The 70,917-nt window shown below is 44.9% G+C and overlaps 2 protein-coding genes across 5 annotated transcripts; one reads left to right on the top strand and one right to left on the bottom strand.

Moving 5' to 3' along the window:
* Positions 1-12,905: 12,905 nt before the first annotated feature.
* Positions 12,906-45,048, bottom strand: ZBTB49 (zinc finger and BTB domain containing 49). Of its 3 annotated transcripts, XM_073012506.1 has the most exons (9): positions 44,937-45,036; positions 36,588-36,679; positions 35,200-35,370; positions 32,235-33,340; positions 29,160-29,206; positions 21,885-21,958; positions 19,293-19,375; positions 19,044-19,205; positions 12,906-14,048 (listed from the first exon to the last, which is right to left on the bottom strand). In XM_073012506.1, exons 3-9 carry the CDS (start codon positions 35,349-35,351, stop codon positions 13,372-13,374), a joined length of 2,301 nt encoding a protein of 766 aa, XP_072868607.1. In that variant the 5' UTR covers positions 35,352-35,370; positions 36,588-36,679; positions 44,937-45,036; the 3' UTR covers positions 12,906-13,371. The 3 variants fall into 3 exon arrangements, with proteins under 3 accessions (XP_072868607.1, XP_008016101.3, XP_008016105.3); XM_008017910.3 differs by lacking the exon at positions 36,588-36,679 and having other exon boundaries at positions 44,937-45,048; XM_008017914.3 differs by lacking the exons at positions 35,200-35,370; positions 36,588-36,679 and having other exon boundaries at positions 44,937-45,037.
* Positions 45,049-45,113: 65 nt separating this feature from the next.
* On the top strand, positions 45,114-70,195 carry LYAR (Ly1 antibody reactive). Of its 2 annotated transcripts, XM_008017916.3 has the most exons (10): positions 45,114-45,259; positions 48,431-48,484; positions 51,194-51,366; positions 53,090-53,204; positions 55,259-55,366; positions 55,478-55,561; positions 62,305-62,707; positions 63,439-63,525; positions 67,159-67,244; positions 67,752-70,195. In XM_008017916.3, exons 3-10 carry the CDS (start codon positions 51,245-51,247, stop codon positions 67,884-67,886), a joined length of 1,140 nt encoding a protein of 379 aa, XP_008016107.1. In that variant the 5' UTR covers positions 45,114-45,259; positions 48,431-48,484; positions 51,194-51,244; the 3' UTR covers positions 67,887-70,195. The 2 variants fall into 2 exon arrangements, with proteins under 2 accessions (XP_008016107.1, XP_008016108.1); XM_008017917.3 differs by lacking the exon at positions 48,431-48,484 and having other exon boundaries at positions 45,125-45,259.
* The last annotated feature ends 722 nt before the right edge of the window (positions 70,196-70,917 follow it).

Here is a 70,917-nt window from a genome sequence, read left to right as displayed (position 1 = left end):
GGCACTATCTCGGCCCAGGGCAATCTCTGCCTCCTAGATTCAAGCGATGCTCCCACCTCAGCCCCTCAAATAGCTGGGACTACAGGCGTCCGCCACCACGCCTGGCTAATTTTTGTATTTTCAGTAGAGATGAGGTTTCATCATGTTGGCCAGGCTGATCTCGAACTCCTGATTTCAGGTGATCCACTCGCCTCGGCCTCCCAAAATGCTGGAATTACAGGCATGAGCCACTGCATCCAGCTTCTAGTCTACTGTTTTCTCATGTGCCTGATTTCATGGGGAAAAAAAGTCAGTGGTTAAAAAATAATAAAAATTTTAAAATGAGAAAAATGCCAGGTAACATTTATTTTTAAGTGCCACTTGGGTGCCAGGCACTGCATTCATCACCCTGGATCTATCCATTTTGATGAGGTTGCCAGCTTAGCCTGCATGAAATGCTGAGATTCCAGTAACAGATTTCCTTCTTTGCCTTGCCTATCAGGAATCTCATAACTGAAGGTGGAGCTCAAAGGTATTGTTAGGACTGTATGTATATTAGTTTCTGGGGTTGCCATGACGACGAACCACAAACTGGAGGACTTAAACAACAGAAATTGATATTCTTACAGTTCTAGAGGCTAGAAGTATGAGATTGCGATATTGACAGGTTCCCTCTGAAGGTGCTGGGAGGGACCTCTCTTCTAGCACCTGGTAGTTTCTCGGCTTGTGGCAGCACTGTTGTAATCCTCACATGGTATTCTCTCTGTGTGTGTCTGTGCCCAAATTTCCCCTTTTAATAAGGACACCAGGCTGGGAACAGTGGCTCATACCTGTAATCTCAGACCTTAGGGAGGCCAAGGCAGGAGGATCACTTGAGCCTGGGAGTTTGAGACCAGCCTGGGAAAAATAGTGAGACCCTATCTCTTTTAAAATAAAAAATTAGCAGGGTGTGGTGGCATGTGCCTGTAGTTGTAGCTACTTAAGAGGCCAAGTCGGGAGGATCACTTGAGCCAAGTTTGCAGTGAGCTATGATCACACCACTACACTCCAACCTGGATGACAGAGCAAGATCCTGTCTCAACAAATAAATAAATAAAATAACAAGGATGCCAGCTATATTGGATTAGGTGTCCATCCTATTCCAGTGTGACCTCATCTTAACTTGACTCATGATATATAGATGACTCTATTTCCAAACAGGGCCACATTCTGAGGTCCCGGGGTTTGTGACTTCAACATATGAATCTTTGTGGGACATGGCCACCTTCTCGCCGTGTCCTCACATGGCCTTTCCTTGGCATGTGCTCATGGAAGGTGAGTGAGTGAGGTCTCTGGTATCTCTTCCTATAAAGGCATGAATCCTATTGGATCAGGGTCCCACACTTATGCCCTCATTTAACCTTAATTACTTCCTTAGAGGGCCTGTCTCCAAATACAGCCATACTGGGAGCTAGAGCCTCACCATATGAATTCTGGGGGACACAGGCATTCAGCTCATAACAGCGTGTTATGCATTTCCATGTAGGAACCATACCCCCTGGCTTCATCTCATCCTGCACCTCTATTTTCCCTTGGCATTTCCATAGTCTTCTTGGAGCAAGGCACACGTTTATAAACACAAAATAGTGGGACTGTCCAGAGTTGACATATAGAAGCCAGAAGGACAGCACCCCCATGATTGATTGGTCATTTCCTGCAGTCTCTTCTGTCCCCGAGGTCAGTGGTTTCACTGTTATTCTTTGAAGTTTCTGGGGGTCTCCTGGAGCTCAAGGCTGGAGGGGAAGAAAGGATGAGGGGCCAGGCACATAGGGCTCTGGGTTCTCATCCTCCTATCAACTGGGTCATCGAGTTTTTCTGTCCTGTGGACTGGGCTTCCACGTAACATGTCACAAATATGTGTTTGAAAAGCCTGCAGCCCAACGAGAACCACCAGCTTAGCCAGAAGGAAAAAGCGTCTCTCCTCAAAGCTGAGAGTTCTCTCTCTCTCTTCTTTCTTACAGTCAGTGGTCAGGCAGTCTTCAGCAAAGGACCCTGATAAATTCACCTGGTAATTTGAGAACCTGGGAGATGGAAAATAAAATGACCAGCTTCCATTAGCAATAGGACTTGTCTGTTATGGGCCTCGCTGCCCTGGACTCTAGGATTTGAGAATTACAGGCAGCTTCATTTACTGGGCCACTCAGCACTCACTACTGGTGCCAGGCATTGGGGGCACTAGTGCCACTGCCCCACAGGTTTTGAGAGGAGAGCCCCCTGGGCAGGTGGGGCCGCTGCTTGGCAGAGGTTGGGTATGTGTGCAGGATTACAACAGGCCAGGGGGTGGTGGAGGGCATGGCCAGCTCCAAGGCCCACAGGAGGTGGTGAGGAACAAGATGCAGACACACCTATGTCTGGCTCTGAGCAAGCCTGGACCCCCGAGGATGGGTTCCCCTGGCTGCAGACATGAGCAGGGGCCAGCTGGGGCCTAGAGACCCTGAGTCCTCCAGCCATGATGAAGACTTCAAATTAGGGAGATCACCAATGGTGCAGGGGTGGCTGAGAGAATGAACACTTTCCTCTGGGACAATTCAGACTCTCAAAAGCTTTCAATTGGATCCCTTTGCTTATTTTTCTGCACTTCCTTGTCTCAGAATTCAGAAATTATCATTATCTACAGACCCAGGTACAGGGTGAATTAAATTGTAGGATCTTGATATATCGCATTTGAAGCCTTCAAACCTGAGTAACTTCATTAGTTTGCTAGGGCTGCAGTAGCAAAGTATCAGGAGCTCAGTAGCTTAAAAAGAGACATTTCTGCTCTCACCGTTCTGGAGGCTGGAAGGCCAGGATCAAGGCGTCTGCAGGTTTGCTTCCTTCTGAGGCTCTGAGAGGGAATCTGTGCCAGGCCCTCTCCTGGCTTTGGGTGCTTTGGTGCAATCCTTGGTGCTCCCTGGCTTGTGGAGGCCTCACCCTGACCTCTGCCTTCGTGTTCACAGGGCGCTCTCCCTGAGTACACGTCTGCGTCCCAATTTCTCCTTTTCACAAGGACACCTGTCACAACAGGGGCCTTCCCCACTCCAGCAGGACCTCATCCAAACTAATGACATCTGCACTGACTGTATTTCTAAGTAAGGCCACATTATGAGGTTCTGGAGGTTTGGACTCCAAGATGTGAATTTGGGAGGGGGTGCAACTCAACCCATAACAGTAACTAACTTGCTTGGATTTTAGGTAAAATCATTAGCGGTCATTTTAACACAAGAATAATGAAATTATTTTGTTTAATACAAACTCCACCTCCACCATCCATTCATTAAATAACTCCTGAGTGCCTGTGATGTGCCTGGCACTGTTCTGGGCCTAGAGGAGATGCAGTGAATGAGAAGGACTGGAATCCTGTTCCCTTGGCCCCTGCAAGAGAGAACAACCACGAAGGCTCACATGAATTGTGGATTTACCCCCATCCCAGGTTGTGATCTGGCCCTTCATGGGCCATTTCCTCTGTTCCTCACAGCATCCCTAGAAGGTGGGCATGGTTATTACTCTCCCACTTCACAGAGGGGAAAACCGAGTCACAGGCCCAAGGTCATGGCCTGGTTTCTCTGAGCTGCCTCTCTCATCCCTCCAGGTGCCGGTCAACAATCATTTGACCTCAACTGAAGTTGATACTTTATGGTGACAGAATTTTCCAAACAAAAATCAGGCCCCCCAGCATGAATATATTTAAGAAGCAGCTGAACTCAGTAGCTGGGCATGGGAGCACGCTCCTGTAATCCCAGCTACTCAGGAGGCTGAGGAGAGAATTGCTTGAACCCAGGAGGTGGAGGCTGCAGTGAGCTGAGATTGCACCACTGCACTCCAGCCTGGGTGACAGAGCGAGACTCCATCATAAAACAAAAAACAAAAGCAGCCCCAGAACACCAGGCCCTGTAGTGCTGTTCCCACTTGTTTTTGTTTGCTTGTTTGTTTGTTTGTTTGCTTCTTGTATTTTTTTGTTTGTTTGTTTGTGAGGTGGAGTCTCGCTGTGTCCCCCAGGCTGGAGTGCAATGGTGCGATCTCGGCTCACTGCAACCTCCACCTCCTGGGTTCAAGTGATTCTCCTGCCACAGCCTCCCGAGTTAGCTGGGATTATAGGCACCTGCCAGCGTGCCTGGCTAGTTTTTGTATATTTAGTAGAGATGGAGTTTCACTATGCTGGCCAGGCTAGACTGGAACTCCTGACCTCAGGTGATCTGCCCACCTCAGCCTCCCAAAGTGCTGGGATTAACAGGCCTGAACCGCCGCACCCGGTTTGTTCCCACTTCTTTGGCAAGAAGCGGCAAGAAGGGGACTGAGTTCCACTTTGAACCCCGCTCCACAGGGGAACTGGATTCAGCTTCAGCCCGTGGGCGTGGACTCTGAAAGCAGCCACCTGGGCCCCAGCTAACCTCATGTCATCCGCACAGCAGTCTTGTGGGACAGGGCTACTTGGTGGTTATTATTATGTATTGTGGTAAAATACACATAACATGAAATTTACTATTTTCACCATTTTAAAGTGTACAGTTCAGTGGCATTTAGTGTGTGCACAAGGTGGTGCAACCATCCCCATTTTATTAGTCTGCTCTGGCTGATATAACAAGATACCATACACTGGGGGGATTACATTTTTTTCTCACAGCTCTGGAGGCTGGAAGTCTAAGGCTTAGGGTGCCAGCAGGCTCGGTGCAGGGACTCACATCGGTAATCCCAGTACTTTAGGAGGCCCAGGAGGAAGGACCGCTTGAGGCCAGGAGTTTGAGATCAGCCCAGGCAACAAAGTGAGAGCCCATCTCCACAAAAAATAAAAATTAGCCAGACATGATGCCGTGTGCCTATAGTTTACTAGGGAGACTGACGCAGGAGGATTGCTTGAGCCTAGAGGGAGGCTATGGTGAGCCAAGACTGCATCACTGCACACCAGCCTGGATGACAGAGCAAGACCTTGTCTCTTTATTAAAAAAAAAAAGGAAAAAAAGGTGCCAGCAGGGTTAATTTCTGGTGAGCCCTCTCTTCCTGGCTTGCAGACAGCCCAGCCTCCCCGTATCCTCATGTGGTCTTTCTGCATGTGCAGAGAGAGGCAGAAAATCTGGTGTCTCTTCTTTTTCTTATAAGGACACCAATCCTATGGAATCAGGGCCCCACCCTACGACCTCATTTAACCCTTATTACTTCCTTAAAGACCCCAGCTCTGAATACAGTCACCTTGGGGATTAGGGGGTTCAACATGTGAATTTTAGGGGGAGGGGGACACATTCCAGTCCATAACAACCACTCTCTAGTTCCAGAACTTTTCATCAACCCTCACAGAAACCCAGTGAGCAGTCACTCCCCATTCCCTCTCCCCCAGCCCCTGGTCACCACTAACTTACTTTCTGTCTCTATGGATTTGCCTGCTCTGGACATTTCATAAAAATGGGATAATAGGCTGGGCGCGGTGGTTCATGCCTGTAATCTCAGCACTTTGGGAGGCCAAGGCAGGCAGATTGCTTGAGGCCAGGAGTTCGAGACCAGCCTGGCCAACACGGCAAAACCCCGTCTCTACTAAAAATACAAAATCTATCCTGGTGTGGTGGTGTGTGCCTGTAATCCCAGCTACTCAGGAGGCTGAGGCTGGATAATTGCTTGAACCCGGGAGGTGGAGGTTGCAGTGAGCTGAGATTGTGCCATTGCACTCCAGCCTAGGTGACAAAGTGAGACTTTGTCTCAAAAAAAAAAAAAAAAAAAGGATAATATAGTATGTGACCTTCTGGCCTTCTGGGCCTGGCATCTTTTACTTAGGATAACGTTTACGATGCTAAAAACTATTTATTATCTTGACACGTACTGTTTGTGCATATTGATGGGTTCCATGTGATAGTCTGATCCATGCATACCACGTGTAAAGATCAGTGCAGGAGCACCAGCCCGGGGCCCCACCTCCCAGTTTAGAATATTAATCACCTTGAACGTGTATTATTTCTTTGCATTGGGAACATTTCAGATCATTTCTTCTAGTCATTTTGAAATATACAATACAATGTTGTTAGCTATATTCTCTATTGTACTCTCAAGCACGAGAACTTATTCCTTCTATCTAACTGTATGTGTGTACCCATTAACCAACCTCTTAGAGCTATTTTTGTTGTTGTTGAGAAGGAGTTTCACTCTGTCGCCCAGGCTGGAGTGCAGTGGTGCGATCTCGGGGCACTGCAGCCTCTGCCTCCTGGGTTCAAGTAGTTCTCCCACCTCAGCCTCCCAAGTAGCTGGGATTACAGATGGGCACCACCACACCCAGCTAATTTTTGCATTTTTAGTAAAGACGGGATTTCACCATGTTGGCCAGGCTGGGAACTCCTGGCCTCAAATGACCCGCCCCCCTCAGCCTCCCAAAGTGCTGGGATTTCAGGCATGAGCCACCGTGCCTGGCCCCTAGAGCTAGTTTTTAAGCCCATTTTTACAGGCGGAGTCACCGAGGCCCCGCTGGGAGCTTGGCTGAGTTCACACGACTGTCAGATGCAGCACCTGTTGGGAGCTGGGAGGTGGGGCCCCGGGCTGGGTTGCTCCTGGGGCAGCTCCAGCGTGAACGCTAAAGTCCAGGCCACAGGCAGCTCAAAGGGTGAAAGATACTTGAGCAACTGACTTCCCTTCTCAGGACACACGCCTCCAAACCGGGACAAAAGAGAGCGCCACTCTCCAACGGGCCCCTGGGGGTCAAAGGGGAAGGTCCCTAATGTCCTTGGTCACCTGCCCAGGGTTGCGGAAATGCTGCCTCTGCTGGTGGCCTTAACACAGGGAACAGCCGAGCACGTCTCTGCTGGTTGCCAGTGGCTATGTTGCCATCTGGCGGCTGGAAGGAAATGCTGTAGCCCTGGGAATTCAGGGAAGAGGGAGCTTGGACTGAGCTCCTCCCACCTGCTCAGAACCCTACGGGACCTTCACCAACGTCCTGAGCTGAAGGGAAGTGACAGGAATTTCACAGGGATTCACAGTCAGTGTCGAAACACACGTTTTCTGACAAGGGAAGATGTTTATGGCAATTTGCTACGTGAAAGGCAGATTACAAAGTAGGATGTATGCTATAAGGTACTTTAAAAAGCCTTCGCCGGGCGTGGTGGCTCAAGCCTGTAATCCCAGCACTTCGGGAGGCCCAGGCGGGCGGATCACGAGGTCAGGAGATCGAGACCATCCTGGCTAACACAGTGAAACCCTTTCTCTACTAAAAATACAAAAAAAAAAAAAAAAAAAAAAAAAAAAAGGAAGGAAGGAAGGAAATAAATAATAGCCGGGCGTGGTGGTGGGCGCCTGTAGTCCCAGCTACTCGGGAGGCTGAGGCAAGAGAATGGCGTGAACCCGGAAGGCGGAGCTTGCAGTGAGCCGAGATCGCGCCACTGCACTCCAGCCTGGGCGACAGGCAAATAACAACAACAACAAGACAAATAACAACAACAAAAAGCCTTCAAGTGTCTCTATTTCTTTGTGTCTGATTGCAGAGGGAAATGTCTGACGGGAAATAAACCGAGATGTGAACAGTGCGCTACATCGGACTGTCAAGGGATTTCACGAGAGAACGCGTGCGACGCATGAAGGCTTTTTTTTCCTTTTTACTTCTTTGTATTTTCTGATATATTTTCCTGTTGTCCATGTATTATTACTTAAGTAATTTAAGAAAAAAAGAAGTGGCTGGGCACGGTGGCTCACGCCTGTAATCCCAGCACTTTGGGAAGCCAAGGTGTGAAGATTTCTTGAGTTGAGGAGTTTGAGATCAGCCTGGGCAACATAGTGAGACCCTGTCTCTACAAAAAAAAAAAAAAGAAAAGAAAAATTAGCGGAACGTGGTAGTGCACGCCTGCGGTCCCAGCTACTCAGTAGATTGAAGTGGGAGGATCGCTTGAGGCCTGGAGTTCCAGACCAGCCTGGGCAACATAGTGAGACTCCAGCTCTACAAAAAGTATATATATAAAAAAAAATTAGCCAGGCGTGGTGGTACTCGCCTGTGGTCCCAGACTATTTGGGAGGCTGAGGTGGGAAGATCACATGAGCATGGGAGGTTGAGGCTGCCATGTGCAATGATCACCCCTGCACTCCAGCCTGGGCAACAAAGTGAGACTCTGTCTCAAAAAGTAGTTAAAATAATGGGGAAGAATGCAAGACGCTCCTGGAGCAGGATGGGTGATGAGAATCGTGACTACAATAGCAGCAGGTGTCTCTCCAGATCCATCACAACCCGGCAGGTGAGCCCTGCACTCTGTTCCAGGCTGCATCTGATCCTGGCTTGGGACTTTGCTACCAGGTCTTTCTGGAACTTTGGGACCCAATTCTCCTGGCTAGGTGGTATTGGGCGAGTTCCTTGACCTCTCAGGGAGTCACTTTCCCCAACTGTCCATGGGGCAATTATGAGATACACCTTATGGGGTTCTTATGAAGCTTGAGTTGACTTGCAGAGTGTTTACCATTGTGCTGGCACATGATAGACATGATACATCCTTGCTACTGTTATTATCCAGCAAGTCACTTCACATTTTGGGGGGTCTGTACAATACGGAATTCACACTAGATCAGCGTGCCTGCAAGTACTGCCCTTGCACTCCCTGCCTCAGAATCATCTGGAAAACCAGCTAAATGCAGATTCCTAGGCCTTGCCCCAACCTATAGAATCATTTCCAAACATCTGCATTGTCAACAAGTCTTCCAGCTGAGTCACAAAAGGTTGAAGCCCATGAAAATAGGATATAACTGCTAAGGTCCCTTTCCGCTCAGACATTTTAAGATGCTGGGGGTTTTCTGATGACCTGCCCAGCCTCTTGGCCTCTGCTCCCAACTTGGTAATGGAAGCCAGGTCTTGACCCTGGAAGGTTCTACCAAAACCTAGCCATGGGCCGTTCTTAGAAAATCATAGAGCTCTAAAATGGAAATTCTGTAGCCATTGCACAGTCAGGACACTGAGGATCAGTGAGAAGAAGGCATTTGTCACATAGTCAGCTAGCGATGGAGCCAAGAACACAGTCCTGGTGTCCTAACTGGGATAAAAGGTGTGTGCACACATGTGAGAACACACACACATGCTGTTATTCTTGCTGTGGATGGCCCATGCTGTGTGTACAGCACAAGGTCAAGGTCTGGTCCGCTGTCAGATAATTTGCTGTCTAAGTTTGCATTCACGCATATCCAAGCCTTTTCTCCTCTTCTGAGATTTTCTTTCTTTAGGATAAGGCTTTGGGGCCAGGGTAACAAGGACAGAAAAGGAAGAGACAGGAAATGTGAACGAAGAGAACTTTGGGGTTTTGGTTTGTTTGTTTTTGGAGACAGAGTCTCGTTCTATTGCCTAGGCTTAGGTGCAGTGGCACAATCTCAGCTCACTGCAACCTCTGCTTCCTGGTTCAAGCGATTCTCCTGCCCAGTCTCCCGAGTAGCTAGGATCACAGGTGCCTGCCACCACACCTGGCTGATTTTTGTATTTTTAGTAGAGAAGAGGTTTCACCGTGTTGGCCAGGCTGGTCTTGAACTCCCGACCTCAAGTGATCTACCCACCTCAGCCTCCCAAAGTGCTGGAATTACAGGCATGAGCCACTGAGCCCAGCCTAGACCTTTGGTTTTAATGCTATTCCCTAAAGTTTTATTCTACAAGAGCAAATTATTGTCCTCATCAAGCAGATTTATTAAAAAATGTGACTTGGCCTAGGTGCCTTGTTTTCTGAGCCTTTGGCAAATCCAGTGCCTGGCATACAGGAGGCAACTCCATAAGTGCTTCCTGATGAAGATAACTCTTAAGGTTTTTAGTCTGAGTAAAATGCTCAGGATTAAAAATCCTGGAGGAACAGGATTGCCATTTAATAAGGTGGCCATGAATTGAGGAAAAGACAAGGAGCTTGGTCTTGAAAGCTCTTGGTCTGGGGTGTCTGTGAAGACGCTAGTAGGCAGCTCAGGACAGGAATCCAGAGTTCTGGGAAGAGTCACAGGCAGACAGTACTTAAGGCCATGAGATGTGAGTGTAAGAGTTAAATAAAGAGGAAAGAAACACGAAAAGCCACTCAACAAATATAGGTTTATTTTGGAGAGTAAACCTGAGAGGGGCTTCTGGCCGAGTTAGGTCAGAGGCCCTCTCTCTTACAGACTAAGAGTATTTAAGGGTTCAGGGTGGGAGAGCTTATCACAGGCTCAGAATGTTTCTGTGTCTCTGTCTTGTCTGGGAGGGAGAGTTTTTGCGTCTGTTCCCACATATCTTCCTGCAGCTGCATGCATACCACCTGTCTGCTTTTAGCTTCCCTGTCTCAGTGTGCCTAAAGGGAAAGGAATGTGCTTATTAGGGCCCACTGTTTTACTGGGGCCCACTGTATGAGGGTAAAGTTTGGTGATTACCCAAGAAACTTTCCCTCCTCCCTCTGTGCCCAAGCTGTCTTATCTGTGTTTCATTGTCTGCTCTTCCTGGCTGCTTGTTGTTAGAAGAGAAGTGATTTCCTTGAAATGCATGAGGTTAGAAAGGGGGCTGGAACTTAAAAAGTGGAGTTGTTTGTCCAAGATGACGGTGCTTCTGCTCTGTCATTGAGGAGATGGCCTAGGGACAGAGCAAGGCCAGAGAGGAGGTCCAGGGCCTGTGCTCTTAAAGTTGGGGCACCCCAACTTTACAATGTGTGTTGGGGTAGGGGAAGGAGTCCAGGTCAGAGCCACCCATGCATGAAGGGGAAACCTAGCAGGAGTGGTCCTCTTGGTTCTTGTTTCAAGGAGAAAAATGGAATTCACTTGCTGCTGAAGTGTCATATACTGCCTAAGAGTCATTAGGATAGGGACTGAGAATTCTCACTGGGTTTAGCAATGGGGAGGTCGTGGGATACCTGGGCAAAAAGTGTTTCGGTGGAGTAATGGGACAAGCATCTGATGAACAAGGTTCAGGAGAAAAAAATAAATCAATCTAGGAGGTCCAATATTTTGACTAAAAAGTATTCCAAAGACATTCATTTGACAATTTGTTACTGAGCATTTAGTGTCAGGCACTGTTTTGGGCACTGAGGATAAAGCAGTGAACAAAAGAGACACAAAGAGTTTATATCCTGGCCAGGCTTGGTGGCTCATGCCCGTAATGCTAGCACTTTGGGAGGCCTAGGCGGGAGGATTACTTGAGCTCAGGAGTTTGAGACTAGCCTGGGCAACGTAGTGAGACTCCGTCTCTATTAAAAAAAAAAAAAAAGAGAGAGAGAGAGCTTACATCCTAATGGGGGAAGAATATATAGTAGGTCAGATGGTCAGATGGTGATGATAAGTCTTCATGAGAAAAAGCAGAGGTGGGAAATCAGGGGTTGGGGGCAGGTTGGTTTTAGAGGGGAAAGTGCAGAGTCCACGGGCACAGATGTGGGAAGGTAGGGAGGTGTTGTGGGAGCTTGAGGAACATTCTTTCCTCTTCTTTTTTTTTTTTTCTCTTCCTTCCTTCCTTCCTTCCTTCCTTCCTTCCTTCCTTCCTTCCTTCCTCCCTCCCTCCCTCCCTCCCTCCCCCTCTCTCTTTCTCTCTTTTCTTTTTCTTTCTTTTCTTTCTCTTTTTTTTGAGACAGCCTTGCTCGGTTGCCCATGCTGGAGTGCAGGGGTGCGATCTCACTGCAACCTCTGCTTCCCAGGTTCAAGCGATTCTCATGCCTCAGCCTCCTGAGTAGCTGGGACTACAGGCATGTGCCACCATACCTAATTTTTGTATTTTTAGTGGAGATGAGGTTTTACCATGTTGGTCAGGCTGGTCTCAAACTCCTGAGCTCAAGTGACCCGCCTGCCTCAGCCTCCCAACCTGTTGGGATTACAGGCGTGAGCCACCATGCCTGGCCCCTATTTGTTTCTAGGTTCTGAGAGAAATAGGAAGCAAGGCCATAAGCACGACAGGCGAGCTGCAGAGGTCTAAGAAGATGTGACACAAGCGCCTAGGGTAGCATGTGGCCTGGATCAAGGAGAGGGGATTGTAGGATAGGGTGGGGGCTCAGGAGAGCTGTAGAAACTGGAGAATGGCTGTTGCTCACTAGCCTGGCTGGGCTACCTCTGTGTAGCACTAGAGGTTCACCAGGTGAAATGGATAAAGGGGTTGGCGGGTGAACCATGGCCGAGGAGGGTCCACAGGGACAGCCAAGGGGATGGATGGGCTGTAGGTGCTTCGAGGCTGAAGAGCTACAGGAGTTGGGATGAGGGAGGAGCCAGAGGAGGCCACGAGAGGAGAGGACATGGGGAGGAAGGAGGAAGATCCGCATTCACGTGTGGCCACTGTGTTCCAAGTTCACTCCATGTGTGCAACGGGGACAACAGATGCTCACTGAGCCAGCCTGGCAGGAGCGCAGTGCAGCTGATGGTTGGGAAACCAGGAAATGCACCTGTAATGGACTTCAGAGCTGATGCCCTACTCTGCAACTATGCTGTTTTTCTATGAAAATCCTCTCCTCCTCACTGGTCTCTCGTTTATCTTGTACTTCTGAGTTAAGAGCTGCTCATGAGTATTCGAGGGTGCTCTCCACACAGTCCTCCGTGCTGGCAGTGCTATAAGCAGATCACTGTGACATGCCACATCCACAGTCTCACCTTGATATTCTAGCGACAGCACCACAGGCACATCTCCTTCCCATGGAGGCCGTCGAGCCTGCTGGGAAGGGGAAGTAAATATTTAGAAAGCCCTGTCAAGGGCTAGGCCCTGGGTAGGTATTTTCAAGTGGGTGCTCAGTCAAGCCTTATAAAAATGCTGGAAGATGTTCTTCTCACACTACAAAAAAGAAACCCCAAAGAAGATCCTGACAGGGTGAATAGCTCACCCATGACCTTGCCAGTAAGTGGCAGCCAGGAGTCAGGCTGCTCTGACCACTCAGAAACCCACTGTACCAGGAGGGAGACTGACCAATGAGGTTCTTATCCTTGCAGAGTTCTCACTGCTATTTATTTTTATACCCCTAGTCTCTAGATTCATAAAAATGCTAGAGGAAACATATTACTATTATATAGAAAAGTTTCATTTATTCAAATTAAATTATGGTATGAGTTTCATATACAAATAAATTCTGTGTAAATAATACAAAATGCTACAAATTTCAATCTTGTAAAAATACAAAAATACTTGTAATACTATACATATATAATTCCTTTAACATGACCAACACGTACAGTAGTTGACACTGCACATACGCTCTCCCGCTAGCTGAAGCTGCTGAGACAGCATCCAGCCTTTGGCTTCTGTGACGTCAGCGCTCCCTCCCGCAGCTGCCTCATGGTGAGCCAGCAGGCCCTCTCCCTCAGCCCTCAGTTCAAGATGCTTCAGATTATGAGCCATCATCAGGAGGGAAGCTACCTATTCTCTGGCTGGTTAGAAGGAACCATCACGGGGAAACTGGGTCCTCCTACAGCCCTGACACCAGCCTGCCAAACTGCGAACAGACCTCTACTGTGGAGAAGCGCGGTACATCACTGGTCTAACTCATTTTCATTCTGCAGCGTCTTCATCGCTAGCCCCCAGAGAGTCATGCTGGAGAAAAACTGGCCCTCTGAATTCCTATAAGTGGTGGAAGATGCTCGACTGCCCAGAGGGTCACCGCAGTGGTTGTCCAAAGCAGCCAGAGAGGAGCGGATCATGGCCATGCCATCGGCCTGCAGCGGCTCGCCACTGGCTGGGGTGTCCACATCCGAGTAAGCATAGGTCTGAGGCTGTGTCTGCTGCATCTGGGGCTTGGCAAGTTTACTAGGATCCAAACTCAGCTTCTCCTGGTCACTAACTCCATGAGGTTGGATCATGGACCGTAACTTACAATAGGAGCCGCCAGAGTGGCTATCAAATTCCGCCACAGAATTTTCCACTGGGTGGACGGGGAGTTTAACCGACACTGGCATCAGCGTCACGGACGTGTCTTGGGAGAAAGAGTCTGAGCTCTGAGATTTCTCGAGGTCGGAGGTCTCGATAGCTTGGCTGAGCTCCTCCAGCACGTCTGGGCTCTCGTCACCAGCTTTGCAGTGCATCTTCTTGTGCCGCCGGAGCACTGCGGAGCGGGTAAAGCACTTGTTACAGATCTCACACGTGTACGGCTTCTCCCCAGTGTGAGTGCGGACATGCCTGCGGAGGTCACCTGACCCCCCAAAACATTTCCCTGGAAAAAGAAAAACAGTTATTTATTTATTTAAACAGGGTCTCGTCCAGGCTGGTCTTGAACTCCCAGCCTCAAACAATCCACCTTCCTCAGTCTCTCAAGTAGCTGGACTACAGGCTCGTGATACCACGCCTGGCTAATATACATATACATTTTGTAGAGACAAGGTCTTGCTATGATGCCCAGGCTGGAAAAAGATGTTTTTACAGTGGCCATTCTGGAAGGATTCTCTTCTCCCCTCCTAAGACACTGAACAACCCTGCTCTGAGGAGGGGGGTCACCTCACAGCTCCTGCTCACTCTGGAAGGCTTTCCATTCCTGTGGGAGGTGCTTCTCCAGCTGCGGACCCCTCCAGCTTATGACCTTTGGGTTTTGAGTATCTCAGCGTCAGTCTTTTGATTCTCACTGAGTCTCCCTGCACATGGGTACCATGGGCACCTGCCAAGCCCGTGCTGAGAAACCATAGCTCTCCTCGTCAGTTTCACTACATGTTCATAAATCTAACACAGCCAATCTATAATTTAGAAACATCTTTTCTAAAGGTGTTTGTGTATTCGGGTGTTTGTCTCAAGAAAAAAAAAATTGCCCAGGCTGGAGTGAAGTGGCGTGGTCTTGGCTCACTGCAACCTCTGCCTCCAAGGTTCAAGTGATTCTCCTGCCTCAGCCTCCTGAATAGCTGGAACTACAGATGCCTGCCACCACGCCCGGCTAATTTTTGTATTAATATTTTTAGTAGAAATGGCATTTCACCATGTTGGCCAGGCTGGTCTTAAACTCCTGACCTCAAGTGATCTGCCCACCTTAGCCTCCCAAAGTGCTGGGAGTGAGGCGCCCAGGCTGGAGTGAGGTGCAATCTCAGCTCACAGCAACCTCCACCTCTTTGGTTCAAGCAATTCTCATGTCACAGTCTTCCGAGTAGCTGGGATTACAAGCATGTGCCAACACACCGGGCTAATTTTTGTATTTATTGTAGAGATGGGGTTTTGCCATGTTGGCCTGGCTGGTCTTGAACTCCTGGCCTTAAGTGATCAGCTCATCTCAGCCTCCCAAAGTGCTGGGGTTACAGGCGTGAGCCATGGCGCTTGACCCTGTATTCAGCTTTTAATAAAATTTTGTGCATTCCTGTCCAAGTTCTATTTCCTTTCTCTGTGGATATGGTAAAGGTAAGGGATCCAGCTCCACCACTGGAGTAGGTAAGATGAGAAGGAACTCAGCACATAACCTTACAAAGGCCACAGACTAGCCAAGAATGAGCTGCACGACTCACATGGTTAAATATTAAGAACTTTTCACTTTATATCTGAATTCTCAGCTATCTAGCTCTAGTCAAGCAATGGGTAGGCCAATTTTTTTTTTTTTTTTTTTTGAGACGGAGTCTTGCACTGTCACCCAGGCTGGAATGCAGTGGCGCGATTTCGGCTCACTGTAAGCTCTGCCTCCTGGATTCATGCCATTCTCCTGCCTCAGTCTCCCAAGTAGCTGGGACTACAGACGCCCGCCATCATGCCCGGCTAATTTTTTGTATTTTTTTTTAGTAGAGACGGGGTTTCACCATGTTAGCCAGGATGGTCTCAATCTCCTGACCTCGTGATCCTCCTGCCTCGGCCTCCCAAAGTGCTGGAATTACAGGCATGAGCCACTGTGCCCGGCCTATTTTTTTTTTTTTTTAAGCCTTTGAATAATCAATCTGGACGTGAGCTAACATGCCTAAACTTTGGGTACATTTTCCATATCAAAAATACTGTAGGCCAGGTGAGGTGGCTCACACCTGTAGTTCCAGCACTTTGGGAGTCTGAGGAGGGAGGACTGCTTGAGCTCAGGAGTCCAAGACCAGCCTAGGCAACATAGTGAGACCCTGTCTCTACAAAAAACAAAATAAAAATTAGCTGAGTGTGGTGGTGCATGCCTGTGGTCCCAGTACTCAGAAGACTGAGGCAGGAGGATCGCCTGTGCCCAGGAGGTCGAGGCTGCAATGAGCTGTGATCGCACCACTGCACTCCAGCATGAGCAACAAAGAAACCGTCTCAAAAAAAAAAAAAAAAAATTAAAAAAAACCAAAAACCAAAACACTACAACAACACATCACAGTGACCTTTGCCTTTGTGCTTTCACGTCTGTGTTTTGCCCACAATGTCAGGCTCAGGCTCAGTCTCCTTCACAGAACACTAGAGTGAAAGCATATTTAGTTTCTGCGTTGTCCCTATAACATACACTTTACTCAGATATGCGCAATTTTGTGAATTAGAAGCTTCACTGCTGCACTTGCTGGCTGCTTCCAACTGTTTGCTGCTCTAACATAAAGTTTTTATCTTTTTTTTTTTTTTGAGACAGTCTCACTCTGTTGCTCAGGTTGGAATGCAGTGGTGTGATCTTGGCTCACTGCAACCTCCGTCTCCCGGGTTCAAGTTAATTCTTGTGCCTCAGCCTTCCGAGTAGCTGGAACAACAGGCACACACCACCATGCCCAGCTAATTTTTGTATTTTTAGTAGAGACGGGGTTTCGCCATGTTGGCCAGGCTGGTCTCAAACTCCTGACCTCAAGTGACCCACCTGTCTCAGCCTCCCAAAGTGCTGGGATTACAGGCGTGAGCTATCGCGCCTGGCCAAGTTTTTATCTTTCTTTACATTGTTTCTTCAAGATAAACTCTCAATAGTTGAATGACTGAACAAGATGGGACAAGCACTTTTAGTATCCCTAATATGTAAAATTTTTAGTCATGACAGAGTTCCCACCAAGAAAGAGGAGTATAGGAGTCTCTCCTTCGTCTTTCAAGTCGAGAGGAGCTTGGCTCCACCTGTGTCCTGTCGCAAGGAGGGCACAGGGGAATGGCGCCCACCTCCTGCACAGTAGGTCTAGTAGGGGACAGGTGGGTGGGCGCCACACTGCTGTGGGCCTGCAGGCCCCTGAATGCAGGCGCCTGAACACAGGCCTGAAGGCTGCCACCCACTGGACAAGAGGCACACTGCAGCTGCTCTGAATCAGCAAGGAGGCTGCCCAGAAGGCAGTGAAGCCCCAACAAAGCCTCCCTACAGTAAGCTGCTACTAACTCAGGGAGCCAGGAAAGAGGCCAGCTGGACAGAAATGCATGGCTGCGTAGTGCAGGCCTGTGTCTTGGAAAGCACAGTGAAATGCTGGGGGAAGACAGGGAAGGCAGACTTGAGAACTATGACGCCCAGCACGCATGACACAGCGAGAGCGCGCGAGCCTGCGAGCAGTTCGACACACTGAGAAGCTCAGCATGTGAAACCCTCTTAAAATAGAACTGTCTATATACCCAAGAAAATGGAAACACACCCCCACACAAGCCTGTGCACACAGATGTTCATAGCTGCTTAGTGCAAGAAGTCGACTACAAAATACCCCGTGTCATATGAGTCCATGCATAGGAACTATCTAGAACGGGCAAGTCCACAGAGACAGAATCTAGAGGAGTGGCAGCCAGGGGCCTGGGCTGGTAATGGGGTTGTTAATAGGTATAAGGCTTCCTTTTGGGGTGATGAAAATGTTCTAAAATTAGATTGTGTTGAGAGTTACACAACTTTGTGAATCTACCAAAAACCACTGAATTGTTCACTTTAAATTGGTAAATTTTATGGTATGGGAATATTGTCTCAAAGCTGTTAAAAACTGACCCTGTCACATAACATTCCTGCTCTCTTCAGCTCTTCCCCATCCCCCAGAAGCTGACCTCGTCAGGGTGGGAAACCAGGGTTAGTGAGGCAGGGAAAGGGCAGAACCCTAAGTGGAGTGAAGGGGACGGAAGGCCTCACTTCCTCCACAGCAGGGTCTGAGCAGCAGCAAGTCCTAGCCAGGGAGGGAGGACAAAATGTACCTTTAAATCAAGTTCACAGTTGTGACAATTATTTGGAACTGACATTTTAAATTAGTGATTTGAGACTCATTACTGATGCTTTGAGATGAAGCTCTTGCTGTCACCCAGGCAGTGGTGCGATCTTGGCTCACTGCAGCCTTGGCCTCCTGGGCTCAAAAGATCCTCCAGCTCCCACCTCCCAAGTAGCCAGGATTACAGGCACACGCCTACATTAGTGATTTAAAGTGATGAAACTTCACTTTCTAAGAGTGATCAGAGTGGTCATGGAGTTGCCTAAATCTGTATCCAGAAGATCTGGGTATAATTTAAATGGAGGGACAAAAACCAAGTTTCCTCTGGTTATATGCAGAAGTCCTGCTGGTTTCAGATTCCAATTACAATTAGAATGAACCCCTCCGAATGGTGCCCTGAATACAGGCTCCCTACAGCTGGACTCTGAGCATTTCTTATTTGGTCTAAACAGATCATCATCGAAGTTGCTGTCACTCATAGTTTTGCCCATGATTCAATAAGCACCTCAATTACCTGTCATGGGTACACACACTCCCTCTTTAGAGGCCATGTGTATAGGAATCCTGGCTCCAACGCTGTGATCACAGGTCATGAGCGACCTGACCCTGAGTCTCTGTGTCCTCATCGGAGCAGTCAGGTGCCCTGAAACCGGGGGCCGCCAGCTTTCCACTCTCCTCCCGGAGGCTCACAACAAAGCATCAAGTGCCCATGAGAATAACCTCTGCTCTGTAAGTCTGTGATCTATGGAAGCCTACCCTCTGCGCTCAGCATGTGCTCCTATGCTCTGGCGGGACCATGGCTCTCCTTCATGTGTGGCCACACGTCCTGCTGTCCCCCACTTTCCCAGCCACCCTCCCTCTTCCCATCTGGACCAGGAGCCCTTAGCACCTGGGACTCTGTCTTAGTCATCTTTGTATTGGGAGCATTTAGGACAGTTCCTAATACCTCAAAGACAAGCAGCAAATGGCTGACACACAAATGCAGCAATGAACGAGAGACAATGTGAAGCAGTAAAAAAACAGCATTGTTCCCATTTTACCTCGGAGAAAACAAGGGCTCATCCCAGACACACAGTCAGCTAATGAGGGCTGGGGGACAAAGCGCTTCCCACACACGGATGACTAGGGGACAGCCAGAAACCCAAACTCACCGCAGGCAGAGCAGCTGTAAGGCCGCTCCCCCGTGTGCCGAATTCTGTGCTTTACTAACTTCCTTTGCATATTAAAAGACTTTCCACACTCATCACAGGTGAAGACTTTATCAGCCGTGTGTGTCTTTTTGTGCTCCTTCAAATTACTGAAGTTACTAAACCCTAGAGAAACCATAACAGGTGTTAAGCTGAAGGACAGAGAACATTTGAATCAGAAATCTTCAAGAAGAGGAAAACACTCAGCTGTACCTCGACCACAGATGTCACACAAGTGTGGTTTTTCTCCTGAGTGAATAATAATGTGACGCTGGACGTCGCCAGAGGCTGCAAACCTAGAATGTAATTTGAAAATTCAATTAAGAGCCTTTCCACATTACTCTGGGTCTTTATAACTGCAACTCTCTGAGGGAGGAGATACCTGCTCCTGACATTGCCGCAGAAAGGAATCTGAACTGGACTGGTTTCATCTGAAACGTGCATGGAAAAAATCCTTTTCTATTTTTTTAAGGACAACAGAACATGATGCAAGTGTCTTGTTTTTAAAGCATTTTTTTCTACCTGATTTCATTACACTTTCTTCCTCAGTTTTACAGAGCACAAGATTAGATACTGTATGGTGTAGCATCTCTACCGTAGGGGCTATAAAGAGAGTGAAAAAGGAGTCTCACCAGTTCAGAGCCAAATGCCCTTTCCACCCTTGCAGTCTTGCCAAGGTTCCTGGGGTCTCATGAGAGAGACCCTAGCTGGGTGGTGCCAACCCAAGGAGGGTGACCTTGAGAGAGCCCAGAGAGAGTTCTGCCCTGGTCTAGCCAGGTGTGACCCTTGACCCTTGCTCTTTTCACTATAAAGTAAAATGCAAACGGGAGCTCAGAGTCTCAGGGACCAAGAGGTATGGCCGTCACCCTCCACTGTGAATATCCCCAGAGAATAAGCTCTCCTCTTTCTGAGCCACACCAGAGACTTATACCTGTCAGTCCTAACATTGAGAACAAGGGAACTAAATGAAGAAAGGGAACCAGCATTCACTGAGCGGATGCTGTGTGCAGGTGATCGGTTACATGTTTAACAACCATTATCCCACTGAGTCGTTCCACAACACTGCCAGGCAGGCACCTTCACCCCCACTTTCCAGATGGGAAAACCAAGATCTGAGGCGGTTACTAACTTGCCTTAGACGGTAATTCCAACCCAGGCCCTCAGATGTGGAAATCTATGTTCTTTCCTTTCCACTACGCCTGATAGCAGAGTATGTTATATTCTGAGGAAGACGCTGCATATAGACCTGGTTTTAAATACATGCCTTGGCCGGGCGCAGTGGCTCATGCCTGTAGTCTTAGTTCTTTGGGAGGCAGAGGCGGGTGGATCACCTGAGGTCAGGAGTTCAAGATGAGCTTGGCCAGCATGGCAAAACCCCATCTCTACTAAAATTACAAAACTTAGGCGGGTGTGGTGGCACGTGCCTATAATCCCAGCTACTTGGGAGGCCGAGGCAGGAAAATCACTTGAACCCAGGAGGGTGGAGGTTGCAGTGAACCGAGAGCGAGCCACTTCACTACAGCCTGGGCAAAAGAGTGAAAACTCTGTCTCAAAAAATAAATAAATAATAAACACATGCCTCACTTTGAAATGGAATTCAGAAGGTTCAGATTTCAAACACCGTGCAAAATGAGACACACAGGGGCCAACAGTGATGTGACGCCATCAGAGGCAGCAGGAGGTCTATGTTCCTAGACATCTGGAAGGAGCGGCAGATGATACTGGGCCCTGAACTTGGCTTTCAGCGTTCAGGCAGCTACAGCAGAAAGGGAGATGTGCTGCTGGCTGCAGCTTTCGTTTGTTTTCTACCATTGGCAGAGACAATGGTTTTCCTGCAACTGATCTAGAGTTGCTTCTTCCTCGGCTTTCCCCAGCATGTGCTGAGACTGAATATGAGGACTCTGACTTCTAACTGACCCCAATGACTATCTCTTGCCCCAAGATGCTTCAGTATGAACCTGTGAGAGGCAGAGACTCTGTACTGTTTATTTTCGTGGACCCATATAGCACTTAGCATACAGCAGGTGTCTAAAAAATGTTGAGTCATGAATGATTAAATAAATGAATATAAAAGCTATGTAACCAAGATGTGTACGGAGCTTCATAACTGGTATAGTCCTGGCTGATGCCTGTCGTTCTGGCACAACCACCAGATGATGGAGTATGTGGCCTGACTGACGTACAGCCCAAGGATGGGAAGGAGGGTTGAGGGTGCCAGCCTGCACACACAGCAAGAGCTCCTCATTTATACTGCGCTGCAGAGGAATCAAACTGCCACACACACTGACCTCAAGAGTCAGATTCTCTTTCGCCAGGTCAAAATCCTACCCACCCATCGAAACGTAGTTTCCTCCTCCCTGGGGCGGAGCTCCCCCAGGCTGTCACAGACCCACGGCTTGTGGCACCTTCCACCATCTCTTTCTCTCCTGAAATCTAGTCACTCAGCTGGCAAGTCCCATCTCCCCTACTAGACAGTCACCTCCTTGGGGGCATTAATCTATTATATTTTCAGAGATATTTTTAGAATGATGAAAATTTTAATATAAAATAATTTTGTGGCATGTAAAACCCCATTTCCTTTTTGTGACTCCTGTCCCAGATTTTCTTTCTTTGAATTTTCTTTTGATTATTCTCTCGTGTGTCGCATGCAAAGCCAGAAGGTTTGAATTTACCTGTGTTCTGCAGTGGCAGGGTGAGCCCACATGTGGCTCATCTGCAAGCCACCGCTTTAGAGGACAATGACTGCCAAAGACACTGAGACTAGACATGCTCCCTTCCACACGGAAGAACACGCCCAGCACTGACCTCTTTCCACAGATCTCGCAGATGTATGGTTTTTCACCAGAATGCCGTCGTAAGTGAGTCTGCAAGTTACCTGCCTGCAAAAAGAGGAAAAGAAGAACACGCCAATAATGAAAGTTTTTGGTTTTTTAAATTATATAAATTCAAAAGGAAAACTGACACATTTAGCCAGGTTCTAATTCAACTGCCAGAAGATGAGTCACACACAACTCAGCTGTGGGTAAGAGGATGAGGAGCAGCCAGAGTGCCTGGCCACCTGCTGCACACGGGATGTGTCTCTACCCCGTCCTCCATGTGAGCCCTTGGCTGTGTCCCAGCTGAGGCACACACTATGCAGCGCTTCCCTCTTAAACAGCACCCTGTGGAGGCTGCTGTGGTGGTCGCCAAGCCTGGACTTTAAATAGGCCTTGATATATTTTACTTGGGCCATGTATTTAAAATATCATTTAAAACAAACAAAAGCACCACACGTCCTTATTTCAGTATTGTGTCTTTCTAAAAAACATACTTTTGTTCATAAACAAGGGAAGATATTTCCAAAAAGTACTTCCTCTGGCAAGTACACTTGGTTCTTTCTGACAGGTTTCTCAATGTTACCTTTGTGCAAAAGTGCAAATCAGGAGAATCACGGCAGCCTCTCAGGTGCAGGGCCACTGTGTTCCTAATTTCTGAAGCTAGCAAGGCTTTGTGAAGAATAACACTGAAACGGGGATCATCAGATGGATTTCTATGCACTAATCAATATCAAATTACCTAAAGTACAGGGAAATCAAAACTGCAAATGCCTCAGATATTTAAAAAGCTACTTGCTAATGTTTCAGATTAGGATTTGGAAAATCTTCCATTGCTGTAATTAATAGTCTCAACCTGTTATTTTCCTCATGTTAATCTTGTACAGTGTTCTGTTGCAAAACAAAGAAAAAGAAAAAAAAGGAAAACCCACTGAAATTAGGTAATACACCCAGCGGTAAAAATAAGCAGGTGTCATGCACAAGATAAACCAAAAACAAGAATGAATATCAGCCAACTAACATATGGGGCTTTTTCAATTTGCAAATTGTATTTTAAATAAAATGCAAAGATTAAGATTCATGGTTAAGATCTGAAGATGAATTTGATATCGACTTGTGAGTGAAAACTAGAAATCACAAGTATTAAAAAACGCCATCTGACTATATAACGTGAAAGATTCACCACGTCTATCAAACTCTGGGGAACAGAGTTAGACATTACATTTAAGAATATGATGAATGTGGCTTCGAAAAAACTCAGGTTTATTTTCAATAACCAAAGAGAAAGAGTTTGACAAGACTTTGGAAAATGTCCAGCTTTTAATAGAATGGCTACTAATAACAATAAAACAGGTATCAACAGCAATATACATTTGCTGAACCTGAAATTAGGCCTTTACATGCATTATCAAATTACCATCTATTTTCTTGAGATAAATAATACAACTAACACTGTATTCAGATAAACTGCACAATTACCATTGCATTCAGATAAATAAAGTAGTTGTCCCAGTTACATGGTGGAGCCAGAAATTAATATTGGTTGGTGTGAATCTAAACTCCTCTACTTGTGGGGAAACCGTGAGGACGCACAAGTTTCTATGAATGAAATAGTGTGCTTTGAATATTTAATACGACAGTTACTTTGCCACTCAGGAAACACATACTGGAGAGTTAAAATAATATACCAGTGTTTTAAATTAGTCACTTGCAAATTTCAGAAAAGCTGATCAGTTACCTAATAATCAGAAATAGCACCATCTGCTGAACTGTTAAATTAGAGCCCTCTTGTTTTTGGTTATTTTGTAAACTATGTACTTGGAATGAAATGCATTCTGGGTTAATTCTTAGCAAAGCTGCATTCTTCCTTTTTAAAAATGGTGGAACAATTACTTGTTTTCAAAAGAAATATAATCAAATGATCTTCCATTTAATATTTTAAGTGATAGAAAACACTTTAAAGTGTTCTTTACTTATTTTGTACTAGAAACAGACAATGAAAATAATCTTTCTCCCTGATTAAGGAATGCATATTTCTGATAAATAATATAAAAGCAGATTAAATAAAACTAATGGAATGAGCCATGCAAAAAATCCAATAGTACATTCAAATAACTTATTCCAGGTTACATAGCAAACTCAGGCCCAGATTATTAGAGCTTTAGTCAATATTTTTATTTCTGGTAAACTTTTGATATATTCTAGTACTGCATGCACAGACCATGTCTTAGAAATCATCTATAGTTGTGTCCATAAAAATTCTAGCAAGTAGGCCGGGAGCAGTGGCTCACGCCTGTAATCCCAGTACTTTGGTAGGCTGAGCAGGCGGATCACCAGGTCAGGAGATCGAGATCATCCTGGCTAACATGGTGAAACCCTGTCTCTACTAAAAATACAAAAAAAAAAAAAAAAAAAAATTAGCCGGGCATGGTGGCGGGCGCCTGAAGTCCTAGCTATTCAGGAGGCTAAGGCAGGAGAATGGTGTGAACCCAGGAGGCAGAGCTTGCAGTGAGCTGAGATCCTGTCACTGCACTCCAGCCTGGGCGACAGAGCGAGACTCTGCCTCACAAAAAAAAAAAAAAAAAAAAAAAAATTCTAGCAAGTGGTACAATAGCTATCATTTATTAGGAACTTACTATGAACGAGGCTCTTTGCTAAATTGTTGCAAAGAGTATTTAACTTAGTCAACACAATGTCTTGTAAAGCAGTACTATCCATGTTTTACAGATAAGTCAACAGAGGCTCTAAGAGGTAAGTAACCAGCCAGCCTTGGGTCATAAAATGGGGACTGGATTTACTAATTCACGTTTGCCTCGTGACTCCAAAGTTTGGACTGTTAAACCTATGTTAAAGATATTAGCAGTAAAGGAACTTTGATCCTTTTTAATACCGTTTTAATTCAGATGGAGTTGTTAGAATTTTTAACAGAAAAATTCTGCTGTAGAGAAGAATTAACATCTGCCCTGAGCAATTTTATAATAAACTCCTTCTGACCTTCTGACAGGTACTTGAACCTCAGTACTTCAACATGAACAAACCCAGCATCTATTCCCTATCATGAGCACTCTTTTTTTTTTTTTTTTTTTTTTTTGAGACGGAGTCTCGCTCTGTCACCCAGGCTGGAGTGCAGCGGCTGGATCTCAGCTCACTGCAAGCTCCGCCTCCCGGGTTCACGCCATTCTCCTGCCTCAGCCTCCCGAGTAGCTGGGACTACAGGCGGCCGCCACCTCGCCAGGCTAGTTTTTTGTATTTTTTAGTAGAGACGGAGTTTCACCGTGTTAGCCAGGATGGTCTTGATCTCCTGACCTCATGATCCGCCCATCTCGGCCTCCCAAAGTGCTGGGATTACAGACTTGAGCCACCGCGCCCGGCCCATGAGCACTCTTAACGGCAGTTGAGTGTTTATATCAAAAAAACTCAGGAATCGTAATCATTTAGAGATAAAAGAGATCCCAGATCTTAAAAGTCAGTTAGCTCAGGAGTTTCAAGATTTTAGGATTTCACAAAGCAATAAAATTAGAAAGAAAAAAAAAGTACGGATTAACATAAGAGATATCACTTAAACAATAACTACTATTTTGATAAAATGTCATGTAACAGTAAAGGTGTGGGAAATACAACCTCAGAGATGAAAACGTAATAGCTTGGGCAAAGCTCATTAAGTGTCCTTATTTTTTGTGTTTCCACCATGGATGGATGACCCTGTCACCTCTGGCATAAGTCCACATCAGCATCCTGGAAATGCCTCCTATAGGGTAATCCTGCAGAAGGCACTAGCACCCCTGGACTTGGGCAGACAGCTGGCTAGACAGCACTGCTGGGGGAGTACTGCCTCTCAAAACCAACCTCTCTGTACCAGCTGCCCAGTGTTCCTGTTTCTGCCTGCTTGGAGGAACAAAAGCAATCCTACTCCTCCACCCAAAGACAGCTAATTACGCCGCATTTTCTTTCCTGTTTCTCATATGACAGGCACTCAAAACTTGTCACTCTTTTGGTTCTCTCCAATGCGCTCCCAACAGCCCATGTTCTACACCACAGAGGAAACATTTCCCTCTGAGTGTGACTCAGTCATACTCTAAAGTATGACATGACTCTTCCTTGCAGAGATCTGGACATATACAGTGTCCAGTCACACGGACAGATGCAGCTTCTGTGGTCACGCTAAGATGATGCTAACTTCCTTATGCGGGCATGCCATACTCATAATGCAGATTGTGGTTAACTTTTTTAAAAAGACTAACCCACTAAATACTAAATTCTCAGTAAGCAGGATGAGACATTCTTATTTGTAAATGTTTCTATACAAGAGCATTCCAATCCCTTGTAGCCACAAACATTTACTCTAGTTCATTACAAGAAAATAATGTTAGGCATACGGTGGAGGGTGGGCCAGCGGGCATTCTTTACCACGCATCCCTATGCAGACAATCTGACTGCTTTCTTGCCCCAGCATGCCAGGGACACCAGGCTTGCCCAGTGCCTGCTTGTCTGCAGGGCTCGCCTAAGCAATCTCTCAAGCATTTCATGGCCTCGTGCTGTCCCAAACACACCTTTCAGGTAGAAAGGACTACTGCCTTTTCTTTGCCCACATTGTTCCTGTAGATATCTGTCAGCAGTTCCAACATTTCACTGTACTCCATCATTTACATGTCTGTTTCTTCCTCTAAACGGTAAGCTCCTGGAGGCCATGGCCATTTTTGTCCCTGCTCCCAGCACACAGCAGAGCTCACGGACAGCATATGGACACTGTAGACTTGCAACAAACATTAGAACAGTTCCTTGTTCACCAAAACTCATACTTTACTATGAAAATAAAGCAGCAATATACATCTGAAAACTATCACTACGTATGACTCTACAATCATAGAAACCTAATAAAAGTACACAGACAAATACAGAAGGGAAGGGTTTCTGGACTGGGCAGGGCTACCCTTGGTAGGATTTAAGAGAGTAAGTGCAGGTCAAGGGCTATAGTGGTGGTTCTCAACCTTGGCTGCACGCCAAAATTGCTGAATTTTTAAAAATACTGATACCTGGCTGGGCGCGGTGGCTCACACCTGTAATCCCAGCACTTCGGAAGGCTGAGGTGGGTGGATCACGAGGTCTGGAGTTTGAGACCATCCTGGCCAATATGATGAAACCCCGTCTCTACTAAAAATACAAAAAATGAGCTGGACGTGGTGGCACGCACCTGTAGTCCCAGCTACTTGGGAGGCTGAGGCAAGAAAATCACTTGAACCCAGGAGGGGGAGGTTACAGTGTATGCCACTACACTCCAGCCTGGGCGACAGAGCGAGACTCCGTCTACACACACACACACACACACACACACACACACACACACACACACAAAACCAAAAAACAAAAAACACCAATACCCGAGCCCCACTCCAAAACACAGAATCAGAACCTCTGATGTGGGCACCAGGGATCTGTGTCAGGAGAGAGGAGTGGATGTGGACTGCAGCCTGACTGAATGTCTGGCTTTAATTTATACAGTCAGCTATGGAGAGTCAGAGAAGGCATGAGAAGGATGGAACTTCGACTCTCATCATAATCTGAATGTATAAAGGGCTTCCAGCGCTAGTTTTTCATTTCATTTTCCCACTAGTTCCATGAAGTAGTATTATCCCTATTTTAAAAATTAGAAAAATGAGGCCCAGAGAAGTCGCGATTACTAATTATTCATGGTCATTAGTCCGAGTCTCACGCTTTTCCCATCAAACCAAAGCTGCTGAGATGAAAATGGGGGTGGGGTGGGGGTGGGGAGGTGCCTCAAAAAGACCAGCATCTGGGGGTCATGAGGATGGACAGGACAGAAGAAAGCGGATGGCAACAAGGCAGGGAATGCTGGCGTTTCCCGAGCGATTACAACGTGCCAGGCACTGCTCTAAGGACTTTCCATCATTACCTCCTTTACTCTTCACACTCTATAGGGTTAACTAATCTTGTTACCCATGTTTCACAGATAAGGAAACCGAAGGGGCAAAATGTGAGCTTGCCCAGAGTCACAGGGTAGTTAAGCCCTGACAGAGGCAGAGTTCAATTCTAGACTGTCCAGCCCCAGAGGCCAAGCTCTGAACCTCGGACGAGGCTGGCAGGAAGAAGCGGGCGCTCATCAAGAATGGCGGCCAGAGGGACAAGCACTCAGCCCAGCTCATCAAATCCTTCCTGAACACCTGCTGGCTGCTGGGCATCCTGCTGGATGGGAGAGAAGACACGGCCCCAGGCCCAGAGAAACTAACCGCCCAGGGGGACACAACCCAACCGAGTAGGCGATGGGAGACCATGAGGACTTGGTGAATTCCAGCAGGCAGGGAGTCAGAGAGTGGGAGAGTGAAGAGTCATTAAGATGGCAGGTTTCAGTGTGTGAGAAAATGGAACTCACACCCTCAACAGACAAAGAGAAACTGGAAGAGTCTGCTCTAGAGGGAATGTAAGCAAACATGGCGCTTGCCATTTCCAAGTTCTGTGGGGCCTGCCTCCCAGCTCCAGAGGCATGCACTGCGGCCACACGATCTACCATGCTGTGCGTGAGACAGTCATGCCAGTGACTGTGCCCTGAAGAGCTGCGCCCTCACGCCCTGGAACAGCTTCCGTCTGCTCTACCTCTGGAAGCCCAGCGCACTACACACGGCAGTGAATAGTTACCTTCTGTTTCAGAGAGAGTAGGTTCCCACAAGCCATTTTCTAGAAAACACTAGGTCTCTAGGTTTCTTTGTGTCCCATGCCCAGCACAGTACCTGGCCCATGGGAGGGTAAAACAAATGTTTCCTCAAGGAGTGAATGACTACGTGTCCAAATGACCTTAATGGAGGTCAGCTAAAGGTAGCAGTCAAAACAGGGAACAAAACTTGTTCCACCTTTTTTCCAACATCCTACAATCTACAGTACCAACAAGAATAAGGAGACTACTTGTCTTCAGCCTATCCCAGCACAATGTGCAGCCTCCAGGTACACCAAGCTCAAGGTGGTTTACTAGGAACTTCATTCACGAAACAGAAGACATATACTAAGTCTGGACTCATCCTTAGCAAGGGGAAAAAAGTATTGTAAGAATTCACACATGAAAATGCTATTTTTCTCTCAAAGAACTAGAAATCTGTTTTCTTGAAAAGGATTTCTCCTGATTTATTCAGAAGTCTTTAAGTCACAAATATTATCAGAGGCTTCTCTCACAAGTACAAAAGTATGTCTTATTTCCAATTTAAAAAAAACACTGTGTTGCAGGTTTCCAATTATTAAAAATAAATAAGAGTATTCCCACCTGAGAGAAATGTTTCCCACAAATGTTACATTCAAAAGGTTTCTCACCTAAAACAAAACAAAACAAAACAACAACTTGTAAAATCATTACTAGTATTTGTTCAATAATTTTTTGTTTAAACGACCTCCTATGTAGTTTCAAAATGGCATTACATTCTGCATCCTAACTGTATGAAAATGGGGAATGTCTACTTGCTTATATCTCTCTCTTGCCTTTATTTCTACACAGAGATGATAAAAGTAATATTTTCCTCTAAAAAATAAAACTGTTCTCCAAACAAAACATATGTGAAAATCAATGTATTTATTTGCATCCAGAGCAGACCCACGTTCTGGAAGCGGTCTTTTCCTGTGGTTGAGTTTTCCTGCTGAACAGCATGATCCTGCTCACCTGTTCTTCAGCCTGACGCCACCCAACCACCAATCCTAACAGACACAGGGTCACTGGTTCACACCACACAAGGTATGAGCACAGAGAGCCCCAAACACAGTGGGACCTCCTGAAGCATGAGTGTGAAAGGGAAACAGCCCCTCACCACAGTCTTCCTGCCTTGGTTGCTCAGGGGAGAAAGTAGGATTTCATCTCGGGAGATGTGCTCCTCTGCGGACTTCTTTGTCACCTCTAATTTCAGTAACTAAGTAACTGCACTTGGGGATAGAACACATTGTAAGAATGGTACTCTACTACAAAAAACCATAGCTGTCTGAAATGTGGCCTATAGAACATGATCTGGAGTTAAAAGCACACTCCATGGTACTGCCTTTAATCTACATAACACTAATGAATAGACTTTGAACACCAAGAACCTCTCATTTTCTCCATTTCCCTGAAATCAAATGGTTTCATTAAGATCTTTAAAAAGGAACAATAATGTTTTCCCTTCCTACTACATTGTTGGGGCTTGCTACCTTGAAGAAAGCAGCTTGCTAGCTTTCTGGGCTCATTCTAGGATATTTTTATTTTATTTTATCCCGAAAATGTCTAATGGCTTCCTTGACCCTGAATAATTATATTTATATTATTAATTAATAATAAATTAATAATAATTACATTAATTCTCTATTGCAATAAATGAAACTGCATTTATATCTGAAATTATTGCGGGTGACAGATAATAAGTTAAAGCCCCCATAAGAAATATAAGACTTTGAAAACAGAGAGAGGTCACCAGTTACTAAGACTAATAAATGACCAAGGTTAACAATTCTACTCCAGCAGGCCTCAGACTTCCTGGCCTCAGGACCCCTTCACACTCTTAAAATTGAGATCCTAAAGAGCTTTTGTTAATATGGGCTATAGCTATTGATATCTACCATATTAGAAATGAAAGCAGAGTGATCTTTAGAACAGGTAAACACACACTTCACAGGCCACCAGGGTGAGGACTTCATCACACATCATGTAGCTTTGGGCAGACTAACTATACACTCATGAGAGGAGGAAAAAGCAAGTAACATCTTAGACAATTTTGAAAATAGTGTTGGCCTCACAGACCCCCAAAAAGGGTTCCCCAGACCATACTTTGAGAATTGCTGCCCTTCTTGGTAGATATTTATGTCCCAGTAAGCATCATTGCCATGACTCTATCTGTCATTCAAAGAGGTTCTCCCAGAATAAACAATTTTTGATTCCTTTAAAAGTTAAGCAGGTAAGTTTCACAAATAAAAAATTACAGCCATCAGGCCAAGCGTGGTGGCTCATACCTGTAATCCCAGCACCTTGGGAGGCCGAGGTGGGCAGATCACTTGAGGTTAAGAGATTGAGATGAGCCTGACCAACACGGTGAAACCCTGTCTCTACTAAAAATACAAAAAAATTGGTGGCATATGCCCGTAGTCCCAGCTACTTGGGAGGCTGAGGCAGGAGAATCACTTGAACCCAGAAGGCAGAGGTTGCAGTGAGCCAAGATCATGCCACTGCCCTCCAGCCTGGGCAACAGAGCAAAACTCCATGTCAAAAAAAAAAAAAAAAAATTGCAGTAATCATTAGGCTGTAGGAGATTTAGGCAAACAGAATGATCTAAAGTTTTTTCAGGGCAAAACTAAGTCTGTGATATTGTCTTCACATGGAATAATTTTGAACTACTAGTGATAATAACAGTACTTTATATTCAAATGCACTAAAATGTATAAAGGGCTTTCACAATTATCAAAGAAATCTCCCAATAATACAAGGTAGTAAAATGCAAACTGGGAATCCATAGTGATAACGAAGGTCACATCAACAAACACAATTACACAAACACCTTAAAAGCAGCGTTGTCGAAGCGTCCTGTTGCATGTTATTTCTCAGGCCTATAAGGTAATTGTTGTTCATCTGTAATGTGCTATTAAACTCATGTTTAATTATAGGAAGAAAAGTAATATATACGTATTGTATAACATAATTTGTGTGTGCATAGATATAAACATATATATATACAGAGAGAGAGAGAGAGAGAGACAGTATACCTTAAAAAAATCTTTTGGGAAAGAGACAGAGGCATGAATTAAGATAATAAAACTTTGAAAAGTCAATGTTTAAATTGGAAGAATTTTCTTTTGAGAATATCAAATGGTTAAAGCTGATTCTTATTAAAAAGTTTACTTCCTGACTCCCAAATCAGAATTTTAAAAATTAGACACTCAAATTCCTTCCAAGAGAACTTTTAGAATTATTCAAAGTAAATTATGTTAGTCTAAATTAACCTTCATGATGCTTTCAAAAAATAAGCTTAATCTAATTCTAAAAAGACAGCTAAATATAGCTAATCCATTTTAGAATTAATTTGAAATTCTGAGTGCACCAAAATTACTACACTTCTTTACAGATGGATGGTTTGTCATATAAAAATAGAGTTGAAATAAAAAAAGTATGCACCTTTTTAAAGTGGCTTTATAAAACCATTTACAAAACTTTAAGTCAGATGCATCACCAAAAATATAAAACAAAAAGTAGCTAATCTCCCTTATTTTGTTTAAAATCATCGATGACATCAAGCAATAGCAAAACTTCTTACAAAAACAAGAAGAGCCAGTGGTGTCTGAGCATCCGCATCACGTCCTTCCCTCTGCCTGTGAGTACTGAATCAGTTACCTGTATGAGACCGTTTGTGAAGCTCCAAGTTGCTTGGGTGTTTAAAAGGTTTCCGGCATAATTCACACGCGTATTGTCTCTGGGACTGAAGTGTCTGGGACTCGTCTTCCAGCGCAGCCGGGTCTTCGTGCCTCTCCGTCTCACTAAGGCAATTAAAATTCTCACAACTGACGACTTCTTCACTTTCTTTTTCTTCAGGACTTTGGCTGCTAGCTTTCTCTAGGGTATTTTCACTAGCAGATTCCATCCTCTTTGTCAAACCATCATCTGACTTGGGTTCAGATATTTGCTCTGCGGAGTTCTGTGACTTCAGGAAATTGAGTTTCTTCAGATGAATGGCCTTTTTGAGCCTCATCTGCTTGGCAGGTTGCTGGCACGTGGCGTCTGACTCAGGGTGTGGGGCAGAGTCATTCACAGGCTGGGCCAGGAAGTTAGAAGGTAAGTGCTCAGGAGACTCCAGGATGCATTCGGAATGACTGACAGCACAAGGCTGGCTGTCTGCCGTGGTAAGGTCTGTGGAGGTGCTGAAAGCAAAAGGCTGCTCAACAACTCGCTCCTGACTGGGACCAGCTGCGTGTTTATGGTACTGTTTACTGTAAAAGTTTCTGAGTTTGTAATAGTAATTTGGCTGTTTGAAAGGCAGTTGTGTGCAGCTGCCGTCTGAAGTATCAGGGGCTTGTTTTGAGACTTCACCTGCGGAGTGATGACGATTAACTGATGGTGAAGCATGCGGATGCGATTCATCCAACACTTTATTACGCTGTGCATCTGCCGAACATTCCTGCAGTAAATGAGGGGGGTAGTTGTTTTCACTGATAACACAAGTGGCATCTGGGGTCAGGGTGCTTTGCAGAGACAATGTACTATTACAAGGCATGCCAGGTGGCTGTACTGCAGTGGCTGATTTTAAAAATGTGTGACACAGACTCAGAACATTTTGAACTTGCAAACACTGTGCTGTGTCCAGCATTACTTGTATATTGTCCTGGTTAAGATCTAGATGAGAAGTGTACATGAAGTCCAGGATCTGCCCTATGCCACTGACGTTTTTAACATCCAAGTGAAAAACATCACTCTTCTGGCTTGAAGAATTCTGAAAGAGGCTCCTGGTAAAAGAAAGAATATCTGTTTACAGTGTCAAAAATTCATACTGTCTTTTTCTTATAAATAACATTCATATATTAATATCAAAAAATACTATCCTTCCGTGAATGTCAAGACTTTTAACATAAGTATGTTTTAATCCTTTAAAACAATCTGGCAAACCATCCAACTAAATAATTCAGATGAATTAAATTAGTGGATTGGATATGCAGACTTCAAAACAGATCTCAAAGTAAATTTCTGAAATATACTCAAATTTACACATTAAAAAATTACATACAGTAATATGACTGATAAACCACAAATCAAGAAGATTCTAAGATAATTCCCAATATGATCTAAGAAATAAAAGATTGCTCTAAACATTTTTTCAAAGGTAATTATCCATATATATTAAATACATACTAATAGAGTATACAAAATTAAAGAATATACACTTTTCAACATTTCATATTTAGTCTAAATATTTCCACATCTAAGTGCCTAGAAAACTTAAAATAAAAATAGCTAGAATAAACCAACCCCCCACATACATTCTTTTGTAACCAGTAATTTATTTGGCTGTTAGGATTTTCAGCCACCCAGTGGTTCAAAAACCAACAGTGAGAAAAATCCTAAGAGTTAATGAATACCAAAAGGCACCCTAAAGCCCAGGCACTTTATTCTGGGTACAAGCCAAGTCACAGGTGAACAAATTTGTATTATGTATGAAATAATAAGCTCAGGTAAGTAAGTTGAAGACATTTTGTCACATACAGTCACCTATTTCCCCCAAACAGCCTTCAGTTCTGTTTTTAAGTGCAAAACAGCCTGTGTATCACAATATCAAAATTTAATTGTCCTGGGAAGACACAAAAAAAATACGTGATAGCAAACGAAGAGTTTGCGATCATTTTTCACAGGAACAAAACCTGCTACCTACCTTAAGAAGCTGATTCATTACAATGTGTAATGTGGCCTATACAATAACTGAGACTCAATTTGATGATTCAGGATTATCAAGGAAGGAGCAAATCATGTCCCATGTTGTCTACTATAGCAGTAAAATGGTATGCATTTTGGAAACAAAGAGTACTTTAAAAAGAGAGACTTTGGATTTAAAGAGAGATAAACCTGCTAATGACAAAATGAACTTATGCAGAATCACTTAACTCTAACGATTTTTTTTTTAACAGACAGAGTCTCGCTCTGTTGCTCAGGCTGGAGTACAGTGGCATCACCACGGCTCACTGCAGCCTCCACCTCCTGTGCTCAAGGGATCCTTCCACCTTAGCCTCCTGAGTCGCTGGGAATACAGAATAATGTTTAAATAAGCTGAAATACAACTTCTTGGTATTATTCATTATTTATAAACAAATATTTCATATAAGCCAAAATGATTATAAGGTTTTCTTAGAATATTCAAATGAGCAACAAAAACTAAAATGCTTCAATATAGAAAAAAAGAAAAGAAAAGAAAAATCCAACATACAGAATATGTTTTCCCCTCTGATTCCTTATCACAGAAAAATTCTGACCAGGAACTTAATTCGTCCATCGTTTTATCTTGAAAGGATAAGAAATATACGTAGAAGACTGACATTAACCAGAATTATTAAAATGAAGGACAAAGAACCAAAATACTTTCAATCATACCAAACTCATTTTACTTAAGAGCCTCTTTTCAGGTTACTCTAAACACAAAAGCAAAAATAATAAATACGATTAACAAACTTAAAAATTAAAACAACTCCTACAAAATCCAACGTGCCATAAAAGATAAATACAGTGAAATCCAAGGAGAACAAAATATGAATACTTCCATACTAAAAGAGCTTTACCCTTAATTCACAGCTAGGAGAATGAAGTCTAACACACCTACCTAAAATACTGGCTGAATGCCGCCAGGACATTCTTATGTGCTTTAAAGCAGACTCCTTTTACCACCAACATACAGTCACAAAGCAGGCCTTGGATTCGCTGCTCATGCAGTTGCTGGAGGAGATGGCAGCTGTGGGTAGCAACAGGGTCCATGTTCAACCATTCAAGTGACCTACAGCAAAAAATCACAGATATGACAGATATTCTTAAGGACCTCACTGGAAACTAAATGGGATTAAAACTCACTGACTGATCTGTGCTTCACTCTCCCATCACAGTATCACACATACACATGCGTGTGTGCACATCCACCTACCCACACACACACCTCCCTCTGGTTCTGAGGCATCTAGACCACAGCTGTTCCACAGAATTATCTGTCATGATGAAAATGCTCTGTATCTGCACTGCTCAATACAGTAGCCACTGGCCACACATGGTTACTGAGCACTTGAAATGTGGCTAAGGGACTGAAATTGTAACTTATATTTTAAAAGCCACAGAATCTAAACAGTACAAATCTAGAATATGACCATATTAATACTATATGTACTTCTCTGTGTCTACTTAGGAATATGTCAAATGAAACATAAAATATACATATATAAAGATGTATAAGGTGAAAGAAAAGCCAGCTGGATAAGATCAAATCCATATTTATCAAACACCTGTACACAGGTCACTGAATAGAAGTTGCGGAAATTAGGAGCCTAATTTGGGAGATAAGGTAATGGTCAAAATACCTATCACCAGACAATGATATAAGAGGCATCGTAAAGCAGCAGGTCCCCTCACTCTTGCCTTTGTGCCTCTCTAAGAGGCTACGTGAGCAGATGCCTGAAGGAAGGGAAGGAGCTGTGTAGATACCTGGGCCAGAAAGAACAGCAAGCACCAAGTCTCTGAGGCAGGAGCTTGCTGGGCTCAGGTGTGGCTGAGCGAGTGGTAGGAGATGACATCCAAGAGGGGACAGAGGGTCAGGTCATGCCCAGGCCTGCGGGCCCTGTTATGAACCCTGACTCTCACTCCAAATGAGATGGGAAGCCATTATGTAGACACCGCAAGTTTCATCCTTCAGCCTCTATTCACCAACTGACTACTGTGTCCAGGCTGCAGGGCCACAACAATGAACAAAACACGCCAGGTCGCCACTCTCACGCAGCTGAAATTCTAGTGAGGGAAACACACAACGAAAGTGCATGACACACAACTAAACAAATAGTTAAGGCTAGACACTGGAATACACAGGCCAGAAAGCCATGGTCTTGGACGTCTAGGGGCACAATCTAGTAGGGGATGATTTATGGAAGAGAAATAGTTGGAAGAAATGGAACCAGACTGGGATAAGACTATGAAGGTTAGGCAGTCTGCACTAGGCGTGGTGGTTCACACCTGTAATCCCAACACTTTGGGAGGTTGAGGCAGGAGGATCACTTGAGTCCAGGAGTTTGAGATCAGTCTGGCAACATAGTGAGACCCCGTCTCTATGAAAAATAAGAACAAAAATTAGGTGGGCATGGTGGTGCGTGCCTGTAGTCCCAGCTACTTAAGAGGCTGAGGTAGGAGGACTGCTTGAGCCCAGCAGGTTGAGGCTGTAGTGAGCCATGATCGCACTATTGCCCTCCAGCCTGGGTGACAGAGAGAGACCCCATCTCAAAAAAAAAAAAAAAAACAAAAAAAAAACAGAAGGCAGTATGGTACTAAAAATCTAAAAAGTCATCATCTGCTTTCTTTGCCTTTACTCTCAGTACTTAAGCATTGCTGAAAAAGTCACTACATCACTAAGCCCAAATCTAAGCTTTTCAACACACCCCTTATGTCTCACTTAGACTTATCTCCCATTACTCCAAGTATGTGGCAGCCAAAATGAACTACTAGTAGCTCCCCAAACCAGCTATGTTCTTGGCCAGTGGGTTAGAGACCTAGTTCCACCACTCACTGGCTATATGACTTTGGGCAAATGACTTCTCTGTGACCCACTGTCCTTACCCTCTCACCGGTTATTGCAGTAACATTTAGACTAGTGTCTGGCATATGGAAGGATTCTGTATTCATCCATAAGGATCACCTGGGGACCTTGTTAAAAATGCAGGTTCCTGGGTACATCCCAGGATTTTGTTCTGGCAGTCTATAGTGGAGCCTGGTAACTGCATCACAGGCATTCCGTGATTCTGAGCAGGCGGACTGCAGATCTCTGCCTGTGCTCTCCTCTAAAAGCCTTTTGTTCTGTCCTGGGAATACTTTACTCATACCTGACCTTCCCACCTTCCAGATCAGGGCTCAGCTGAGCTGTCACCTACTTTCCCACCATTCTTTTTTCTTTTTTTTTGAGACAGGATCTAGCTCTGCCACCCAGGCTACAGTGCAGTAGCGCAATTACAGCCCACTGCAGTCTTAACCTCCTGGGGTTCAGGCGATCCTTTCACCACAGCTGGGACTAAAGGTGTGTGCCAACATACCTGGCTAATTTAAAACATTTTTTGCAGAGATGGGTTTTTGCTATGTTGCCCAGGCTGGCCTTGAACTCCTGGGCTTAAGCAATCTGCCTACCTCAGCCTCTCAAAAGTGCTGGGATTAAAGGCTCAGCCACTGCACCCAGCCCCACGATTCTTAACCTGCTCTGGGTTTGGGGTTGCTCCTCTGTGATCTTTCCAGTGTCTTAATTCCCACCATGTCTTTTTCCCTCACTCATAAAAATGACTGTGACTTTAACTTCACTAAGAAGGTTGAACCCAATCGGGTGCCGTGGCTCACTCCTGTAATCCCAGCATTTTAGGAGGCTGAGGTGGGCGGATCACCTAAGGTCAGGAGTTCGAGACCAGCCTGGCCAACATGGCGAAACCTTGTTTCTACAAAAATTAGCCAGGCATGATGGCGAGTGCCTATAATCCCAGCTACTGGGGAGGCTGAGGCGGGTGATTCGCCTGAACCTGGGGGCGGGGGGGAGGTTACAGTGAGCTGAGATTGCGCCACTGCACTCTAGCCTAGGCGACAAAGTGAGACTCTCGTCTCAAAAAATAAAAATAAAGAAAAAAAAAGAAAAGAAAGTTGAACACATGTAAAACTTGATAAGCATAGTGCCTTAAATTTTTCTCAGTTCCAAATTTCCCACTCACCCCTCCCTTATTACCTTAAGCTTCACGGGATGAAACGTGCCTCCTCCTTCCCAAGATGAACCTTCCCTCTCCCCTTGAGCCTTCCTGCCTCCCCTAGAACCTGGTTCCATCAGTGAAGCTTTCATTGCTTCACCCTGACCTTTGCTTGCTCCTCCAAACACACACGCCGACATTGCCCCACAATGAAAACAAACTAAAACAGGATAACGACAAAGCCCTCCACCTAGGTTCCTCTAGTCATCACAGGCCTCTCTTTCATGCTTTTCAAAACAGCTATCTACACCCACCACTTTACTTTCTCATGACTCCTTTTTCACCTTGTGTATTAGTCCGTTTTCATGCTGCTGATAAGGACATACCCAAGACTGGGCAATTTACAGAAGAAAGAGGTTTATTAGACTTACAGTTCCACATGGCTGGAAAGGCCTCACAATCTTGGCAGAAGGTGAAAGGCAAGGAGGAGCAAGTCAGTCTTACATGGATGGCAGCAAGCAAAGAGAGTGCTTGTGCAGGGAAACTCCCATTTTTAAAACCATCAGATTTCATTCACTATCATGAGAACAGCATGGGAAAGACCCACCCCCATAATTCAATCACCTCCCACTAGGTTCCTCCCACAACAGGTAGGGATTGTGGGAGTTACAATTCAAGATGAGATTTGGGTGGGGACACAGCCAAACCATATCACCTTGCAACCTTGCTGCCACTCACTCCACTGAAACAGACTTTCCCAACAATGACCTTTCCTCAGTCCTCAACCATCCTCTCCAGCTTTCCTGCCACACATGGCAGTGTGGTCTGCCAACTCCCATCCTGAAATCCCTCCTTTCCCAGAACTCTTTTGGTTCTCTTCCTATGTCCCTGATCTGTCCCATCCCTATGCTATACCTGTCTCATTCAAGCCTTGCAAACGTTGATGTTCCTTAAGGTGCAGCACTATAGCCCTCTCCTCTTTCCCTTGACAATCACTTTCATTCTTGGCTTTCATATGTTCTAACACAACTCCTAAATTTGAAACTTTAGCTTCAGCTACCAGTTCCAATCTCCAACTCTCTGCTAAACTTCTTCAACGGCATGTCCCTTCAATGTAGAGTCTCTAAATTTCATCCCCCATCACCTCACCTATCAAATCTAGACCTTATTCTGATTCCCCTCATCTCTTTATGGAAAGCTTTGTTTCTAATATGTAGAGTTTGCGGTATTGGCATGATCTGGTTTGAGCAAAGTGAGACTCAGAGAAAACTGGGACAAAGAGCAACACTGAGGTACTGCCCCAAACAAGAGTATAGAAAGAAAGGCATGATGGTAGGTGGTGAACACTGTTCCCAGTGCTGAATCCTCAAAGCTAGTAACAGCCAAGTGAGTTATCAGTTACCCACCCCTGCCAAGTTGGTTGCCTGAAAATGCTTCTAAGTTTATCATTATTTTTAGCTATCATTTACTGACTACTTACCACAGACCTGCGCTAAGCATATCATATCTGTTACGGTTTGGCTCTATGTTCTCACCAAACCATAATCCCCACATGTCAGGGGAGGGACCTGGTGGTTGGTGACTGGATCATGGGAGCAGTTTCTTATTCTTGGGATAGTGAGTGAGTTCTCAGCAGATCTGATGGTTTAAAAATGTTTGGCAGTCCCTGCTCCCCCCTACCCGGTTCCCTCTCCCCTGCTGCCTTGTAAGATGTGCTTTGCTTCCCCTTCACCTTCTGCCATGATTTTAAGTTTCCTGAGGCCTCCTCAGCAATGTGGAACTGTGAGTCAATTAAACCTCTTTCCTTTATAAATTACTCAGTCTCAGGTAGTATCTTTATAGCAGTGTGAGAATGGATTAATACAACATCCATTAACTGGAACAATTCTATAAGAACCCAATTACCACCATTTACAAGACAAACAATTGAGATATGGAGACTTTAAGTCAGTTATCCAAGATCATACAACTATTATGTGCCAAAGGCAGGATTTGAATCCTGGTCCCTAAACACTGGAGTCTATGCTTTTATGCTATGCTATTTCACATGGGAAAAAAGACATTTTACACACACACACACACACACACACACACACACACACGAAACCCTCCTCCACAGACTTAACTGTTAAAATTAGGTAAAACTGTCTAATTATACAAATGTAAATGTCTAGGTATATTAGGTAGACACCTAATTAGAAAATTAGACATTTTCTAGCTCTACAGAAGTGATAAAGGAAAAAGTTATTTGGAACGATCCCCAGAGTTATGATGAATTAACTGTTACACAATTTACTTTTACTATAAGAATTATAGGCTGGGTGTGGTGGCTCATGCTTGCAATCTCACCACTTTGGGAGGCTAAGATGGGTGGATCACTTAAGGCCAGGAGTTCGAGACCAGTCCGGCCAACACGACGAAACTGTCTCCACTAAAAATACAAAAATTAGCCAGGCGTGGTGATGCATGCCTGTAATCCCAGCTACTCTGGAGGCTGAGGTAGGAGAATCACTTGAACCCAGGAGGTCGAAGTTCCAGTGAGCCGAGATCGCACCACTGTACTCCAGCCTGGGCAACAGAGCAAGACTCCATCTCAAAATAATAATAATAATAACTATTCCATATCATTTTGTATAGTTCCCTAAATTACTTCATGATGTCAATCCTGTATCTCCCCAATAAGGTTATAAAAAGGTCTGGAAACCCCAATAAGGTTATAAAAAGGTCTGGAAATCCCAATAAGGTTATAAAAAGGTCTGGAAAAAAATTGTATCTTGCATTTCTTATGTGTTCTGTAAATTATAACTATAAACAAAAATGTATCTCATACCTAATAATAGTAATGATTATGACAAATACTTATGTTTCCTAGATGCCAGGCACTGTAAACCCTTTACACTTATTAACTCATTTACTGTAAGATAGGTCCTACTATTATCCACATTTTACAGGTGAGGACAATGAGGAATTTGGCAGATTTAAGACGGCCACAAATTCTCTGATGATTCTCCCATGGGGTAGTGGAGTCTAGGTCTCCTTCCCTCCTATGCAGACTCTGCCTTAATCTGATTCTGTGCTTACAAAGCTGTGCTCATTTCCCAGGCCCACGCCTTAAGAGCTAACAGCTTCCACTTCCCATCTTTCGGAACAGTGGCTATGGAAGGCCTGAGCCACCTGTAAGATGCCCAACTGGAGAGAACACATGGAGACAGAGAAGGGTTCAGCGGGCTCCCAGGAAAGTCATCCTGACCTCTGCAGGCTGGCCCCTCCTTCAGCTGAATGCCACTGAGTGACCCCAGTTGACACCACAGAGAATTGAAGAATTTCTCAGCTGACATCTGCCGGAATACCTAACCCACAGAATTATGAGATAAAAAAGTTTTTAAGTCACTAAATTTGGGGGTAGTGTGTTACACAGCAACAGAAAACCTGACCATGTACAGAGAAGATGGTCACACAGCTAAAATGTAATAGGTAAGCAGTAAGGGACAGAGGTGGGATTCAGAGCCAGGGAAACTGACACCAAAGCCACATTCATAACCACTGTTTCCTTTGATCAGAATCAGCTGCCTCTTCAGTCTACTGCCTATGCCTGATTGTCCAGGTAATCCCACAGACAAGCACTGCATTAAGGAACTGCACAATTCAGGACTAACGTGTGCTACACAAGGTGTTATAGTGTGACAGAAGGAGCACAAGGTTCTCTTCCATCTTTGCGACTAACTCACCTGGTGACAAGCAGTAAAAATTTTCTGTGGTGAAGACATGGACTCCATCTGTCTTATTGAACAATGTATCTCTGGTACATAGCAGAGTGTCTTCGACAGAGTAGGGGCTCAATACATATTTCTGGATGGAAGAGACTCTGGGCCTCAGTTTTTCCTCTATAAAAATGGAGAGGCCCCAACCAGACTGGATGATCTCTTTTAGAGGTTTTTTCTTGTTCTAAAAGCTACAAATCTATACGAGGAATGTGATGGTGGAAAGATGGTATGAACGGCATTAAAAAATGAAAATATGGGGGGAAAAGAAATAAGAAAAAGTTTAGATCAATGTGAACGAAGAAATGCTTCTAAAGAAAACAGCCAGAATGGAATTTCAACCTGCAGACAGGACTCCTAGAGCAAAGGCCTCTCAGTTCTACCAACAGGTCAAACACTACTGGATAGAATCTGTGGATGTCTTTTCAGCAGAGCCATTCATAGATTACTTCTCCAAGGGTCCACAGTTCACACACCTTAATATCAAGCTTACCTTAGAGGCCTCCTAAGGATGTCAGACCATCATCATACTTTCCAAATGGCTTACTCGTAGCTCCTCACATCTACCCCGCTCATAAAAGCACTGGCTTGAAGCAAACAAACCTGGAGTCTTGTCATAGCTTTATGCTGACTCTTATCACACCGGGAAAGCCAATTCAGTTAAACAGAAAACCTGACCATGTACAGGTTTTGTGTGTGCCTAATACGTGCAACAGACTGTCGTGAGGATGGAAATGCTGACAAACGGAACAGGTGTGTTCCCTGCCCTCCACAGGCTCTGTGTCTCAGTTTTCCATCATTCACTTAACTTTACAGTGCCCATTATGCGCTAAGCACTGAAGGTACGATGGCAAACACATCAGATATGGTCATCCATGTCTTCATGAAGCATCAGTCTAGTGGGAAAAACAAGTATCACCGCACTGTACCAGAGTTATTTGTTATTTTTTTCCGAGACGCAGTCTTGCTCAGTCGACCAGGCTGGAGTGGAGTGGTGTGATCTCGGCTCACTGCAACCTCCGCCTCCTGGGTTCAAGTGATTCTCCTGCCTCAGCCTCCTGAGTAGCTAGGAATACAGGCAGGCACCACCACACCCAGCTAATTTTTATATTTTTAGTAGGGATGGCGGGTGGGGGGCGGTGCTCACCATGTTGGCCAGGCTGGTATCGAACTCCTGACCACAAATGATCCACCCGCCTCAGCCTCCCAAAGTGCTGGGATTGCAGGTGTGCGCCACCACGCCCGCCCAATTTTTGTATTCTTAGTACAGACGGGGTTTCACCATGTTGGTCAGGCTGGTCTTGATCTCTTGACCTCGTGATCTGCCTGCCTCGGCTTCCCAAAGTGCTGGGATTACAGGCATGAGCCACCGCACCCAGCCCTGTATCCTATCGGAGTTATTACATGGAGGAAGCAGAAATTAATTTGGGAGGGAGGGTCAGGGAAAACTTTCTGGAAGACACATCTATGCTGAAATGTGAGTTAAGTCTGCCAGACTGAAAAAATGAGAGGGCTCACCCTCTTTGAGTTTTCAGGGGGACAAAATGAAAAAACAAAACAAAACCAAAAACAGTAGGAGAGCACAAACAAGACTGAAGTACACATATGTGCCTTGAACACAAAAAACATCTTGAGCACTCTTGGCCATTCTGTCACTTCTGTTGGAAAATATTTCCCTCCTTGTCCATTCTCATGAATTCCTTTTGTTATGGGTAAACTGTTTCCCCCAGCACCCCAGAATGTGATTGTATTTGGAGATCAGGCTTGTAAGAAGGTAATAAAATTAAAATGAGGCCATTAAGGTGGGCCCTACTACAACCTGACTGATGTTCTTATAAAAAGAGGAAATTTGGATACAAAGAGAGACACCAGAGATGTGAAAACACAGAGGAAAGACCATGTGAGGACACGGCAAAAGTAGCCAAGTGCAAGCCAAGGAGAAATGTCTCAGAAGAAACCAAACCTGAGGACACCTTGATCTTGGATTTCTAACCTCCAGAACTGTGAGAAAATAATAAATTCCTGTGTTTAAGTCACCCAGTATTTTGTTTGCAGTCTTAGCAAACTAATACACCTTCTATTCCAGGCCCAACACTGCTCACTTTCAGAGTGAAACCTTCCTCATCACCCACATACACACACCTTGGGAGTGAAGGTTTCTCACAATACTCTGTGGATCCTCCATTCAACTTTCATTCATTCATTTAAGCAACAAACACCTAGTGACCACCACTGTATGCCAGACCCTGTTTTAAGGGCGGAGCAATAGTTAACGTTTATTGAACACTTACTAAGTGGTAGCCACTAGTCTAAGCGATTTACATGCACCACCAACTCATGAAATACGACAAGGTTCCAGCGACGAAGGTGCCGCTATGATACCCGCTTTACAGATGCGGGGCTGAGGCACAGAGAGGCCACACCGTCATCAGACTGAGCTAGGCTGTGGGCTCTGCCGTCTTAAGCGCTACTCTCAACTACAGCGTGGACGGAAGGAAACAGGAGCCGAGAGATGGGCAGCGCGGAGCAGAGGCGGGCCGGGCTGGCTTCCAGCGCGCAAAGCCTGGAGATGAGAGGACGCGGGTGGGGTTTCCAGGCCGAGGGAGGTGCACGAGGGAGAAGGCCCGGCTCCAAGGCCCGGCTCCCAGGCCCGGAACCTGGCCTTCTGGGTCTCAGTTCGCGTCCCCTGTGATGCCGGGCACAGAGCAGATGCTCGCTGACTCTCGCAGGAGCCGCCAACTCCCCCGGTATCCTCGAGTGCCCCTGAGATGCGGAAGGAACAGCGGGTCCATGCCCTTCTGGGCCACCTCCGGCCGCGCGGCCTCCCTTTCCTTCCGGGCCATTCCCACCAGCGCCAGCCCTGCATGCCTTCGCAAGGCCGGCCACCTTACCCTCGGAGGCCGCTCTCTGCCCCGCCGCCTACTCTTCACCTGCAGCAGCTGCCCTCAGAGGCGCTCGCAGGGATCCGCCGGCCGCGGAACCATCCCGACAACGCCCCCTTGGCTTGCCGGAACCGCCCTCCTGCTTCCGATGGCGTCACTTCCGCTGGGGGGGGAAGTTGTGTGGCCGCGGTGCGCAGGCGCGCTGGGTGGCTCAGCAGTCAATTCTGCACCGCGAATCCAAAGAGTTAGGTAGCTGCGGCGCTGGGCCGGCGGCGGCGAGTCCACGTGCTCCCCGCGGCCGGTTGAAACCGTTGGCGGGCGCTGCCTGAGAGGTAAGGGGCGGTGGCCCAGAGGTCCGACCTAGAAGGCTGGGGCTCAGAGAGTGAGTAGGGGAGGGACACCGTCAGCCCCTCTGGGTTACGCATGGAGGAAGGATTTCCATTCAGATCTCCCTCCTGCTCTGGGGAAGTGGCAGGAGTCCTGGACTTAGGGTGACCAACTCGTTTTAGTTTTAAAACTTAAAGTCCCGCGTCCTGGGAACCCCTTCAGGCCTGGCCAAATCAGGACGGTTGGTCACCGCCCGACTGGGCTTCAGGCTTGCTGCATGTTGGGGACAGGGCTCTTCTCTAGCCTTGGCCGCGTCCACTCCCTAAGGAGGAGGTCTTAGGATGTAGCGGTCCAGAGCACGTACTTAGGACCAGAATAACTGCTGCGTGTGAATCTGGGTTGCCACTACCTGGATGTGGGATGACCTGGTGTAAGTTTTTTAACCTCTTTGCGCCTCAGTTTCCTCATCTGTCATAACATACAGAACCTAACTCGGAGGACTGTGATGAGGATTACATGCGTAGAAATGCGTTGACCTCCTATGAAAGGGCTTGGGTGCTCCATAAATGTTAGGATTCTCTGCAGCACCTGCCTCTGAGGAGAGAGGGAGGGGAATGAGGTGGGGTGTGTATTTGCAACCCTGATTTCTAGCAGAGGGGGGCCACTTGGGACTTCTTCACACTGTGCCCCAGGCTCCCAGGGCCTAGCATAGTGCCTGACACATGGCAGTTTCCCGAGTGAAGGGATGGTGTTTGAAACAGTGCTGGTGATGTAGTGGGTGGGGTGGGAGGCGGAGAGACATGGCTTCTGTGCCTCAGTTTGCTCATCTGTTTAGTGGAGACAGGTGCACCTACTTCCCAGGGCTTTTGCAAGGAACAAGGGAGAGATTCTCCTTGTGAATGTTACCCATTGTAAGCCTTGTCAGCCCCACACACAAAGGTACAGGCAGGATGGTGGACAGAGTATATTTGTCTGTCCTTCTCTTGCACCATACCCATGGTTTCTCAGAATGCTACCCGTGGAAGGGGCTTGAGTCTTGTCAAGTTGGCCTGACTTCTTGTTTCACAGATGAGAGAACCTGAAGTTTAAAGGGGCAGTGGCATGCTCAGGGTCACAGTGTTCAGTGAGGGATGTCCTGGGGTTGCCAGCCAGGCCCCTCAGGTGGGCTGTTTCAGTGGTAGTGGTGGTAATGATGTGTAGGTCAGTGTCTGTATGTGCATGCAAGAATATTTTAAGAATAGTCAGGGCCAAGCGTGGTGGCCCATGCCTGTAATCCCAGCACTTTGGGAGGCCGAGGAGGGTGGATCACCTGAGGTCAGGAGTTCACGACCAGCCTGGTCAACATGGTGAAACCCTGTCTCTACTAAAAATACAAAAATTAGCCGGGCGTGGTGGCGTGTGCCTGTAATCCCAGCTACTGGGGAGGCTGAGGCCGGAGAATTGCTTGAACCTGGGAAGCGGAGCTTACAGTGAGCCAAGATCGCGCCACTGTACTCCAGCCTGGGCAACAGAGCGAGACTCCATCTCAAAAAAAAAAAAAAAAAAAAAAAAGAAAGAAAGAAAAAAAGAAAAAAAAATAACAAGTAACAAAAAAATATAGAGGGAGGAAGGTTAAAAAAAATTCCAATCTCAGAACCAAACCTAAGGGCATGTTATCAGGGAACGTGGTAGAGTAGGCACCCATGGGGTGAGGAGCCAGAGAAGGTTAGAGTGAATTTATGAAGATAAATGGGTGGGTTGATGGTCATATTTAAAGGAGCATGGGTTTAGGAGGGGGCTGGGTGTAATAGCATTGATGTGCAAATTAGTAGGTCACAGAAAAACCTTTCTACAGTTAGGCAGGGATGAAGCTTTCATATCTGATGTCTTATTTAACTTTCCACCCAACGCTTTCAGTTAGGTATTAGATCCATTTTACAGATAAACAGATTCTGGGAAGTTAAGGAACCTTGAAGTCGTTTAGTTTTTAATGACTTTTTTGGCATTAGCAGATGTAGGCTCCAGCGCAGATCCTCTACCCCTGAGCCAGGGCCGTGTCCAACAAAACCTGGCAACCATCTTGTTAAGCGACGACTAACAAGTTCCCAGCCCCTTACTGACCACTGGCTGCTGCCAGTCAGCTAGTTTAGCTGTCCAGCGCCTGACAGCCTCTCCTGTGACATGGGTGGTCTCCTTGCCCACTGCACACAGCTTTATAATTAAGACTTAGGGTTCTAATGTTTTTTTTTACATGGAAAGCCATCTTGTAGAGACTTTAATTTTTTTTCTCTTTGGATGAGGACCTCAAGGTCCTAGGTGCTGAGTAACCACCAAGCAAATGGCTAGGACTTGGCAGGTCAAGATGGAGGCAGGGTGGGAGCCTGGGCTCGTTGCCTGGTCGTTGAGGCTACCTCTGCCACTTACTGTGACTTCGGGCAGTTCACTTACCCTCCTGAGCCTTGGGTTTTCTCTCCAGATGGAGGTAGTATGATCAAAGCAGTCTTAGTTGTGTTGGGTGCAGTCGTGTTCATAAATGGGACACGGCTTCGTAGAGAGCTAAGGATCATGTGTTCTATGGTGCAGACCCCATCATCTTTTTCATGTGTATGGCATGTGATGAGAGCTCAGTAAACTGACCATACAGACAGACGAAGACGCAGCCAGAAGCACACGCAGAGGATGTGCGTGAGGGCCCAGGTGTATCTGGGTGGATAGTATGGCGTCAGCGTTCAGGAAATGTCTGCCGAATTGAGTTAAAGTGACTGGGCAAGAACGGAAGTATGCTCTCAACCAGTCCAAGAACACTGCCTTCTGCTTGCCTTTCTCTTTTAACATGCCCGTATGGCCAGAAGGAAAGCATGTAGAATCTCTCTGGCTGCACTGGGACTGGACATTGGGCAGAGGGAGTTGGGGAGCCAGGGAAGGAAAAGAGGACTCTATTTAGATCCAGCCCCATAAAAGAAAAAAAAAAAAACTGCCATCTTTTTACACTTAGGGCTAAATGTTGAAATCTGTCACCTGAGAGCCCGGCCAACTGGGTGTCCTCAAAGTCTTAATGCAGTTTTAAGCTTTCATAATTTCAGAAGCATAAATGTTCCAAACTTGCCAAAACATTATTTAAAAGTTTAATTAAATTTCCTTCATGCTTATCTAGTCTTGTGGAATTTGAGTAATACCATTTTACTTTTTTGTTTTAGGCAATGTTTGCTGTCTTCCATTAGAGGGACTGAATTTCCACATGACGGCTTTTTGTAAGTTTGTATCATTTACTTTTTTGTTTTAGGCAAAATGTTTGCTGTTTTCCATTAGAGGGACTGGATTTCCACATGATGGCTTTTTGTAAGTTTGTAGCATTTACACTTATGAATATTAAGCCTGCACTAAGACCTGGGACACCCTGTCTGCTGTGCAGTTAGGCTGACGGAAGCTTTTGATGGTTTTGAGCTTTTCTTTGAAGCCCAAGCAAGTGTTTATGGCATAATTTACAGGTATTTCCACCTGGGGCTAGGTTGGGTTTGAGGCGTAATCAAGGTGCTGGGCTGTCCTCCAGGCTCTGAATAAGGGAGAGGTGAGCTCCTTACAGATATTGGATCATTAGTCAAGCAAGTGGACACAGCTGTTCCCATTTCATGGCTAGTGTAAAAATCCAGAGGAAGGTAGGAAGAGACGGAGTTCTGACTTCCTGTACAATCCACCTATTCTGCCTTAAACAAGTAAAGACAAATGAAAATGATGTGACAGTTATTTTTTAGCTGGAGATGTAATCAGATTCTAATCATCTTCTGAATTGATACTTAATCACACTGTGGTGTGTAGCCAATCTCCAGAGAGATAGAATGTTTTGCACAGTTACTCTGGAGTATCTTTTTGTCAACATCACTGCTTTCACTGCTTCTTTCAGTCCATATATTTTGTTTCCAGCTTCCTTCCTAGGCCTTTAATTCCTGACCTGCCGCGACAGGACTCTCTCAATTGAATCTTAAGCCTTGTCGAAACCTTTCTTCCTCCCATCTCCCACTCCATCAAGAAATAGAATTGTCCTCAGCAATAGAGGTTGGCAAGCTCTAAGCCATATCTAAGTTTCAGGGACTGTTTTTCATTGTTGTATCTTATTAGGAAAGTGCTTGAAAGTTTTTCAGCAGATAATTTGGCATATCACAGCTGCTTTCACCTTGTGCCTGTGATGACAATCTATTTCTTGGTGAGTAATAAGTTATTCCTGCTCTTCCACCAAAGTGCACCCCACACTCTTTGAGAATGTGATGTTGGCTCTTGTTCCAGCCTTTGTTCTCCCTTCTCAGGCAGGATAGCTGCTCTTGTTGCCTGACATGTTGATCATCCCTCTGCTTGTTTTAGAATGGTAAGCTGGGTGGTGGGAAACGTGATTCCAGCTCCCAGGAGCTTGACAGTAGCACACATCTTTACAGTAACCAGATAAGAAGCTGACAGTTGCTGCAGCACATCCAGAGGAGTCATGTTTTCTTTCCTGAGGATTTGGTGCTAGGTTGTAGCTGACCACATGCTGTCCGCTTACTAACATACACTGATAGTGAGCTGAGGAGTGGGGCCTGGGACCCCAGAGTCAGGGGTCTGTGGTTTGTATGTAGCATAGAAGCTGAGCTGGTGTTTGATAGTGTCCCACGGGGCAAGAGGCCTCCACAAGAGACCAGCTAGGCCTTTGTAAACCCTGGAGATGCAGCCAGGACGTACATTTCCATTCAAGGCTGAATGGACATGAATAACCCTGGTCGTTGCTTGGGTGTGGCCTTACCAGCGGTGATCCAGAACGTGCTGGTGGAGGAGCAACAGTGATTTCATGCATGGGAATTCTCTGCAAACCAAGGGTAGATCATTTGTACTGTAAGCTTGTTGGATGAAGTCCTACCCTGAAGTAAATTGCATCAGTTTACTTGACCCTCACCTTTATTTTCATAATAAGAAAGAAAGCTCTGAGTTAAACAGTTCTCATTATTTTTGCTGTAAAACTTATAATGTAAAACAAAAATGCTGTTTTAAAATCTAGTGATTAAAACATTATGTAAGTGTGGAAAATTACTGTGACTTCTCTAACACTCTTAGATGAATTTGTGTTTTCTTCAGCACAGTAGCATTTCTGTGAAATTTTAAAATGATGTTTATGTACGTGTGCAGACATATTTCTTATTGGGGCAGTACTCAGGACACCTGGGTTCGTGAACTCCGGTAATTCAGCACCCAGCAGTTGTGACACCCGGACATGGTTCCATTTATTTCTGACTTGTCCAACAAGCTGCCACATGAAGGAGGCCCCTGTCCATTACAGCTGAGGCACATGTCCTCATTTTAACCTTTGTGAATATATAGTAATATTGATATGAATGCTTTTCGTGCCATAGAAACTGTGCCCACAGAATTGCCTCGTCTTCACTTTCTAAACTTCACTCAGTTTTCCTCTTGCTGTGTTCTTAGTATATTTGAGGACCTGAAATAGTTTGTAGTGTACACCTAAATTGCAATGCGTTCTATAAGTTTCATATACAGAGAGTTTAAGGTATTACGGAAAGTAAGATTTAACACCCTCAAAACTCTTCATCTCGAGAGCCAATCTGCCATGTTTAAATCCTGGTTCTGTTAACTGTGCATCCTTGGGCAAGTTGTGTAATCTCTGTGTCTCAATTACCTCATATAAATTCTGAACAATAATAGTCCTTCCCTCAAAGGGTTACTGTGGGGATTGAATAAGTGAATACAAGTAAAGCCTCCAGAATAGTGCCTGGCACATGGTAAGAACACAATAAATGTCAGCCATTGTCATTGTTAATGTCAGTTTTACTTATATGAATGGTGGAATTTTATGTAGATTGCTAATCAACTTTGACTCTGTTATTTTCATGTGAAATTATGGTTGAAAAGTTAGCTGCATGAGCCGTTTATGAAATGAGAAGTTTCAGTTTATAATGATATTATCTTTTGTTCCTTAGGACAAGACTTAAAACCTGTCTCAGATAGAATATTTAGCCATTTACCTCAAAATGGTATTTTTTACATGCAATGCATGTGGTGAATCAGTGAAGAAAATACAAGTGGAAAAGCATGTGTCTGTCTGCAGAAACTGTGAATGCCTTTCTTGCATTGACTGCGGTAAAGATTTCTGGTAAGCTGCACAGAATTCATGTAAATCCAGATCAGTTTTGGAAGTGTTGGCCCCATAAAGCTTGGAAAAATAGTGGCAAATGTGAGGAACAAAATTAAGACTAAAAACTGGTATGGTCCATTGATTATAACCGGTGTGATGCTTTAAAATGTGCTTTACTAGGCTGGGTGCAGTGGCTCACGCCTGTAATGCCAGCACTTTGGGAGGCCAAGGTAGGCGGATCATGAGGTCAGGAGTTCAAGACCAGCGTGGCCAACATGGTGAAACCCCATCTCTATTAAAAATACAAAAATTAGCCAGGCGTGGTAGTGTGTGCCTGTAATCCCAGCTACTCGGGAGGTTGAGGCGGGAGAATCGCTTGAACCCAGGAGGCAGAGGTTGCGGTGAGCTGAGATTTCCCCACTGCACTCCAGCCCAGGTAACAGAGCAAGACTCCATCTCCAGGGGGGAAAATGTGCTTTACTAAACAATTTGCTTTTTGAGAAAATGTTAAAGAGAAGACTAGGGGAAGGGGAATTATGATGATGAGAGCATTCACTTAGTTGGTGACACTGGTTGCTATTGCATTGCCACTGTTACCAGACCCAGGGAACCAACTGCATGGAAGATGGCTCCAGGGTTTTAGAGCCAGTTCCGTTAGGCCTCGGGTATCGTGTGCCCGTCACAGTGAAGAGATGGACTTACGAACCAGAAGGTGAATTTACGAGCTCACGGTCGGGGAGATGACTGGTAGCAGAGGAAACTATGTCCTCCCTGGAAAATCAGAGGTGCTGGTGGAAGTGAGGCTCTTCCTGGCCCCCTAGTGTCAGGAGACACTTCCATTGAGGAAGCCTCTGTGAATGTGAGGAGTTAGCCGGGAGGGACAGGACAGATCCTGCCTTAGACACTATTTCTTCAGGTGGGTCATTTGCAGAGGGCTGCCCTCCTGAATTTCATGTTGATTCCCCTTCAGCCTCAGAAGGTCCAAGCGAGAAGCTAGCTTCGCCTGCATCTGCCCTAGTGTCCTCTGAGGCATTTAGATGGTACTGGCTAAAACTCTGTTTTAATTCATTCCAGAGCAGTGATTTTTTGGAAACTGCCAACCTCTGTTCAGACCTAATCCTAGGAGGAAGCTTGATACATAAAGTAGGTTAAATGTGAGTTTTCGTTAGGGGACTTTACCCTGGACCTTGTCCCCAGCATTTCCCTAAAGAACCCCATGGAGCTTTACAAAGATTATATGAGAGCAAATTGAGTTTTCTTTTTTCCCAGGACCCTAAGGTATCCAGAACTGTTGGTAACCTCATGCTGCCATTTTGTATCTGTTTTTGATTTATTCTACAACTAATTATTGCTTGTCCATTCTATCACCAGGAAGTCATTGAGATTTTTGTAATTTAAGAAAACGACCCTATTGCATACAACTATTTTCTTGTTTATTCAGTATATATACACTTATGACTAAAAAAAAAAAAAAAACACTGCCTATCAATTTAGCATAAGGTGTTTATAAAAATGGGGGAAAAGTTTCGCGATGGGTTGTATATTGAAGACTTTGGAGGCAGGGGGATGTGGTTCTGACCAGGAGGTTGTAAACATAATAAGTGAAATCGATGGGGTGCTTGTGTGGTAGATGCGTGTGAAAATACCCAGTGTAGGCTACAGAAGGTAGTGGCAGCATGCTGGTATTAACACCTCCAACTTGGTTATCAGTCTAATGGCAGAACCTTTGATCACTTTAAAGGGGTGACGACTATAAAAACCACGTGAAATGCATAAGCGAAGATCAGAAGTATGGTGGCAAAGGCTATGAAGGTAAAACCCACAAAGGCGACATTAAACAGCAGGCGTGGATTCAGGTAATGTCTTTCTAACTCATTGAGTAGCTTCCTTTGACAGCTTCCGCTTTCTTTGGAAGCCCAAGAGACTAAATGTGTCATCCCTGCAGACAAGCCCTGGAAACCTCATGTCCTAGGATAGACAGGTCGAACTAAAACCTCTTGGAAAAGAGTTCTTTGGCCGGGCGCGGTGGCTCACGCCTGTAATCCCAGCACTTTGGGAGGTCAAGGCAGGCGAGTCACAAGGTCAGCAGTTCGAGACCAGCCTAGCCAACATGGTGAAACCCCATCTCTACTAAAAGTACAAAAAATTAGTCAGGCATGGTGGCAGACACCTGTAATCCCAGCTACTCGGTAGGCTGAGGCAGGAGAATCGCTTGAACCCAGGAGGTAGAGATTGTGGTGAGCTGAGATTGCACTGCTGCACTCCAGCCTGAGGGACAGAGTGAGACTCTGTCTCAAAAAAAAAAAAAAAAAAAAGGAAGAAAAAGAGTTCTTTATTCTTCTAGCTGTTAAAACAGTTGTGGTACATTATACCTTTAAACCACGTGTTTTGTTAATTTCTTGAAAAAATGTTTTAGAATTTTCATTAGCTTTCCCTTGGCTGTAAAACTGAATGGAACCCTTCTAATCTCTTCCTGCTTCTAGTGATAATGCAGCTTTTATAACTGAAGCCATGTTCTGTTACTCTGTCATGTCTGCCAGTCATTAGAATTTGGCAAAATAAAGATACTTTCATCAATGTAGAGAATTTTCTACTTTAAAATAGTATGAAAACATGCACAATAGAAATGACAGAAGCATTGACTCCTCCCTAATTCACTCTGGAAGTATAACTCTCAGAATGCTACTGATCATTTACAGAATAGGTAGCAAGAGGAAGGATTCAGAAAGGAAGGGGGGAGAATGAAAAGACAGATGTCATCTATGTGAAAATTCTGTGTTTTTCTAAAAACCAATAAAAAATAATCACTCCATTTGATAATAGAGTTGAAACAGGAGTTTTTCAGACATTAACTAGCTTCCTGAATTAGCATACTACTAGGGGGACCTTTCTGTTCACAAAGGACTTACAAGAGCAGGTTGAGAAGCTAATGAAATCCTGTTTGCGCTGGTGACCAGCAGCCACACTTTTGGGCACTCTCTGTAATTCTCTAAAAACCAGATGACATTCCTAGGCCCTAAGGTTGAGATGCATGGGTCTGTGAGTTCCATCTCTGCTGTTGTCACACTCAATGAAATCCTCTGAAGCAGGGGTCAGCAAACTACAGAAACTTTTTACAGCTTTGTAATAAGTTTTGAAATCAGAAAATATGAGGTCTGCATTTTTATTTGTCTTTTCGAGATTGTTTTGGCTGTTTGGTGTCCCTTGAGATTCCACGTGAGTTTTAGGATGGATTTTTCTGTTTCTGCAAACATATATATACGCACATTGGATTTTGATAGGAATTGTATTGAATCTATAGATTGCTTGGGTAGTATTAACATCTTAACAGCTTTAAGTCTTCCAGTTCATGAGTACAGAATGTTTTCATTTATTTGTGTCTGCTTTCATTTCTTTCAGTAATGTTTTTTGGTTTTCAGTAAACAAGTCTTTTGCCTCTTCGGCTAAGTTTATTCCTGATTTTTCTTTTTGATGCTGTTGCAAATGGAATTGTTTTCTTAATTTTTCTTTCTGGTTGTTTCTTCTTCTTAGATAAAATGCAGCTTGATTTTTGAATGTGGATTTTGTATCCTGCAACTTTGCTGGATTTGTTTATTAGTGCTAACAATTTTTGTGTTGACTCTTTAGGACTTTTGACATATAAGACCACATCATCTGTGAACAGAGATAATTTTACTTCATCCTTTGCAATTAGGATGCCTTTTATTTTGTTTTCTTGCCTAACTGCTCTGGCTAGGACTCCAGTGCTATGTTAATAGAAGTTAATCTATCTATTTTTAAGCATAGACATGAATACAGAATCTGGGCTTACAACGTGAACGCTTTAGCCATGGCAAGGACTTTTTCAGTTGACTTTCATGAAACTCATGTTGGTTGTTTATTATTTTTCTTTTTTCTTCCTTTTTTGTAGAAAATTAGTGAATTAATAAAGAGACCCAACGTCAGCCCCAAAGTGAGAGAACTTTTAGAGCAAATTAGTGCTTTTGACAACGTTCCCAGGAAAAAGGCGAAATTTCAGGTATGAATTGACTTTCTTGGATGGAGGGGGCTGTGTGGCCCATCAGTGACTGAGCTTGTCTGCACCTGTCCCAGTGGGATCAATAGTTCTTTTTCTTTTTGTTTCTTACAGAATTGGATGAAGAACAGCTTAAAAGTTCATAATGAATCCATTCTGGACCAGGTGTGGAATATCTTTTCTGAAGCTTCCAACAGTGTAAGTCAGATCTGATTTTAGATTTGCACTGTGACAAAAATGATTAGTAATAATGAAATGAGAGTTTCTTATTTTTGGAAGTCAAGACAGCCTTCTTTTTTATTTTTATTTTTTTGAGACAGAGCCTCACTCTGTTGCCCAGGCTGCAGTGCAGTGGCACGATCATGGCTCACTGCAACCTCCGCCTTCCAGGTTCAAGCAATTCTCGGGTCTCAGCCTCCCAAGTAGCTGGGACTAATAGGCACGAGCCATCATGCCTCGCTAATTTTTTGTATTTTTTTTAGCAGAGACAGAGTTTCACCGTGTTGACCAGGCTAGTCTTGAACTCCTGACCTCAGGTGACCTGCCTGCCTTGGCCTTCCAAAGTGCTGGACTTACAGGCATGAACCACTGCGTCTGGCCCAGCCTCCTTTTTTAGAGAGCCTCTTGGTGCCTTCATTTATGGAAAGGAAGAAACTGAATGCACTGCAGAGACTTCCTTGTTGTGAAGAGCAAGGTGTTTCATCCCAGTGTTTGATACTGGTTCCAGCCAGCATGTAATGATTTGCTTAGTAATCAGGCAGGGAGATAGATACATGGGAAAGAACAGGAGCTTTGGATTTCTGACAGACCTGGTTCAAATCCCTGCTGTGCAGTTTGCCTGATGTTTGATCTTAGACAGATTATTTAGCCTCTGAGCCTCATTTTCTGTATCTAAAAAAAATCTAAATAGTAATATTCATTCATTTATTTAATACTTAACTGAGTACCTGATCTGTGCCAGGCCCTGAACAAAAAAATCTAAAGTATGCCAGGTGGTAGTACATGAAGGAAAATAAAACAGGGTGAGGACATAGTGACTCGGTGTTCCTCTGGATAAGCGGTGAGGGGTCACAGCAGCCTCTGAAGGTTACAGTTAAGGTAGAAGAGCAGTCTGCATGCAGCGCCTTCCTTCTGTTAGAAGGAGAGTTCCCTTGGAGTAATTAAATCAGCCACCTGTTAGTCAAAATGGTTTAATAGAGACCCTAAATGTGGACTATATATGTAGAAAATCTTGGTTTGGTATCCTTTAGCCACATTGTTGATTACGTTGTTTATTTTTGTGTAAATATCCGTTTCAAAAAATAGTGGGGTCAGAACCCCACTGGTCTTCACTCTTGTTAAATTATCAGGAGTTGATTCACTTTATGTAGAAAGAATACTTTTGGCAGCAAGTGGGCATCAAAATGAAAATTTATCTTGGTAGTGTACCTACCATTTGTCTCTTTCAGAATATACAGATTGAGTCTTTGGACCTGTATAACTGATCATTACATTGCCCTTCATGTGGCACCTTTTTTTTTTTTATTATTATACTTTAAGTTCTAGGGTACATGTGCACAACATGCAGGTTTGATACATAGGTATACATGTGCCATGTTGGCTCGCTGCACCCATCAACTCATCATTTCCATTAGTTATTTCTCCTAATGTTATCCCTCCCCCAGTCCCCCACCCCCTGACAGGCCCCAGTGTGTGATATTCTCTGCCCTGTGTCCAAGTGATCTCATTGTTCACTTCCCACCAATGAATAAGAAGATGCAATGTTTGATTTTCTGTCCTTGTGATATTTTGCTGAGAATGATGGTTTCCAGCTTCATCCATGTCCCTGCAAAGGACATGAACTCATCCTTTTTTATGGCTGCATAGTATTCCATGGTGTGTATGTGCCACATTTTCTTAATCACATTTTCTTAATCCAGTCTATCATTGATGGACATTTGGGTTGGTTCCAAGTCTTTGCTATTGTGAGTAGTGCCACAATAAACATATGTGTGCTTCTGTCTTTATAGCGCATGATTTATAATTCTTTGGGTATATACCCAGTAATAGGATCACTAGATCAAATGATAATTCTAGTTCTAGATCCTTGAGGAAATGCCACACTATCTTCCACAATGATTGAACTAGTTTACACTCCCACCAACAGTGTAAAAGTGTTCCTGTTTCTCCACATCCTCTCCAGCATCTGCTGTTTCCTGACATTTTAATGATCAACATTCTAACTGGCATGAGATAGTATCTCATTGTGGTTTTGATTTGCATTTCTCTGATGACCAGTGATGATGAGCATTTTTTCCTGTGTCTGTTGGCTGCATAAATGTCTTCTTTTGAGAAGTGTCTGTTCATATCCTTTGCCCACTTTTTGATGGGGTTGTTTTTTTCTTGTAAATCTGAGTTCTTTGTAGATTCTGGATATTAGCCCTTTGTCGGATGGGTAGATTGCAAAAATTTTCTCCCATTCTGTAGGTTGCCTGTTCACTCTGATGGTAGTTTCTTTTGCCCTGTAGAAGCTCTTTAGTTTAATTAGATCCCATTTGTCTATTTTGGCTTTTGTTGCCATTGCTTTTGATGTTTTAGACATAAAGTCTTTGCCCATGCCTATGTCTGAATGGTATTGCCTAGGTTTTCTTCTAGGGTTTGTATGGTTTTTGGTCTAACATTTAATCCATCTTGAATTAAGTTTTATATAAGGTATAAGGAAGGGATCCAGTTTCAGCTTTCTATATATGGCTAGCCGTTTCCCAGCACCATTTATTAAATAGGGAATCCTTTCCCCATTTCTTGTTTTTGTCAAGTTTGTCAAAGATCAGATGGTGTAAATGTGTGGTGTTACTTCTGAGGCCTCTGTTCTGTTCCATTGGCCTATATATCTGTTTTGGTACCAGTACCATGCTGTTTTGGTTACTGTAGCCTTGTAGGATAGTTTGAAGTCAGGTAGCGTGATGCCTCCCACTTTGTTCTTTTTACTTAGGATTGTCTTGGTAATGTGGGTCTTTTTTGGTTCCATATGAACTTTGAAGTAGTTTTTTCCAATTCTGTGAAGAAAGTCATTGGTAGCTTGATGGGGATGGCACTGAATCTATAAATTACCTTGGGCAGTATGGTCATTTTCACAATATTGATTCTTCCTATCCATGAGTGTGGAATGTTCTATTTGTTTGTGTCCTCTTTTATTTTGTTGAGCAGTGGTTTGTAGTTCTCCTTGAAGAGGTCCTTCACATCCCTTATAAGTTGGATTCCTAGATATATTATTCTCTTTGTAGCAATTGTGAATGGGAGTTCACTCATGATTTGGCTATCTGTCTGTTACTGGTGTATAGGAATGCTTGTGATTTTTGCATGTTGATTTTGTATCCTGAGACTTTGCTGAAGTTGATTATCAGCTTAGGGAGATTTTGGGCTGAGACGATGGGGTTTTCTAAATATACAATCATGTCATTGGCAAACAGGGACAATTTTACTTCCTCATTTCCTAATTGAATACCCTTTATTTCTTTATCTTGCCTGAATGCCCTGGCCAGAACTTCCAACACTACGTTGAATAGGAGTGGTGAGAGAGGGCATCCTTATCTTGGTGGCATCTATTTTTTAGGGTTATTTCTGTTTTAACTAAGAATCAAAGATTTGAAATTGCTTCAACTGCAGGGTTTTAAAAAGTTTTTTCCAGTTTCGCTTTTGAAGTATGAACATACTAAGCATTAAATAAAATAAGGAGTAAATAGCCCGTGGTAGACCCTGAGCTCAGCGAAACGCAGCCTGTCATCCCTCACCTCTGCCTTTGCACTGTGACCCTCCCAGCGTACCCCGTGTTTGTAGTGCAGAGCAGAGGGTCCTGAGGCCTTGTCCTCCATACTTTGTCCTCCATACTTTGGATGTTTATCCTCCTGTAACTCTGCCAGATGTCAGGTCGGATGTTTTTCTGTCCTATACCCCATCACAGATAGGACCCCATCTGTCCTATACCACAGTTCACCTGATCACTGTGGATGCAACCGTCATTAGGCCAAGGTCCTGGCTGCTTGGAGCTATGTTCTAGTGGGGGAGATAGACAGCCACCTACGGGTCCATGGTGTAATGTCAGGTCCTGATCAGCACTGGGAAGAAGCCAGAGCCACTGGGAGGCCAGGACTGAAGGAGGTGCTCGGTTAGGAAAGAGTCAGGGAGGGCATCACAGAGGAGACCACGTTTGAGAAGAGTGTGTAATGAAGTAGAAAGGAGATGGGGAAGAATAGTTTTACCTATTTATTGAGCAGCCGCCAGATGGGAAAATGTGTGCCTCCCTCCCTCCTTCTCTTTTTTATGGCCAGGTGCAGTGGCTCATGCCTGTAATTCCAGTACTTTGGGAGGCCAAGGCAGGGAGATCACTTGAGGTCAGGAGTTCGACACCAGCCTGACCAACATGGTGAAACCCCATAAAATACAAAAATTAGCTGGACGTGGTGGTGTGCACCTGTAATCCCAGCTACTCGGGAGGCTGAGGCACGAGAATCATTTGAACCTGGGAGGCGAAGGTTGCAATGAGCCGAGATTGTGCCACTGCACTCCAGCCTGGGTGATAGAGCAAGACTCAGTCTCAAATAATAATAATAATAATGATAGTATTTTACTAGAAGATACCAACAAAATTGAAGGATAGATGTGAAGTTTCTTTGTCCCCTTCTTCCTAAGTCTATTTCTGACATCATCCTCTGCCCTTTTCCCCATGAGCCTTGACAACTTGATGTTGTTAAACCACTGCTACTGAGAAAACTTGAACTCCTTAGTTCAGTATCCATTTTCTTTTTTTCTTTTCTTTTGAGATGAAATCTCACTCTGTCACCCAGGCTGGAGTGCAGTGGCGTGATCTCTGCTCACAGCAACCTCTGCCTCCCAGATTCAAGCGATTCTCCTGTCCCAGCCTTCTGAATAGCTGGGATTACAGGTGCTCGCCACCACGCCCAGCTGATTTTTGTATTTTTAGTAGAGACGGGGTTTCACCATGTTGGCCAGTCTGGTCTTGAATTCCTGACCTCAGGCGATCTGCCTGCCTTGGTCTCCCAAAGTGCTGCGATTATAGGCATGAGCCACTGCGCCCAGCCTACAGGCCTACAGTATCCATTTTCTTTTCTTTTTTTTCTTCTTTTTTTTTTTTTTTTTCTTTTTTGAGACGGAGTTTCACTCTTGTTGCCCAAGCTGGAATGCAATGGCATGATCTCGGCTCACTGCAACCTCTGCCTTCCAGGTTCAAGCGATTCTCCTGCCTCAGCCTTCCCAGTATCCATTTTCTAATGCTGCTCCTGTAGCCAAGGACTGAGCCTTAAGGTCTGAGTCTAAGTCCTGAGTCCTTGCATTCTAGTGAAATCTAGTCTTTTTTTTTTATTGGGTCCAGTTTTGACAACATCGTTCTTCCTTGCTACCCACAATCTCCCAAAGGAGGAAGACTGTAGGTAACTTACCCTGTCATTTGGCTGGACTAACGGACGGAATTTGAACCCCGCCTGCAGGTGCGTCAGCTCAGTGGTTTCTCACACCCGGAAGCAACCGTGGACTGCTGCCACTGGCCACTCCCTTTCTCTCCAGAGGCATCAGGGAACATGGAGCAGTTCAATAAATTGCTCCAGGTCATCTCTTGAGAAAGGGGCTCAGGGAGTTCAGGAAGGGATGGGACTGAACTGTGCTGATGTCATTGTTTAAAGTAGGATCTATGTGCTGATTTTAATAAGGTAATGCAAGGCTGGGTGCTGTGGCTCATACCTGTAATCCCACCACTTTGGGAGGCCAAGGCGGGTGTATCACCTGAGGTTGGGAGTTCAAGACCAGCCTGGCCAACATGGCGAAACCCTGTCTGTACTGAAAATCCAAAAATGAGCCAGGTGTGGTGGCGCATGCCTGTAATTCCAGCTACTCAGGAGGCCGAGACAGGAGAATCGCCTGAATCTGGGAGGTGGAGGTTGCAGTGAGCTGTTATTGCACCACTGTACTCCAGCCTGGGTGCCAGAGTGAGACTCTGTTTCAAAATAATAATAATAATAATAATAATGATGATGATGTAATGCATTTAACAGTGGTAACCATGAGAGAGACCCCTCTATACGTAAAGAATACATGACCCCGTCTCTACAGAAAATGCAAGAATTTTCCAGTTATAGTAGCTTGTGCCTGTGGTCCCAGCTACTTGGGAGGCTGAGGCAGGAGTGTTGCTTGAGCGTGGGAGGCGGAGGTTGCAGTGAGCTGAGATTGTGCCGCTGCATTTCAGCCTAGGCAACAGAACAGAGCAAGACCCTGTCTCCACTGGAAAAAAAAAAAAAAGAATGGTGAGAATGGTGACCATTCTTCTAATGGTAACTTTCCAATCTGAATAATGATGATAATAACTACCATTTTCCAATGCTGATAATTTACAAAACTCTTCACACACAATGGGCTGGTTTATTGGGCATCACCATGCTAACAAGCACATGATGGATCTTCCCTCGTTTCATCCGCCCATGTGTAAGGCAGGAATTACTACCTTTCATTTTACAGATGAGGAAATAGGTTTGGAACAGATAAATAACTTGCCCTGATTAGGAGTTAACAGAACTGGAACTTGAACCCAGGTCTGCAGACACATACATCCAGTGGTTCCTACCACCCCTAAGTACTCTTATCTGAAAGGCGAATAGTGAACTGGAATGAAAGGTCTTATCTTCAGCGACATAAGGATTCTTTGCTTTTCCAATGGAATGAAAATGTCTGTTCCGTGCAGACAGAGGGGTGGGGACTGGGGGAGGTGGTTTCCCATTTTGTATATTTACTGCTACCTTTTAGCTGCTGGTGGGGGGGTCACAGTTATAAAACGGTAAGGGATAAAATCAACCATTTTTCTTGAACAGTTTATGTAGTAGCCCAGGCAATAATGTGACAACTTTATTTACACATTTAAAATGAATATGTGTTTCTTGGTTTTGCTTAATAATAAGGAACCAGTCAGTAAGGAACAGGATCAACAGCCGCTCCACCCAGTGGCAAATCCACGTGCAGAAATCTCCACCAAGGTTCCACCCTCCAAAGTGAAAGATGCCGTGGAACAGCAAGGGGAGGTGAAGAAGAATAAAAGAGAAAGAAAGGAAGAACGGCAGAAGAAAAGGAAAAGAAAAAAGAAAGAACTAAAATTAGAAAACCACCAGGAAAACTCAAGGAATCAGAAGCCTAAGAAGCGTAAAAAGGGACAGGAGGCTGACCTTGAGGCGGGTGGGGAGGAAGTCCCTGAGGCCAACGGCTCTGCAGGGAAGAGGAGCAAGAAGAAGAAGCAGCGCAAGGACAGTGCTGGTGAGGAAGAGGCAAACGTGGGTGCAGGAAAGAGGAAGCGGAGGCACTCAGAAGGTAAGTGGCTAGCTAACGCTCTAGGATTCGTCTGAAAACCGGGAAAGCTGTGAATTTGGGGTATTTAATCCTGTTAGACCTAGTGTTTTGTGTGTGTGTGTGTGTGTGTGTGCGTGCACACGCACGTACGTGTGGTTTTAATGTTTTTGTTTTTGTTTTGAGACAGAGTCTCGCTCTGTTGCCCAGGCTGGAGTGCAGTGGCACGATCTCGGCTCACTGCAACCTCCACCTCCCAGGTTCAAGCGATTCTTCTGTTTCATCCTCCCGAGTAGCTGGGATTACAGGCGTGTGTCACCAGGCCCAGCTAATTTTTGTATTTTTAGTAGAGATGGGGTTTCGCCATGTTAGTCTAGCTGGTTTCGAACTCCTGACCTCTGGTGATCCGCCCCTGTCAGCCTCCCAAAGTGCTGGGATTACAGGCATGAGCTACCGCGCCTAGCTAGACTTTGTGTTTTGAACCAAGTAAGGAAACGAGCATAAGCTTTGTGGCCAAGCTGAGCTGGGCCCTGCCCAGGCAAATGACCTCACTTCTCAACTCCCTTCGTCCCATCTCCAGCATGGAGGTGGATAAAACCCTCCTGGCGTTTTGTAAACTGGGGCTGGCTAGGCAGCCTGGAGAAGAAATGAGATGATAATGTGGAGCGTGCCTAGCTCGCATAAGGTCTCATTAAATGGTAGCTGCTAGCATAAATGCAAAATCTTCTTTAAAAAAAACCTTTCCAAATACTTAGTTGAAACAGATTCTAAGAAGAAAAAGATGAAGCTCCCAGAGCATCCTGAGGGCGGAGAACCAGAAGACCATGAGGCTCCTGCAAAAGGTATATCACTGCTGTCATTCGAAGAGCACAGCTGTGCACAGCGGCTCTCGCTGATAGTCCCAGCTACTTGAAAGGCAGGGGCAGGAGGGTCACTTAAGCTCAGGAGTTTGAGGCTGTAGTGAGCCATGGGCATACTACTTTCAAAAAGAAAGAGAGAGAGAAAAGAAATGCACGGTCCCCTGTAGGTTGGGAGAGAGGCCGATAGATGCCCCCTTCTCGGGGAGGAAGGTGTAACCCGGGAACTTCTGATAAGGTCTTACCCTCTAGAGGCATGTATAAGAATTTGAAAGTAAAATCAGTTCTCTAGGGTGTATGAGTCAGTCTTACAGTGCCTCTCACCCGCTGTGTTTAAGGAGAAAAGTAAAGCAATCTAGTTTGGAAATGTATGTTATCTTGGGAATTTAAATAAACCTAATATAGCTTTCTGAGACCGTTCCCTTTCGCTCCTCCCCAACTCTCTTGTCCCTGCCTTTCACTGGACCCTCAGTCCCTGACTTTTAGAAGTCCCCTCAGCTGTGCCCCTGCCCATCTCTGGGCCTGTTTCTGGGGTCTTTAGCAGAGTTCAGTGACTGCCAGCGTTGGGTTAGATCCCTTAGCTTAAAACCCCCTTCTCAACTTTGTAAACAGTAGTGCCCCCATATCTGTGATATGGAAAATTCCAGAAATAAACAATTGATAAGTTTTCCATTGCTTGCTGTTCTGAACAGCATGGCGAGATCTCTTGCTGTCCTGCTCTGTGCCTTCTTCACCACAAGAAGGGTGAGGATAGTACAATAAGGTGTTTAGAAAGAGAGAGAGACCACATTCATATAACTTTTATTATAGTGTATTGTAAAATTGTTGTATTTTATCATTAGTTATTGTTAATCTTTTACTGAGCCTAATTTATAAGTGGAGAATTGTCATAGATATGCATGAATATTGAGGAAAAGACAGTATATATAGGGTTCAGTACCATCGTGATTTCAGATACCGGGTCTGGGAACTCTGATCCCTGCAGATCAAGGGGGACAACTGGAACGGTTTTTTTGGTGGTGGTGGTGGTGGTTGTTACATTTTTTGTTTTGAGATCCTTGTAGACTCACATGCAGTTGTAAGAAATAATGGAGACTCAGGCGTCCTTATGTATCCGTGTACCCTTTACCTTGTTGCCACCCAGGATAACACTTTACACAACTGTAGTACAGCATCTCAGCCGGGATGTTGACATTGATCCACTTCCATTTCCATTGCCATCGCACAAGGCTGCCTCCTGCTGCCCTCTTGCAGCCCATGGCCGCTTCCCTCTCACCCCCATCCCCTCCTTAGCCTCTGGCAATCACTCATCTGTTCTTCATTTCTGTAATCTCAGAATGTTCTATGAATGGAATCATACAGTATGTAACCTTTTGAGATTGACTCTTCACTCAGCATTTTTCTCTGAAGATTCACCCAGGTTGCTGAACTGATAATATTCATGTTATTGGTGAGAAGTATCCCATGCTATGCATGTGTCACACTTTGTTTCATCATTCACCTGTTGAGGGACACCTGGGAGATTTCTAATTTCTGGTTATTAATGAATAAAGTTGCAGTAAATATTGATGTGCAGGTTTCTGTGTGAACTAAGTCAGTTTTTCTGAAGTGAATTTGAGTTGTTTGGGGGTTTTTTGGTGGTGGTTGTTTTTGTGAGATGTTTTTGGTTTTTTTTTTTTTTTTACTGTTGAGATTTGAGTTTTTTATTCTAAATATTATTACTCCTTTGTGGGACATATGGTTTGTGAATTTTTTTCAGTCTGTTGCTTGTTTTTTCATCATAACAGAGTCTTTTTTAGGGCAAATGGTTTTTATTTTGATAAAGTTTAGTTTATCAATTTATCTTATGGATTGTGTTAACAACTCTTTACCTAGCCCTAGAGCCTAAAAATTTTTTTGTTTTCTAAATTACCTTATTGAGTAACTTTTTTTTTTTTTTTTTTACAAATCAACATTTTATGTATTTCAGGTGTACAACTTAATGTGTTACTGTGTTTTATTTTATTTTTTGAGACAGGGTCTCACTGTTGCCCAGGGTGGAGAGCATTGGTGTGATCATGGCTCACTGCAGCCTCAACTTCCTGACCTCAAGCAATCTTCCTGAGTAGTTAGGACTACAGGTACACACCACCACACCCAGCGAATTTTTAAATTTTTGTGAGGATGGAGGTCTTGCAGTGTTGCCCAGGCTGCTCTTGAACTCCTGGGCTCAAGCAATCCTTCCGCCTCAGCCTCCCAAAGTGCCTGGTTTACAAGCATGAGCCACCATGCCCAGCTCAACTTAATGTTTTATTATACATGTACATTGTGAAATAGTCACTACAATCAAGCTAATTAGCACATTTATCACCTCACATAGTTTACCTGTGTGTGTGTGTGTGTGTGTGTGTGTGTGTGTGTTGAGAACACTTAAGATACATCCTCTCAGCAAATTTCAGGTCTATGTTAAATGCCTCCTAGTCTTACATTTTATATTGAAGTCCATGATTCATTTTGAGTTAGTTGTTTTTGTAAGGTGTGAGATCCTGTTTATGCTTTCAATTTTACCTGGCTTTCTCTCACACGACTTTGGTGGTTGTAGAGGGGCACGGCCTTGTTGCTGTCAGGTGGGGGCGGAAGTCCAGGCTCCCCACTCAGCCTCCATCAGCACCTGAGGACGGCCACTTCTTGCTCCTGCCAGGCAGGGCTCCTGGTGCAGGCTCCACTGACATCACAGCAGGGGCAGCCTCAGGACTGGCCTGTATGGTTGAGAACCCTGAATTCCTGCTTGGCCTTCTGTGACACCATCCCTCATTACAGCCTGGCAAAGGTAGAGAGCTCAGGCTCCCCACTCGGCTTTTGCTGGTGCAGGTGGGGGTGGAGCCACTGTTTTTTCTGTGATGTGAGGCTGTGGTAGGGTGGTTATTGTACAAAAGTTTTCTGTCTTGCTAGGCTGCGCTTTCCTGGTTCTTTGCCAAGAGCACGAGCTTCTGTTGGAACTGTTTTGTCTGTGGCTATTGGTGTTCAGGTTGCTGGCTTCTTGAGCTCCAGATCTGGGGTACAGGCGGCAAGAAGCTCACCTCATGTTGCTCTGCAGGCCCCAAGGTCCCGGCTGGTCTCTGTCTTTCAGAGTCTTCTTATGTTTCTTGTGTGTATAGTTTCAGGGTTCTCAGTTGTAGCGGGTAGGAGGAATGGGGAAAGTATGTCCACTCCATCTTCCCGGAAGCAAAAGTCCCCTCGATGAGTACTTTTAGTCCCTCTTTAATAGTTTGTGATTGTCCTCTCTCTCATTCCAGGTCAGGCTGCTTTTGCTCATCTTTGTCCTCCCTACTGTGCAGGGACAGCCCCATGATCTTAGTGGATTCTTAGGAAATCTGTGTTGAGTTCATTAAATCAGCTCTAGGAGTTTGTCATAGTGATGGCACGTGGGCGCCTGCTCACTCTAAGAGCCAGGCCTGTGAAGGGTAGTGAGTGCTTCTAGGGCACTGGAATTGAACAGATGCATGGAGCTGTGGAGTCCGGTTCATGACGGGGTTAACTCATTTCCTGAGAAGCAAATAGGTGTTGCAGAAGTTGTTTCTTTACCCTTCTCGTAGTAAAATAAAACATTTGTCTTAAATATTATTATTTATATTGTAGGTAAATTCAACTGGAAGGGAACGATTAAAGCAATTCTGAAACAGGCCCCAGACAATGAAATAACAATAAAAAAGCTAAGGAAAAAGGTATGGCATATGAACAAACCCACGTGTCTAACAGGTGGGGAGAACTGATTTCTAAATGTGCAATTGTTTGCTTGTTCTTTTTTCACCTAAAACACTGAAAATCTGTGTGTGTCTCAGTGATTTTCAAGCTGCTCCAAAGCCCCTCACACAGCCTCAGCCAGGGTGGTTTCTAGATTTTGGGCTTGTTTATAAGACTTTGAAGAGAGGCTCCATTTATTTAATTTTTATTGTTTGGAAATTATTGTTCTAGGTATTTGCTCTCTTTCACCTGTTCCAGAGCAATGGTTTCTTCTCCTTTATTTTACTTTGTATCTCAGGGTGACTCACACATAGCCCAGCCCCCACACGTGGCTGCCACCTGGGTTTTCACAAGTGGAGCACACCTGAGTAACTTACTCCTGGGTTTCTTTTACTTTTTACTGTTGTCCTATTTCTGGGTTAAAGACAGAACATTTTAAGATAAATTTCCAGGTGAAATACACTCATTTGATGTGTTTCTTTGTGAAGGTTTTAGCTCAGTACTACACAGTGACAGATGAGCATCACAGATCCGAAGAGGAACTCCTGGTCATTTTTAACAAGAAAATCAGCAAGAACCCTACCTTTAAGTTATTAAAGGACAAAGTCAAGCTTGTGAAATGAACATTTCTGTATTTAAAAATTGAATCCATTCTTCTGTCTTCTTCCTTTCACTGCTGTTTATAAAATGTCTAATGAATTCTAACAACTCAAATTTTGCTTTTTGAAGCTATATTTTTAAGTTAAGAAAAAATGTATTTTTGGTATAACTTTTATGAGAAAAGTAAAATATATTCTTGTCCAAACTTCTAAATTTGTTGTGGCAAAAATTACTGAACTTGACAAAATAATTTTGTGTGAAAAATTTTTTTCAGTGTAGTACAGCAACAAGTAAAAAAGTAATTCCTCTTTTGATCAGACTAAAAAGTATTCATTTTAACCACATCGTTTCTACACTTTGTTGTTGTTGTTGTTGTTGTTGTTGTTTGAGAAAGGGTCTCTGTCGCCCAGCCTAGAGTACAGTGGCACAGTCTCAGCACACTGCAAACTCCACCTCCCAGGTTCAAGCAGTTCTCCTGCCTCAGCCTCCTGAGTAGCTGGGATTACAGGCACCCGCCACCACACCTGGCTAATTTTTATATTTTTAGTAGAGCCAGTGTTTCACCATGTTGGCCAGGCTAGTCCCAGACTGACCTCAAGTGATCCACCCGCGTCAGCCACCCAAAGTTCTGGGATTACAGGCACGAGCCACTGTGCCCAGCTATTTCTACACGTTTTTAATTAGAGATGTTTTGTGCGTTTGTTTTTTGTGTTGTTAGAATGTATATGTGACCTGCGGGAATGATCATGACAAGAATCTTTTGTATGTGTTGATCCTTCTGTAGCCAGAAGAGCGGTGCTGTAGAGGAGGCTTCTCTGTAACAGGTTCACCCATCCGCACTGGCCCCATCTACCGTCAGCCAAAGAGACGAGTTTGTCAGTGACTGGATTCAGGGGCGTGGCCTGTGACTGGAAGCGACAGGCACAGGGAAATAGCTCATCGGAGACTGAGTCTGTTGTGCAGCTGTGTGGCTGCTCCAGCACTTTAATTGGACTGAATGTTTTCAGAAACAGTGTTTGAAGTCCTGGTTGATCGTGCTGTAGGACAGCCTTTTTGCCACCTCTTGGATGGTTCAGTAGGTTTTGCCCACAAGACCCTTAAAAGCTGGTGCTCTGGTACGGATCAGTCCTTAGCCAGTTTCGTAAATATCTCATCAATTCCCCACAAAAGCAAGTCTGGGACATGGAACAAGTGGTTTAAAGGGTCAGGAGTGAGAGGGAGGACAGAGGCCCTGTCTGAGCCTCTGAGTGTCCAGAAGCCCATGGAGCAGCTTCTCTCTGGGACTTGCCAGCCAAGCCAGGCGGCATCTTGAGTTCAGTGCTTATTAGGGTATGTGCCATGTATAAGTGTAGTGATGGAATTGAGTGGCACTGTCAGAATGAGTAGGACGCAGGCTTCAGAATCAGGCCCAGAGTCAGGTCCTGACTCTGTCCCTTGTTGGCTAACCTCTGAACCTCACTTTTCTCAGCTGGACAATGGGGATAGTAAAGGTTGTGAGTGAATGAACTACTTCATGTAAAGGACACAGCATGTTTCCTTAAACACAGTAGATCCTCTCAGTGGGTGCTGTCACTACTCTTACTGTCACCAGTAACAATTTTGGGGCCATGAGAAGCTTTAGACATTCTACAAAGCAAAAGAAAACTGAGATAGTGAAACAACCCAGACCACATACCTAATTAGGGACAAAAGCAGAACAGAGCTGTGACCGCCCCCCGCCCAGTCCAGTTCAGAAATCTTCCTATGCCAGCACTCCGGGGAGCAGAGGGAGGTGTGCTCTGCAGTTATCACCCGGGCACAGGGGAGAGGCAGGGCCACCCCATGAGAGTCGCATGATGCTCTACAAGCACCGTGGTATTTCGGTTTGTGATTGTATTAGTTTGTTTTCACTCTGCTGATAAAGATATCTGAGATGGGGTAATTTATAAAGAAAAAGAAGTTTAATGGACTCACAGTTCCACGTAGCTGGGGAGGCCTCACAATCACCACAGAAGGCAAAAGGCATGTCTTCCATGGCGGCAGACAAGGGACAGGAGAGAATTTGGGCAGGGAAACTCTCCTTTATAAAACCATCAGGTCTCATGAGACCTATTCACTATCACAAGAACAGCACAGGAAAGACCCACACCCATGATTCAGTTACCTCCCACCGGGTTCCTCCCACAACACATGGGAATTGTGGGAGCTACAATTCAAGATGAGATTTGGGTGAGGACACAGCCAAACCATATCAGTGATCTTTATTTTTCAGTCAAAACTGTCAGTTACTGTGATCCATTTAAGGCAAAGTTTGGCAAATGTGATGCAATTAAAAGGTGTCCTTAGCACTGCAGCGGAGTCTTCATTTCTGTTCTTGCCGTCAATTACCCCAGGTCCTCGAGAGTTAGAACTTCTGGGGCTGGCTGTGCTGCTCAGGAATTCAGCAGAGCATCCATCCCACGGGGGTTGGAGGTGGCCTTAGCTCTCTCAACTCTACAAGGACAAAGAAGCAAAGCTAATGATGGTGACTGATGGTCCATGTCATGGAAGAGTCTGCAGTCAGTGGCAGGAAGGACTAACTGTAAGTGCAGTCGCCCCAGGGGTCTGGCTGCAAAGCATGGTCCAGGGGTCATTCCCAATGTCCTTGCAGTGACCACCCTTTTCAGTCTGGGCAGCTGCCTGCCTGACTTGGACTCAAAACACCTGATATTGAAGTTCTTAGGGACTTTAGAAAGTGATCTAATGATATTGCTGTAAGGTCTTTCAGCTTCATTTTGTCTAAGTTGGGTATATGGCTGAATTCTACCATGTTCTGCCTGTCCTCAGGCTGGTCTGATGAGCCTGACACTTGGGTATCTCCAAGGCTGCCAGGCATGCATTTTGACATACTGTGGTTGTCTTACCTTGACGTTCCATTTTCTGGGGATTCCTGGCGTTTGTCAACTGTGTGTACCGGCCATTTCCTGTGATGCTGCTGAACCAGCAGGATTTGGGAGAAGATGGACTCTGTCAACCTCCCAAAACTTAAAATGTGGGACTGTTGCATGCCCTTAATTTGGAACACAGTAGGTGCTT

Source organism: Chlorocebus sabaeus, chromosome 27, assembly GCF_047675955.1.
Source record: "Chlorocebus sabaeus isolate Y175 chromosome 27, mChlSab1.0.hap1, whole genome shotgun sequence".
NCBI classification, from domain to species: Eukaryota; Metazoa; Chordata; class Mammalia; order Primates; family Cercopithecidae; genus Chlorocebus; species Chlorocebus sabaeus.
Note: the sequence above shows the minus strand (reverse complement) of the source record. Positions and strands in the feature narration are given on the sequence as shown.

Coding starts and splice junctions, on each gene's coding strand:
- LYAR (XM_008017916.3), top strand. CDS start 51,245: ATGGTATTTTTTACATGCAATGCATGTGGTGAATCAGTGAAGAAAATA. Junction 55,562..62,304: donor TTTCTGAAGCTTCCAACAGT/GTAAGTCAGATC, acceptor CTTAATAATAAG/GAACCAGTCAGTAAGGAACA. Junction 62,708..63,438: donor GAAGCGGAGGCACTCAGAAG/GTAAGTGGCTAG, acceptor CCAAATACTTAG/TTGAAACAGATTCTAAGAAG.
- ZBTB49 (XM_008017910.3), bottom strand. CDS start 35,351: ATGGACCCTGTTGCTACCCACAGCTGCCATCTCCTCCAGCAACTGCAT. Junction 21,959..29,159: donor GTGGGAAACATTTCTCTCAG/GTGGGAATACTC, acceptor CTCTTTTTGCAG/GCAGGTAACTTGCAGACTCA. Junction 19,206..19,292: donor GTGTGACATCTGTGGTCGAG/GTACAGCTGAGT, acceptor TGGTTTCTCTAG/GGTTTAGTAACTTCAGTAAT.